Source organism: Microtus oregoni, unplaced genomic scaffold (genome assembly GCF_018167655.1).
Source record: "Microtus oregoni isolate MIOR12 unplaced genomic scaffold, Mior012 000029F_ref0000214, whole genome shotgun sequence".
Classification (NCBI taxonomy): domain Eukaryota; kingdom Metazoa; phylum Chordata; class Mammalia; order Rodentia; family Cricetidae; genus Microtus; species Microtus oregoni.
The window spans coordinates 1,517,913-1,590,001 of record NW_024543088.1 but is presented as its reverse complement, the minus strand read 5'-3'; positions in this window follow the sequence as shown (position 1 = coordinate 1,590,001).

Below are 72,089 nucleotides of genomic sequence, written 5' to 3'. Positions count from 1 at the left end.
CTAGGCAGGTGCTCTAACCATGAGCCATGCCCAATTATTTTATATATAGCCTTTCTTTTCCCTTTGTTTTAGACATTATCTTTCGATGTAGTAGAAGCTAGCCTCAAATTTGTCATCCTTCTGTCTCAGCCTTCTGAATGCTGAGATTACAGCTCCGTGTCTTCTGGCTGGCAGCCAGAGCTCATTCACCCCCACAGGTTCCCTACTAGGCAGATACCAAACCCACTTTTTGGCAAGGAAGTCAGAGCTTACATTGGAAGCCACCACACAGCAAAGTTTGCATAGCCATTTAGCACACAGTGTGTGTGTGTGTGTGTGTGTGTGTGTGTGTGAGAGAGAGAGAGAGAGAGAGAGAGAGAGAGAGAGAGAGAGTTAATCTAACTGAAGAACACATCTGTGCTCCAAGTTTAGCCATAACACACTTCTGGTGTAAGCAGTAGAGATGACAGAACACGCTGGCACATGCCTGTGACCCAGTACTAAGGAGGCTGACACAGAGCAAAAGCCCATCTCAAAAAGGAAAAGGAATAAAGGGACAGAAGGAAGGAAAAAGAAAAGGCAGAAAAATGAATGGCAAATGATGTTAATTTAAAACAGACTCCCAGAGCTCAGCACACTGGAGGGCTCAGTTATTGATAAAGTTCTCACACTGGCCCTGTTCCTTTTTGGAGTGATCTCTAAAATCACAGTGTCACCCAGCTAAAGGGACTTCAAGGGAGGCGACTTGTTGCAGAGGGAGGATGATCTGATGGACACTAATCTTATTTTATCAATTGATTGGCTGATTGATCCCTTTGTTTGTGTGGGGGAGTTAATTTTCTTTCTTTGTTTTCTTTTAAGATAGGCTAGTCTACGAATCACGGTGTGGTTCAGGATGACCTTGAATTCTCGGTTCTCCTGCCTTTACCTCCACGCGCTGGGTTTGCAGGTATGTGTCACCATGCTCGGTTTAATCTTATTTTAATACAGGTGCCTATAAAAACTACCTTGGATCTGGAAACCTGTTCAACCAGACTGCCCCAATTTCTTACACAATAGCTATCTTAATGAAATCTCAAGTTCATTTACTTCGAACGCCTCGTAAAAGTAAAGGGACCTGTGTTCCCAATGCTGATGTTGAGTGGGCTGGTGACATGGGGGTGACCCAGGGGTCAGTGGCCCTTCTACAGTGATGTTCTTGGAAGCAGACACACCTATTTGCCTTCTTCAAAGTAAAATACTCTGTGTGTACACGTGAGCTGGCATGCATGTGCGTGTGTGTGCGCGCGTGCGTGCATGCACGTGGGCGGTATGTATGCAGATGAGAGTCCGTGTGTGAAAACTGTTGGTATCCTTAGGAGTCTTTCCTCAGAAACCATCCAGTAATTTTGGGAATCTCTCACTGAAACATGGGAAACAGCGTTTAGGTTAAGTTGGCTCACCAGCGAGTCCCAGGCATCCTCCTGTCTCTGCTCCAGCGTAGGAAGCATAGGCATGTGCCAGCATGCTTGGCTTTTTACATAGGTGCTGGGAATCAAACTCAGATTGCCATGTTCACATGCAAAACATTTTATTTAGTGAGCCATCAACCCAATTCGAGCCGATAAATCTTTTCCACAGAAATGGACCACTTGGAAGTCCATGGGAACCCAGATCCCATTGCTGGCTTTCTGAAGCATTCTCTCCACAGAGGGCCTGTCTCTCTATTCACCTGCCACGCAGAGAGAAGCCATCATCTGTGGGTGACAAGATGGTGCCACCTTGATGGTGAGAGGAGAAAGGGTAGCAGTGAAGATCCCAGACTACCTGGGCTGAAGTCCCAGCTCTGTGACCTTGGCCAGTTTAAGAACTTCTCGGGGGAGGAGGGGGTGGGTGTCATAATTTCTTCTGCTGCTAAATAGGAACAAGCCACTCACTTCTGTGGCCTTTCGTTGCATGGATTATATGGATCAAATCACCTGTGCTGTGCAACATGATCCAAATCGTGCTCTGGGCAGAATTACACCTGGGGGATTTGGGGTAGCTGCCATATGAATAATAGCACCAATGCCAGTAAATGCTATTGTATTACAAAATGGAGAAATATTTGTGAATTCTCTAATCCAGGAAGCTCGCTACCGTTCCATTGTTATGGATGAATCTCCCCAGTGGAGACACTTTGAGATTTTCTTTTTTTTCTTTTTCTTTTCTTTTATTTGTATTTTGTTTTTGTTTTTGAGTTTTTGAGACAAGGTTTCTCTATATAACAGCCCTGGAACTCACTTTGTAGACCAGGCTGGCCTAGAACTCACAGAGATCCACCTGCCTCTGCCTCTCCAGAGCTGGGATTAAAGGCATGCACCACCACCACCGGGCACTTTGAGATTTTCAACAATACCTGACCTGTAAGGTCAGAGGCTGCCATAGGAAAGACACTGGCTGGGGATTAGGAGTGTGACAAGTTAAGAACCAGCAGAGGCTGCAAGCCTGGGTAGCCTTGTCTACCTCAGACAAGGCTGCACAGACCCTCCATACTCCTAGAGTTTACCCCATAAGCGATGAGCACCGCTGCTTGTCTCCACTGATTAACAAGGACCCAAACACTTATTACTCCCTCCGTAGAGGGAGCCAGGACAGAGTGGCTCCTTCGAGCTCTCCTCACAGAGGCAGGCTAGCCGCAGGCAGCCATACCTCCTGATGGTTCTCTCTTGGCACCTGCCCACTTGCCTTTCCTCACCAGCTCTCTCTAGCTTTGTTTATTTGTCCCATAAAAAAAAATACTTTTGCCTATAACCTTGAGGCACTTGGAGAGTTTGCCCATTCCTATCAAGCAGTTTCCTTAATGTTGCAGGAGTTGATGGTGTCAGAGCCTGGTCTGGGAAGTAGTAGCAGCACTAACAACCTAGCCTGGTCTAGTCACACACAGGCCAAATACATGTGCAAAACAAGGGTGGGAAGTGGTGGGGCATGTAGGTGGTGCTCGCCTTTTTCTTTTTGTTTTTATTTTTTATCTTTTTTGGGGGGCGGGGGAGGGTTTGAGACAGGGTTTCAACAGGTTTGGAGCCTGTCCTGGAACTAGCTCTTGTAGTCCAGGCTGGCCTCAAACTCATAGAGGTCCACCTGCCTCTGCCTCCTGAGTGCTGGGATTAAAGGTGTGTGCCACCACTGTCAGCTGAGCCCCAGTTGGACTCAAGAAAAGGGGTTTCTTAGAGGAAGTATGTCAAATGCGATCTCCTGGGAGATGAACAGTGACTGTGGTTCTGGACAGGGCATCTCCCCTCTCCCGGTGTGGGTTTCCCACAATTGGACTCAAGAAAAGGGGTTTCTTAGAGGAAGTATGTCAGATGCGATCTCCTGGGAGATGAACAGCGACTGTGGTTCTGGACAGGGCATCTCCCCTCTCCCGGTGTGGGTTTCCCACAATTGGACTCAAGAAAAGGGGTTTCTTAGAGGAAGTATGTCAAATGCGATCTCCTGGGAGATGAACAGCGACTGTGGTTCTGGACAGGGCATCTCCCCTCTCCCGGTGTGGGTTTCCCACCGCCCTGTCTCACTCTTCTGGTCCTGGGCACTCCTTTGAGTCTGGAGAGAAGGCACTGCAGTTTCCAGGCTTTTGTCTCTTTACAGTGAACTGTAGAGACATGGATTATTATGGGAGTGGAGCTTGTTTAATAAGACAGAGGTCCAGAGGAACTTGGGGACGTGGCAGCCCTTCTGTGTGGCCTGACTCCAGAGGGGTAGGAAAGAACCCAGGGGTCCTCCTGTCTCCATCTCCTCAGGGCTGGGATCGCAAGTGTGCACCATCACACCTAGCTTTCTTGCCGTGGGTTCTGGGGATCAACTCAGGTCCTCGTGCTTGCAAGGCAAGCACTGGGCTATCACTTCAGCTCCCAGTATGGAGAATCTGATTGGCTCCATGAGCCCAGCCTTTGCTCTTTAGTCGAATCCGAGGTCAATATGACAAGAAACATAGCTACTTTGACAACAATCCTGCAGTGGTCAACTTCTCTCCAAATGGGTTCCAGAAGCGTTATTTCCAGAATACTTCTTTGTTATAATTTGAATATAAATTTAAAATGCTCTCCACAGGCTTGTATGCTAAATGCTTGGTCCCTGATGGTAATATCATCTTGGAAGCTCTTAGAAACTTAATGCGATAGAGTCTGGGGAAGGAAGGAGGTTATCAAAGTGGGTCCTAGGAGTCAGTCTCTCTCTTTCCCTCCCTCCTCCTTTCTCCCCTCTCTCCACCTCTCTCTACCGTGCAGTACTACATACCCCAGCTACCATGATGTTCTGCCCAGGTCTATGAGGCCAAGTAGCTATGGGCTGAGCTATTTAAGCAGGTGTGCCCAAACGTCAGCCCACATCCCTTTGAGGAGGCTATGAATGCAGCTCATCTCAAAAGCAAAACGTTACTCAAAGCATCGTCATGTTAGGTTGGAGAGATGGCTCGGTGGGTAAGAGTAGTCACTGCACAAGCGTGGGAACCTGAGATTGAGACCCCAGCACCCTTGTAGGAAGCTGGATATGGCTACACCCACATCTGTAAACACAGCATTGTAGGGCGCAGAGACAGGAGGACTGATGTGCCTAGCCCCTTGCTTAGCTCTGGGTCCGACGAGAGACTGTCTCAGAGGAATATGGTGAGAATGAGAGAGAAGGGTACCCCTCTGCACACACATGAACAAGTACGTACGTCTGTATACACATCCATGCTCATATACCACACACAACACATATACACGCAAAAGCATATTTGAAAAAGTATATGGGAATCAATTGAGCAGCTCTTGCCTGTAGCCTTGTAGATAACAGCATTGTGCCATAGTGTCAAAGGTTTGGACAACCCTGGGAGCTGTGAACACAATAAATCTTTCTTCCTTTAAGTTGTCCCCACGTATTTCGGTCACAGTCACACAAAAGTAGCGTATTAGTTATTCAAGCAGGGATCAAGAAAGCCCTTCAATTTTGAATCTGATAAAACTGGGCTCTTTGGAAGTCAGTGTAAAAAAAGCTTCAGCCGCTTATTTGGTTTAGTCCTGGCTTTCTGAAGCATCACCTTTGCCTGTGGTGACATCGCACATGGAAGGTAATTGATTGTCTTTGTGTGGTTACAGGCCTGACTACAGGATGCTGAAGTTTCAACATGACCCTGAATAGGAGACAATTTTGCATCTATGCCATGCTCAACTGGACATTTTGTGTGTTTGTGTGTGTGTGTGTATGATTGTGTGTGTACATTTGTATATGTATGTATATCTATGCATATGTGTAGTAGGAGGCCACTTGTTCATTTCCCAGCCGCCCAGACTCCTGAAATAACCACACAGAAACTGTATTAATTAAATCACTGCTTGGCCTATTCGCTCTAACTTCTTATTGGCTAGCTTTTACATCTTAATTTAATCCATTTCCATTATTTTATATTTTACCATGAGACTCGTGACCTACTGACAAGGTTCCAGCTACCAGCTTGTGTCTTTCTCCTCTGGCAGCTCCATGGCTTCTCTCTGACTCTGCCTTCTTTTTTCCAGCATTCGGTTTAGTTTTCCCTGCCTAGCTCTGTTATGCCCTGCTCTGCTATATGCTCAAAGAAGTTTCTTTATTCATTAATCAATAAATGCAACACATATACAGAAGGACCTCCCATACCACACATGTGTATGCATATATGTGTATGTATATATAGGCATATGTATATGTATATGACCTTTGAGGCTTACTGTGAGGCCAGTCAGTGTAGCTGAATCCATGAGCTCCATGTTCAGTGAGGGATGCTACCTCAGAAATTAAGGTGGAGAGGAAGATACTCAGCATTGACCTCTGGCCTCCACTCCCACTGTATATGAATGCATGTCCACATTCGTGCTCACGCACGTGCATGTACACACGTGCACGTACATACATGCACGTATACACGTGCACACACACACACACACACACACCTGTACTTTTTGCCAGTGTTGCAGCATGAAAATCCCTTTTTTCTTTCACTAGTTTCAGCATTTGAGGTGTTTGCTCTGATGGCACCATGGTTTGTTGAATAATACAAGGGCAGCCGCCAAGGTAAAATAATGAGGAAAGGTCTGTGTGGCTGAGGTGGCCTCGCAAGGACCAAGTCAGGGATTCCCAATTAGGGGTTCACAAACAATGTGAAATGGCATGTTCTGGACAGACCTGCTGATAAGAATGTTCCAGCTAATTAAAATGTCACGGTTTCCTGATCGCCCGAAACTTATCATCGGGTTGGAAGGTAACACTTGTCTGCTGGTCAGTTCCTGCTGATAAGAAGTTCTGTTTGACAGTTACAGAGGCCTTTTGATAAATAAAATATGGGGAAACAGATGAATTATTACTTAATAAATGCAGTGTTGTTGGGTGACTTCCAGAGAGCAGAGGTAAACTGGCGGCTGTCGGACCAGCTGACGTGTGGAGAACTTCGACTCTGTCTACACAGGACCCGAGACTGTGTTTTATTAATTCGAGCCAGCACACAAATAAGATCTACTCCTGTACAAACAGCTGCTCTTCTCACATGCGTGTGTGTGTGTGTTTGTGTGTGTGTGCAAATGCAGACCGTAGCTCCCTGTCAAAACCGTCTAACTGGGACTGGAGTTCTCAGTGGATAAAGTACTTGATGCCCAAGCATGAAGGCCACATAGAAGCCAGTTGCAGTGCTGTGTCTGTAACCCCAGCACGGAGGAAGTAGAGAGCCCTTGAGAACACTGGAAAAGCAGTCGAGCTTAGTCCATGAGCTCTGGGTTCAACGAAAGACCCTGTATTAAAAAATAGACGACTGGAGAAGACACCCAAGCTTGACCTCTAACCTCTAAATACATGCACACATACCTGGTATGCAATACAAATAAGCACACAGTGTACACACACACACACACACACACACACACACACACACACACACATCTGGCCACCTGGGCTGCATGTCTCGTTATTGTTGTCTGCATTTAAGTTGTTGACAGTTGAAAGAACAGCTGGAGACCATCCTCTTCTGACCCTCTCACATGTCACAGTGCCAGAGGCCATGCATGAGCCACCTGCACTGTGTCCTCTTGTCTCTGTTAAAACTGGGAAGATTCTGGGCATGGTGATGTTTGCCTGTCATCCCAGCACTAAGAGACAGAAGCAAGAAGATCCAAAGTTCAAGGCCAGCCTGGGATGATATCCTGTGTGATAAAAGAAAGGGGGGAGGTGGGAAGGAAGACAGCTGGGAAAGAAGGAAGGGAGGAAAGGCTGGGGAGATGGTTTAATCAGTACAGGTTTTGTTATGCAACCATGAGGACTTGTTATAACGGGGTGTGGTTGCACCTGTCCATAACCCAGTTCTGGGGACAGGAGGACCCACGGAGCTTGTTGGCCAGTCTGGAAGGTTGGAGAGGAGACCCTTCTGTGTAAGGCAAAGAAAGAGAAGTCCAACCTCTGGCCTACACACATACACACACACACACACACACACACACACACACACACACACACTCAAGCACATTTACATGCACACATGCATGCACATGCACACATACACAATTCTCTCTCTCTCTCTCTCCCTCTCTCTCTCTCTCTCTCTCTCTCTCTCTCTCACACACACACACACACACACACACTCAAGCACATTTACATGCACACATGCATGCACATGCACACATACACAATTCTCTCTCTCTCTCTCTCCTCTCTCTCTCTCTCTCTCTCTCTCTCTCTCTCTCTCTCACACACACACACACACACACACACACACACACACACAAGCACCCCACTTAAAAAAAACTGGGAAGAGAGGTCAGGCAAGGGTCACCTAAGAATATTTTTCTCCTGGTCTGTTTTATTTTTTACTTTCCCCCGGTCCCTCTGATGGGTCAGTAAACTACCGCCTGGGCTCAGTCTGGACCAGCATTCATGTCTGTATATGAACTTTGGTTGCATTTTGTTTGTTTTGTTTGCAGTCCTGAGGATGGAGCCTAAGGCCTCGTTGGCTCACCCAAACTGGTAGGAGCTGGTTCCCGCACCGAGCTGCAGTGGGAATAGAGCAGACAGGTGTGGCACATCCATGAATAACACAGATACGGCTCCTGACTTCTGAGCGGCAGTTCTGTGGGGGCATATTGAGCTTTTCTGAAATTCAGCTCCCCCTGGTCAGGGAAGAGAATCCTAGGAGACAGAACCTGTGCCATGGCTTCTCTCAGCAACCCCCCACCCCACAGCCACACTCCAGCTTACAACAGGGTCAGCCGCAAGGACTAGATGTCCACAGGCCCGCTCCACAGTCAGTGAGCTCACTGGGGAAGGGAGGATGAGGATTGAGGAGGCTGAAATGGGGAGAGCCTGGGGGAGATTAGGCCATAGTCACTTTGACTTCGTTTTCCAACTTTTGTGCCCCCCAAAGGGAGGGCAAGATGGCAGAGCACATCAGCTCTTGAAGTGGGACCTCCCTGAGCTAGGGCACAGTTTATACTGACCTGGTCTGAGGAAGGGATCTGCTGCCTGTAATATAGACTCTCTGGGGTTTGCTGTGGGCAGGCAGAAGGACCCACACCTTTGCTTCCTGCTAATCCTCCAATAACCTGGAGGAAGCTGCAACGTTTGCCAGATTCTTACAAGAGAGGAAACTGAGGCTAATGAGGATCAAAGGACTTGTCCATGCCCTACTCTAGAACTGTTTCCTTGCCTGTAGAGGGACAGATGACACACAAGACCCTGACATCTCTGTGTGTATGCATGTATGTGTGCATATATACATATGTATGGGCACACATGCATGTATGTGCATATATATACGTGTGTGTGCATCTGTGTATATGAGTATATGTGTATGTATAGCTGTATATGTGACTATACACATGTGCTCACCTGTGTGTGAACATGCGGAGACTAGAGGTCAATACCGAGTACTTTCCTCAATCCCTCTCCATCTCATCTTTTTGAAGCAGTCTTTCACTGGACCTGGAGCTCACTAGTTAGGCTAGTCCGACTGGCCGCGGCACTCCCAGGATCCATCTGTCACACACACTCAGTGCTGGGGTTCCAGGTGAGCTCCGTCGTGCTCAGTTTTTCACACGGGGTGCTGGGGATCCAAGCTCAGCTCCTCTGCTTGCACAGCAAGCAAGCACCTTCCCCTCTAGATAACCTCCCTAGCCTAAACTCCGCATATTAAGTAGCATATTGAAAGCTCTAAAATTAGCCTCTGTCATGGGGGCTGCTGAGTCACAGCAGAGCCTGTCCCCATCAACTCTAGGGTCCCTTTCAACTCATCCTCTGTCTCCCGCGCCAGCATCCTTTTCCTCTGTGCCTGCTTTCCCAGATACGGGATGGTAGATACTGCCTGTTGCCCCACCCCACTGCCGTCCTCACTACATTCAATTATCCTGGTTTATTGAGCTTTTTAAAGATACTTTATTGCTCTCCCCTTGCCATGAACCTAATCTCCGTTTTCCTCTAGCTTCCTTCCAGGGTTATTGCTCCGTCAAGAAAAAGGTCAGCACAGATTCAAAAGGAAAGAGAAAGAGGCAACAGAGAGCTGACCCCATGTCAAGTTTGTTTTCGCCAATATTAAACTGATTGATGAATGTGGAGGCGCGAAGCCACTTTTATCCCACCCCTCCTCAAGCTGCATCTTGCTAGATGTCAGTCTTGGAAGTAGCAACCATCGTGACAAATAATAATCATAATTCTGTGAACATAACGTTTTGGATTTCCATGCATAGAAAGGTCTCAGCTCATTCTCACATCAGTTCTGTGATGGAAGTGGCTGTTGGGCCAACTGGAAGACAAGAGCTGGTGGGAAGTTCTGCTCTGGATAAGATGGAGTCGCCTCACTCCCTCTAGGTCCTCTCTCTCACACAACAGCAGTAACAAAAAACATGCTTGGGGCTGCCAAAAAGGATCAGACTGTAAAAGCTCACACCTTGCAAGCATGAGAAATTGAGTGTGGATCTCAAGAAGGCATGTAGACAGTCAGGAGCACAGATGCACGCCTGCAATCCCAGTGAAGGGCAGGAGAGGGGAGGGGAGGGGAGGGGAGGGGAGGGGAGGGGAGGGGAGAGGAGAGGAGGTGGGAAAGAAATATTCTCAGAGTGCCGCAAAGAAAGTAGAGGTAACCGTGTGGCAAGGCAGTTTCTTTTTGAGATGAGAGTGTTTCTTTGCCAAGACCCAATCAAGGCTGGCAAGCGCACAGGAGGTGGGAATTTTGCTGAGTTTTTATTCCAACACAGACGGTGACTATTGTATCTCATTGGTAGGAGCTGGATCTCGTAATCTGACATATTGGCTAGTTCACCACCAGCACAAAGGGAAGTGGTGAGACCGAGTCAAGTCTCAGGAATGTCAGGGGATGAGCAAACAGGCACGCATACAAGATTCTCCCAAGATAGGTCGTGGAATGTTGGTCTTTGGTAGGCTGAACACTGCTGATAAGAAAAATAATGTTTCTTACAAAGGAGACAGGTCCCTAGAAGCTAGTGGCCAGCATGGTGATGTTCTGGGCCAACAGGAGACACTGTCTCAAACAAAGGGCTGATGGTGCCTGAGGTTAGGCAACAAGGTAACACTGAGCTCTCTGTTCCACTTGGCCTGGGTCAGATACAATGAGATGGTGCAAGGCATAGCTTGGCTGTTGGATAGCTGTCAGCGGGGCAGAGATGGGAGCAGCCTGCTACCCACCAGTCTATCCTGAAGCCTCCGGAGTCACTGTAGCACTTCAGCAAGGACAGGGCCCAGCAGGAAGCAAAACTGACACATTATCCATGCCACTATCCAACTTGTATGCTAAGGATGGACATTGCCAAGGAGAAGGCCTGAAGTGAAATCCAAGTCTCATTATTCAGCATGCAAAATGTCTACGATGGGATACAAAGAAGAAAACAAAACAAACAAACGATCAGGCATAGGTTTGGAAATGGATCAGAGGTCGAAATGGCCATCATCTTAAACACAGTCATAGAGTGAGAAGATGAGCGCTCACTGAACAAGCCTGAGGACCTGAGTTTGATCCCCAGCACCTACATAAAAAGCAAGACGTGGTGGGTCACACTTGTAAGCCCAACATGGGGGAGGTCAAAACAGGCAGTTCTCTGATGCTCACGGTCCAGCCAGCCTAGCCTACTTGATGAGCTCCAACCCAGAAGACAAGGTCAAAAACAACCGAGTTAGACACCCAGACTCGACCTCTAGCCTTCACACACATGAACACACCCAGCATTAACCTCTGACCTTCACTCACAGGGACACACACACAGAGATCACATACACCAAACCCATTATCATAAATACGCTTCAACAAGCAACTACAAAAATCTCTTGAAAAATAAAAATTTTAATAGAATCTTAGTGAAAAATAATAATTGATAATAAAATTTGAAACCCACCAAAGGATCAAACGGAAACCAGAGAACTGAAAACCACAGTTACCAAGGAGGAGAAAGGTCTCACTCCATGAACCAGGTGGACATTACAGAGGACCAGCTCAGTGAATGCAGGCACAGCTGCAGAAGTCACTCTGGATAACCAAAAACAAACGGAAAAATTAGTCTTAGACCTGGGAGATAGCAAGAAAAGAACAAACACTCTGAGTCCCAAGAGGAGAAGAAGAGTGGGGCTGAACAGGCATTCAGAGAAATCACTGCAGAAAGTGGGCAAAGATCGCAAACCTGTAACTCCGAGAAGCTGAGGGAAATGAAATGTTACAACGTAACTTTTAACTAAAAGAAGTTTAAAGATCCACATAATAAACTTCTAAAAACCGACCCCTCCCCCAAATGCTATAGTAACCAGAAGGGAAGCAGGACCAATCAATTGTTTACTTGGGAACAGTAATTTGAATGGCAGCAGGATTTGGATGGGGGGGGGGGGGCATAAGGAAATGGCTTGACACTTTCCAGCAGTAAAAGGCCTCTCAACTGGGAAGGCTGTCTAGTGAGAATGTCTTCCGGAAGCAAAGGCTGTGACAGCTGAGGTGCCTGCCGTGAAACAGGAGAACCTGAGTTCAGATCTCCAGCACCCGGTAAAAAGTGGAATGTGGAAGTCTAAACATGTAACTCCTGCCCTTTGGAGGAGTGGGAGTGAAGACAGGAGATATCCAAGACTCACTGACTCCTGGCTCAGTGAGAGACCTTACCTCAAAAACTAAAGTGGAGAATAGGATTGAAGAAGAAGAAGAAGAAGAAGAAGAAGAAGAAGAAGAAGAAGAAGAAGAAGAAGAAGAAGAAGATACCCGACATCAACCTCTGGCTTCTACACCTGCACACATGCATGTGAACATGCCTGCATAGATATAGTGTGCGCACACACATGGGGAATAGCATCATTTAAGAAAAGGAAACACAAAGCCGGGCGGTGGTGGTGCATGCCTTTACTCCCAGCACTCGGGAGGCAGAGGCAGGTGAATCTCTGTGAGTTCGAGACCAGCCTGGTCTACAAGAGCTAGTTCCAGGACAGGCTCCAAAGCTACAGAGAAACCCTGTCTAGAAAATAAATAAATAAATAAATAAATAAATAAATAAATAAAAACAAGAAAAGGAAACAAGCAGATTTACTCGGCTAATGATCTTACAAAGACTGGACAGTGGAAAGCTGAAGCCTGGTAATGCTTCCACCACAGACTTCGGATCAAGGCAAGCCCCAGACCCAGCAGTTGGGCAGTGGGGAAACAGTTCATTTAGTGACCTGAAGAGCTTCAGAGCCGGAGGGTAAAGAAGCAGCAGTTTTGCAAACCAGGGTCATGCTTCCAGAAATGACTTGGCTTGTCCAAGCACCTGGGGAAGAAGAAGGTGGGCATCAGAGCCATTTTGAGGGAAGCAGAAATCGCCACAGGCCATCCTGGTATCAGAATGGAAGACTCAGAGCCCAGAGATAGGGGGAAACCTGTCCCACTGGTTCCTCATTGCAGCCTGACTCAGTTTGCTGAAAGAGAAACTGAACACCCCACATAGGAGGGCAAGATGAACCCTGCTGTAGGCTCTCCAGTTTCTCCAAACCGCATGCCTCCCTCTCAGCCATCAAAGCTGTGGTCCCTGACTCTGCCTTCCATTGCATCTCCACACCCCATCTGTATACCAGGTTCCTAAAGGCTTCTCAGGTCTTGATCAGGCCACCAGACAAAAGCAGACAGAGTCAACCAAGAATCTATACTCCCTCAGTCACAGCTCTGCAGCCCTTGTGGAGTATAACTATCCCCTCACTCTTTCCTCCGGGATGACCGAGGCAGGGGACTGATGCCAAGGCCCAGACTGTCCCTGTAGGGTTCTGCTGTTGCTGCTCAGGTGGTAGCTTGGTAAGCAGTGCCACTGGCTGAGCTGATGCCCATTTGTATGTCAGTTTAACCCTTTTCTACACCTCTCAATAATCTTTGACACAGGGCTTTCTTTGAGGAGGAGTCTTAGGCTCTGTTATACTGTCCTCGTTTTATTGGTTCTTTTTGTATGCATAGGTGTGCAACCAGCAAACAAATCCAGGAAAAATATTAATAAGCCACACCCCCAGTCCCTCACTAGGGGCTTCTAGGCAGGTGCTCTACCACTGAGCCACACCCCAGCCCCTCACTGGGGGATTCTAAGCAGGGACTCTGCTGCTAAGTCACACACCTAGCCTCTCACAGGGAGAATGCAAGGCAAACACTCAACTGCTGAGCTATATCTCCAGCCTTCTGATTTTATTTCAATGCTCAGTTTTAAGTTGTCTTTTGTAGCCTCTTCCTGCCCCATGAACCACATCCCCTTGACTCACCTGGTCCAGGCAGGTGAGAGGTACCGGAAAGCCCCGAATGGGACAGAGAACAAGAGGAAGGCCTCTGTGCTACTTACTGTTTCAAAGATGGTACTCCCTGGTGGCCTGGGGCCAGGTGACTGGCAAGGCTAAGAACCAGCCCTTGCCATGGGCAGCCTGCCCAGATGAAGAACAGGACTGTCAGAGACTCCGTGTGACGCACTATGCAGGCTTCCTGCCTCTGGGCCCTAGGCCTCAAGCAGCAGGTCATTGGGTTTTTTCTCCTCATGTCCTGGACACCTACAGCCTTTGACCTGGTCTCGAAGGCTCTGGGAGGAATGTGTGTCAGAATCACTCTGAACTGGCCTGACAGCAGGACTGACCAGACTACAGCTTGTGGGGTCTGTGAATGCTGCTGACTGCCCAGGGAAGATGTTATCAACCAGACAGACAGCGTCTGGCTACTTGGGAGGCTGTTTTCTGTGGAACTTCAGCAATTTTACCTGAGGAAAAACATACTGGGCCCATGAGAGAGGCCCCAGAGCACACATTTCTTTCCGTTTTTCTGTCCTCTGCTTCCCACATAACTCTCCTGGCAGGAATGAAGATCGTTTAAAGAGTCACGTGTCCCCTGCCCTTTGGCTGTCAGACTATCATAGACCCCAAGGAACTGGAATTTCCCCAGGAATCTCACTCTGGGTGAAGGAGAAGGCTGAAGTCCCAGGTGCTAACCAGAGTGGGAAATAAACTTGTCCCCCAGGAAGAGATTTCACCCAGTTCTGACCGACTCAGACTTGTCACCTTACAGGAGAGGCTGAATCCCTGACAATGACAGGTCAATGATTGACAGGACTATACCTTGACCGGAACTGCTTAGCTGCACATACTTCTTTAATTTAAAAAATTGTTGCATGTATATGTATATGGGTGCACATGTGTGTGCCTGTATGCATGCACATCAGGTCATGATTGATGTGTATGCATGCATATCCGGCCATGATTGGTGATGGGTGCCTTCCTTGATTGCTCTTTATATATTGAGGCAAGAACCTAGAGCTCATCGATCTGACTAATACTAGCTATCTGGCTTGCCTTGGGATAGCCTCCTTCTCCTAAATCCTGGGATTGCAGTTAGGTCACCATGCCTGCCCAGTGTTTATGTGGGTGATAAGTACATACACCGCAGCTTTGCAGGACAAGTACTTTACCCACCAACCCAGCCCTTTAGTGCACCACACCTTTCTCTTGCCCTCTATTTAAATCTAAACCTTATAAGAGAACACAATGATGACCACGGGAGGTCACGAGACCTTTGTTCCCAGGGTCGCTGCATTGAACAAATTTTCTTTTTCTCTTTATCACTCTGTTTTGTATATTTAATTGTCTTATTGAAGGAGCCTGGCTGAGCCTGGTTTGTCATCCCGACCGTGGCCCAAGTTCTGACCATGACAACTGTAGTGTCACCCATCCCTGGTGCTGGTCTAGCTCAGGGACCTGTCAAATTATCATTTTGAGGGCCTAACCCCAAGGACCACAGGAAGTGATTGTATATGGGGTTAAGTTATATAAAAAGGGAGGAAGGGAAGAGGGAGGAAGGGAGGGGGGTTGGGGAAGGAGGGGCTGACTTCTCTGAATGCCATTGCAGAGGAACCAGAAAGAATCTTCCAGAGTGTTGGCCCTTCCACTTCGGGGTGCTGACTAGCTCACTCTTGCCTTGTAGCCACTGCCCCTGCTCCATGCTTGTCCTGCTCCTTCAGAGCACATCTTGCCCTATTGAGATGTCCAGTAGTCTACTCCCAGGATCCTGCTCTGCTCTGTGCTTTCCAAACACAGCTCCCTCTCTTTTCCCTGCCCTTTCCCACATGTCCTGGGCAGTCTCCTGTAAACAGAGACTGCTCGTTCATTTCCCGGCCACCCAGACCCAAATAATCACACAGAAACTATATTAATTACAACACCGTTTGACCAATAGCTTAGGTGTATTCCTAGCTAGCTCTTACATCTTAAAATTACACATTTCCATTAATCTGTGTATCACCATAAGGCCATGGTAAGGTTCTGGCGTCCTTCTCCTTTGGCAGCTACATGGTGTCTCTTTGGCTCTGCCTACTCTCTCTATATATCTCTGTTTGGATTTCCCACCTGGCTATATTCTGCCCTGCCACAGGTCAAAGCAGTTTCTTTATTAACCAATGGTAATAAAAAATACTCACAGCATACAGAGGGGAATCCCACATCAGTCTCCTCTCCTTTGAGGTTTCTACTGTTGCTTCTGAGACAAATTCTATTGCCTCTATCCCTGCCACCCACCTTAACCAAAAGTCAATTTCCTGCTCCTCCCACTATTCCTCATCTCCCCAGGTGGTATATCCAGCACAAGACAGCCCCACAGTGGTCCCCTCCCTCCCGTCTTCTTGGCTGTCCTCTTGGTCTTTCAAATGTGCATCCCATCCTGACCCCAGACTCTTACCAGACTGGGACAAAAGACTCCGGCCATGATGTGTTCTTCCAGAATGGAGGCCATGTTGTCTGTGCCTCACCTGCTTTCTGGCAGATGAAGCTGAGCTTAAGTGGGGGGATCTTCGTCTTGCTCCTCCAGAGCCGTAGGGCCAGAGTGTCCTTACTTGTCATTTACAAGCAGCTACTGTGCCAGGAGGAGCTGAGTTGCTTCTTCAGCAAAAATAAGCAGGCCCAGCTAGGGAGACAGCTCTGTGGGCAAGATAAGGAAGGACCTGAGTTTGAATTTTCAGAACCCCGTGAAAGTGTGAAAGTGGGATCCTGTCCCTCAGATCTGTAATGCCAACTGTCCTACAGGCAGCAGGAGGGCAGCAGGGTTCCCAGAACCTGGCATCTGCAGCAGAGAACAAGAGATCCTGCTTCAGGCAAGGTAGAAGGTGAGAACTGACAATCAAACCATCTTCTGATCTCCACACATGTGCCACAACATACACATGTCTGAGTTCACCCATATGAACAGACACACAGATGTGTGTGTGTGTGTGTGCACGCATGCACACACACGAGCACGCACACGTGAATCAATAAAGAAAACAAGTTACTAACCTCTCAGGCTAACATTGATAACAACCGGACCAGTGTGTAAGTCTCTGGGTGATTTATGTGACTTTGGAAAAACTCACACCACACCAGTATTTGAGGCCAAGCAACACCCATTTGTGGGTTGGAAATCAATGTACTTCAGCAATATATGGGAGCAAAGTCGGTCTCTGGTTAGCTTTCCCGAGGGTGTTAAATAAAATTGCAATTTAGATGCAATCAATAGACATTTATTGAGTGTCTCTTCCATGCCTGTGAAATAGTGGGCTTTGTCGGGGATGTGGAGGGAGACTAATTGGGGGGGCCCACTGCAGGGGTGACTTTCCTCTACTCATGGTATCTAACTTAGCCTGGAAAATTAGCAAGAGAAACATCCCTGGTAATACCAAGAAAGTGAGGAAGGGAAAGGCAGTCCTTTGGGATCTGAGACCATAAGGCAGGTGCAAGCTGAGGGGCCCACGCCCTTTCCCTGTGAACACCCTGTGCATTCTTTTAGCAAGATTTTGCCCTTCCAACTAGGATGTTTTTTAAGTAAAAAAAACTTCTAGGCTTAGTGAGTAAAGTTTTGACTTCAAAATTGGCAGTAGCTTAGACTGAACTCCAGCACCCACATAAAATCTGGGGGGGGGGGGGTGTCTGTAACCCTAAGACTGGTGGGCAGGAAGAGGAAGGCTTCTAGAGCTCAGGGGCCAGCCACTCTTGCCCAGTCAGATAGTTCCAGGATCTTAGAGAGACCCCTACTCAAAAAAACAAGGTAGAGTGATTGAGGATAATACCTAAGTCAACCTCTGGCCTCCACACACTCCTGAACAAGCAAGCACACCCCCAGGTACATACATGTACACACCACATACACACACATAGACACACACACATACATAGACACACAGACACACATAGACACACACACAGAGACATAGACACACAAAGTTCCAGAAAAAATCCCCACTATATTTTCTTTCTTTCTTTCTTTCTTTCTTTCTTTCTTTCTTTCTCTAAACCTTTATTGATTCTTTGTGGATTTCATATAAACCATGCATCCAGATCCCACCTATCTCCCATCCCCTCTCTTCTACCCTCTACCCATGCAATCTCCCCGCTACAAAATCTAAAAGAAAACCCAAAAGCTAAACAGAAGGAAGAGGAGGAAGAAAAACTCACCATGGAAACTGTGGTGTAGTGTGGCCCATGAGTCACACAGCTTACCCTGCAGCCCATTCATCTTTGTTAGTTAGTGCACATTGCTATGAGGCATTGCTCTGGTTCTTTGTCACCAATAAATGGGCTCTCACTGGGGCTCCTCCTGGATATCCTGTTACTGTCCGATGTCATGGAGATCCTACAGCTTTGGATCTGTAGCTTCATCCCCTTCTCGTGTTCTACCGGTTCATAGGTGAGGTGGATATTGGGGTGGGCCAACTCATAGCCCTGGTTCTGGGCCTGGGTGGTAGCTGGACTGGTCAGTCCACCAGCTCTCTCTAATCATCACCTCAGCCAGCTCACCCAATGCAACCTGCAGCAAGGAGCAAGGCCAGGTCTCCTCTTCTCAGGTCCTCATGTCCAGGTCCCCCACACTCACACCACCGTGCAGGGCCCTCTCTCCCAAATGCTCTAGGGGGCTGATTAGGGGTGGGGGTCATCTCTCCTGTTCTCATTCCTTCAGGGTTTGTTCACCTGTGCCCTAGACAATGGTCAGCTTTAGTGTGTTGTCTGGGTGAGTCATAGGGCCCGCTCTCCTGTGTACTGCAGGTGGTGAGGGGCAAGACTAACTAGCTCTCTCTCCTGCCACATGTAGCAAGGGGCAGAGAGGGGAGAGAATCTTTCCCTCATCCATGCAACCACATGGCAGGCAAGAGGGGATGGGCAGGGTTTGGTCACAGGCCTTTGACCTGCTCACTGGCATCCTTAAAAACAGGGTCAGCTTTACTATGCTTCCCAAGTGAATTATATGCCCATGATGAGGGGATGGGACCACCTTTCCTGAGTGTAGGGCTCAGCTCTCCGCTGAGGAGCAGGGTCAGCTCTCCTGCTGTTGTAGCCAGTGAGGGGCAGGGCCAGCTATTCCAGAGCCAGTGAAGGGCAGGGATGGCTCAGCCCTCAGATTTCTGCACATGTGTTTCTGATGACCGCCTGTGCTAACACTGACCATGGACGTCATCACAGACACCAGGTGCAGCAGGACCATGAACCCAGACATCTGTCTCTAAGCCTTTGACTTTTCTTCTCCCCTCCTCATTGTGTTAATTACTTCACATGTTGCTGTGTCAAAATGTATAACAAAAATAACTTAAAAGGAGGGATTTATTTTGGCTCACAGTCTGAGAGTACACAGTCCATCATGGTGGGGAAGGTGAGGCAGCATTAGCATGAGGTAGCTGGTCACATGGCATTCACAGTCAGAAAGCAGAGAGGTGGTCATTGGTGCTCTACTCACTTTTTTCTTTTTATTCAGTTCAAGGCCCCAGTCGAAGGAAGGTGCTGTCCCCAGTTGTTAAGGTGCGTCGTCCCCCCTTAATAGCCTAATCTATATAATTCCTTATAGGCTCAGTGACTATTCTACTTGAGATAGTCCCTCACAGATATGCCCTAAAATGGGTCTCCTAGATGATTCTAGGCCCTCCAAGTTGATGATGTCAGCCATCACACCTCTGCACACACCCTTTTCTGGCCAGCAGCACCTCTATTCATATTTCCACCCATATAGGAAAAGAAATATCCATTCGTTTGCAATTCTGAGCCACCACCATTCCTATTGGAAAATAGAAACATGGATACCCAAGCCCTTAGAGGTCTGTGTTTTCAAATGTTACTCAAGTCTTTGCCCTGTGCTGGTTCCTCCCTCTTCAGGAACAAAGGAAAGACTGAAGAAGCTGGGGTGGCACTGTGAAACCACTAAAAGCAAACATACGGGAGAGGATATCTCCCAGGCTCCAGCGTACCACAGTCAAGGAAAGTATTGTCAAGACAAAGTCCTGCTGGCGACAGACACAGATCTCTCGTCACACATGTCCCAGCTCTCACCGGCTGATTTTGTCTGGTTCCCATTTGCTTTTCGCCTGTAAAGGAGAGGAGAGGTGAGCTGCCTGGCCTTGGGTCCGTTCATCTTCCTGGTCCCAGGCTGCAGCCTACTCACCAGCAATCAGTCCTTGCCCCCCTTTGCCTTTGAGTCCCTGCCTTGTTAACACCGGGTTCCACATTTTCTGGTGACACAGAGGTCATGTCTACAGAAATGGGGACTTAGATATCACGCTCAATATATATTGATCTCGGATTGTGGTTCATCCTCCTTTTTATAGTTCTCTCTCCCTCCTTCTCTCCCTCTACCCCTCACCCCTCTCTGTGTGTATGTGTATGTATTTATGTAGTTATTAAAACTGGGTGCCACAACCTGTGCCCCAAGTCAAGTGCAGCCACCTGTCCTCAGTAGGCCAACTTAATAGTGAAAAGTGGAGAATGAGGACTTATTTCCATTTTGGGAAAAGAGAAAAAGAGATCAGTGAATCTCCCAGATCAGTCTTTGGGGTCCTGAAATTTAAACAGATGTGCACATCTCTTAGACACCCTGGTGTGGTCCCTCCCACTGCTGACCCACCACTTTCTTATCTCCTGCTGTGAGAAAGGTGTAAGATCTGTTTCTGGAAGACAAGTTCCCCCTCCAGAGGGTGAATTTTCCTTCCTCCCCAGCATGAAATTCCTGATGAAGTAATACTCATTTTTAGGGTTCATTGTTTCAGAGCTCTGGTTATCAGATAAAGAGATAAAAGTGTCCTTTCAAAATACCTTCAGTTATACTGTGTGTAAATGCAGGTTTGTGCAACACGGGAGCACATGTGTGGCAGTTAGAGAACAACCTGGCCAGTTACACTGTGTGTAAATGCAGGTGTGTGCACCAAAAGACACATGTGTGGAGTCAGAGAACAACCTAGGCAGTTGCACTATGTGTAAATGCAGGTGTGTGCACAATAGGGTCACATGTGTGGAGTCAGAGGACAACTTTGTGTGTGGTCTTTGCCCTCCAACTTGTTTAAGGTGGAGGTCTCCCATCATTCATCTCTGTGTACCATGTCAGCTGCTCCAGGGTTCTGGAGGTTGTTCTGTCTCTACTTCCCATTTTGCCACAGGATTACAGTCATGTGCTACCACATCCAACTTCATGTGGGTTCTGGGGATTTGAACTCAGATCCTCACACTTGCTCAGCAAATGCTTTATCTACAGAGCCATCTCTACAGCCCTAGTGGTTCATTCTTAATTCAAGTGGAAGATGGAGGAGGAACGGAGAAGAGATGTTGAGATAAGTAAGGAGTCAGGGAATTGGAAGATGAGTAGATTCTCAGGGAGCAAGCTTCAAATGTCCAAATGCCAGCCTTTCACAGAGGAATCTTCAAACTGTTTAATTTAAAATGAAACACAAGGGGCTGGTGAGGCGGCTTAAGCCTTAAGGGGTGAAATGCCTGGTGTGCAAGCATGAGGATGTAAGTTCATATGTGCAGTGCATAAAACCAAGCGTGTTAGCAAGCACCTACAGCTCCGGTGCTGCTGGGGGCAGAGTGGGGGTAAGTTCATATGCGCAGCACATAAAAACAAGTGTGGTAGCAAGCATCTCTGGTGCTGCTGGGGGCGGGGTGGGGGCTTGAACAGTGGCAGAAAATCTTGGGGGCTCACTGGCCAGCACCCTATCCGAAACAGTGATAGATATGTATATGCGTATATGTGTATATGTATAATATCATACAAATCACACACATATCATTATAAGGAGATATATGAGAGAGACCCTCATAAGGTGGGGCACTGGAGAGATGGCTCAGTGTGCAAAGTGCTTGCTGCACAAACACGGAGGCCTGACTTAAATCCTCAGCACCCACATGAAAAAGTCAGGGTTGGCTTCATATACTTGAGAGAGAGCTCTGTGTTCTGGAGGACACAGGTTCTGTTCAAAGGTAAAGAGATGACAAATAATAGGCATGCACCCCTGCACACATACGTTCACATACTCCACACACACATAGAAAAAGAGAGGAAGAGAAGGGGGATAGAAAGAGAATCATAAGCCAGGCTCACATCAGCAATTCCAGGACATGGAGACAGTCAGACCAAGAGTTCAAGGCCATCCTCAACTACATAGTGAGTTTGATACCAGTCAAAAATTAGTACCTACTTTCCAGCTTTCGGACAGTTCTGGCAGATATCACCGGTCAATCAGCATCCTTTGCATTGGTGAGCAGAGTGAACCTCAGAGACCATCCCAACATGGCCCTTCAGAAAACCCCCCATCCAGGGGTCCAGAGTGTTGTGCACACAGGGAGGACAGTATCTGGCTGTGGCTTGCATTAGTTGTCTTAGAAGTTTTTCCATGCTTGTACCATAGCCACAAAGCTCTTGCATTTGACAGCTGTGTGCCTTTACATGGTGTGTCTACATCATGATTTATTTAACCAAGTGCTTCTTGGAAGCAATTTGGACTGTATCCAGCTTTTCTGCAATTACTGTTACTCTAGATTAATGTTTTCTTCTACTTACTCCTTTGTATAGATGTGCAGGTGTTTCTGCAAAATAGAGCAAACTGGCCTCAGCAGGCTCACACAACATGTGCTTTTGTGTTTTTGTAGACGCTGTCCAGTTACAACTCTGCATAGAAAACATGGCTCCAGCTGTGGCTGAGATCCCCACAGCCCAGCCTCACAAGCACAGCAAGATATCCACCTTTTTACTACCTTCGTAGTTCTATTAGTTGGCTTTCCGTTACTGTAACAAACACCGGAGAGATCAGCTTATAAAGAAACAAGGTTTGCTTGGTCTTAAGGCTTTCGAGGTTCCAGGCCATGATTGGTTAGCTCTGCTGCTTTCAGACCATGATAGAATGAAACTACTCACCGGGAAGTGGAAAAAGAGTGATTGGAGACCCGCAGTCCCCTATAAGTCCTTCTTCAACAACCTTAAGTCCTCCCTCTGGGCTCCTTCTCCCTGAGGCTCTGCTCTCCCAATCACCCCATGCTGTGGACCACAGCTACTGACCAGGAGCTTTTGAGAGAAACTCCAGATCTAAAGCAGTGCCAGTGTAAGGGCTGTGTCACTGTCACTGTGACTTCCGTGTCCTGGCCAGCTCCCTAGGCTGAGTGTATTTTAATCCCCATTAGCCAGTCATGGCTAACCTGTAAAAGTGCCTCTTCATATTAAATAGGACAATTTGAGAAGAATCAACAACAAAAGAAATGACTCCGCTTTCAACGATAAAGAATTTCTCTTGTGTGTGGATTTAGTGTATGTGTGAGGTGTAGGTTTGTGTGTATGAACAAATAATTCAGGGGAATGTTTGTGTGTATGTTTCTACATAAATGTGAAGGTCAGAGGTCATATCAGGTTCTGGGATTATTAATCCTTGCATCCTCTTAGGTGTGATTAATTTTCCCTTCAGAGTGAAGTTTTCCTTTCCAAGTTCTCTGTAGAGGAGGGATTGCCCTCTGTAGTTATTTGTGATTACCCACAGGAAGCCTAAACCAGAGTCTGTTAACTACCCTTTATAGGGGCATGAGGGCTTCATCAGGCCTCCCTCCTGGTCAAGGTTTGATAGACAGTCAGCAATTAGCATGAGCCATCCTGTGACCCCAATGATATCTAAACAGTTAACTGCTGAGAAAAACAGAGAGATGGTATTTTCCTCAGTGTTATAGCTGCCCGTACACATCTATGCTCTTGTAAGTAAACTGTGATTAAAATCATTGTTTGACCAAGTAAGACTTGAGTGGCATTGTTTGTTTGATCTGTCCCTGGTGCCCTACCTAGTGTGAATAGATGTTTATTTATCGACCTGGGGGAAGTTCATGTACTACAATCGCATAGGGAGACCCTACTTGAGGGAGCACCACTCCCTCATTCGATCTCAAGAACCATAGAGATTATTTCAGTTTGGAGCTCCAGTAGTTTCCAGGATGTTTAAGGATCAGGTCCTTAAACAGTGATGCTGATGCTCAGGGTGGTGGTCGGAGGCAGGAACATCTCTCAGAGTGCAGGGCACTTGGGAGACATAGGCGTGGTGAGTAGAGATGGTGACTTTGTATGGAACATAATGCTTAATATGGCAGAAAGAACAGCCCAGTGCATCCTGGAGGTCTGGATCCTCAAATGACAGGTGATGCTGAGTGAAGAGACTACCTTAAACTCTCACCGTCCTTCAGCAACTACAGCACAGCTGAGGTGACCAAGAGAAATACCATCAGACAGAGTCCTGCATGCACCCTCAGGCTCCTCCTCTCTGTGCCCCGAAGAGTCTGAATAAAAGGGCCTTCCCCTCTGGCAGTGTGGAGTAGAGTCGGGGAACTCCTGGTTCAGGCCTACCTATCACTCATCTAGGAGTGAGCAGGGAGATTGCAGGTTCAAGACCAGGCTAGGCTATTGGTCTAGTCCAAGGCTGTCCTAGATAGCTTAGTGAGACTCTGTCTCGGGAGTTGGCATGGTAAAAAGAGAGCTGGAGTGTAGCTTTGTGGTAGATCACCTGCCTAGAATCTCCCAGTGAGAGGCTGGAGTGTAGCTCAGTGGTAGAGCACCTGCCTAGAATCTCTCAGTGGTAGAGCACCTGCCAGAATCCCCCAGTGAGGGGCTGGGGTGTGGCTCAGTGGTAGAGCCCCTGCCAGAATCCCCCAGTGAGGGGCTGGGGTGTGGCTCAGTGGTAGAGCCCCTGCCTAGAATCCCCCAGTGAGGGGCTGGGGTGTGGCTCAGTGGTAGAGCGCCTGCCAACAATTCTGCAGTGAGGAACTCTGACCTCTACTCCAGCCATGTTGCCATCCCCTTACTGGGAGGCTCTAAGCACATACTCTTCTGCTGATTTACATTTTCAACCCACTTTTTACTTTTTATTTTGGGGCAGAGTCTCACCAAATTTCCTAGACTGACCTTCAACTCCCTTCATAGCCCAGGCAGGCTTTGAGCTTCAACCCTCCTGCCTCTTCTTCCCGAGTGCTAGGATGTCACTCAATATATCTTCTTTGTCTGTAAAATGTCATCCTTAAATTAAGACTCAGTGATCACCTTTTAGAGGCCACAGTGCCCCTCTTCCAGCATTGGGAGTATGTTTACTACTACTCAGCGTTAGCTTAGATCTTAGCCACTGTTTTCCGATTGCCCTTCCCAGAGCTGGGACTGCTTTGTAGAGTATTTGATGCTATAAAACGAAGCTAAGAGCAACATACCTGGGCATCCACAGAGCCTGCTGGGGAAAATGCAGAGTGCAGAGGTACTATTTATACAGCGAGGGGGTGTTTTGGCAAGAAGCTTACAACTGACGTTTAGAATTAATTTAGCGCCTTGTCTGCTCTGAGGACATATGCCATGTGTCTAGAATTCTGACACTGTCAATACCATCTGTGCCTGCTGGATGTGGCAGAGAAGGACCGAGAAGGCCCTGATACAAGGACAGGCAGTTCCGGGTGGCGGCAACAATCACACCTCCTTCCGCGTGTAAACGCCACCGATGTGTATAGGATCCCAGACCTCCAATCAGCAAGCAGATGGTGCATGTCTTGGTCTGTGAAAAAGTGCTAGGAACAGACAATAAATGGTGGGGTGCAACCTGGGCTCGGGCCGAATGTGACCTGCACTGTCTGTTATGCGGATTTGCTGGGAGCGGGAGTCCGGGCGTGGGAGTGGCATGTGTGAGCAGGTCACGTCCTCCAGGGCTGGCTGGGGATTAAAACAGCCATTAGTGAGGACAATGGGTCTAGACCGAGGAGTCAGAACCACCTGTGGAGAAGATAACCACTCTGGGTGACTTTTACCGCAGAAGCACTTAAGCTGTCGTTGGTCATAGGTGGTGACACGGAGCTTTGAAGTCCTTCTTAAATACAAACTCCAAGTCTGAAAGCTCAGAGACAAAACCTTAAATCAGGTCACAGCCATGGGCCATGCTTACTAACACTGTTCAGGAAAGGCAGCAAGATGTCACCAGCCTTTGGCAATTCATTGTTCCCGTAGTACAAACATACTAAAAAAAAAAAAAAAAAAAAAAAAAAAAAAAAAATCCCTGATGGGTTTTCTGTGATGTCAGACCCAGATTCACTGTGCATCTGCAAATCTCTCCTCCCACTCCGCATTCTTCTCCTTCTTCCTTTTCCCTCTCCTCCCGCTGCCCACTCTTTCTCTCCCTCCTCTTTCCTCTGTGTTTATGCAGGAAGGGAATGGGGAAATGGGGCTAGAACTTAGGGTGTACATAATAGTCAAGCACTTTACTTCTGAGCCAAACCCCAGTCCATCACTGGGGGATTCTAGGCAGGTGCCCTACCACTGAACCACAACCCCAGCCCCTCACTGAGGGATTCTAGGCAGGTGCTCTACCACTGAGCCACAACCCCAGCCCCTCACTGGGGGATTCTAGGCAGGGGCTCTACCACTGAGCCACACCCCAGCCCCTCATTGGGGGATTCTAGGCAGGTGCTCTACCTCTGAGCCCCACCCCAGTCCATCACTGGGGGATTCTAGGCAGGTGCTCTACCACTGAGTCACACCCCAGCCCCTCATTGGGGGATTCTAGGCAGGTGCTCTACCTCTGAGCCCCACCCCAGTCCCTCACTGGGGGATTCTGGCAGGTGTTCTACCACTGAGTCACACCCCAGCCCCTCACTGGGGGATTCTAGGCAGGGGCTCTACCACTGAGCGACACCCCAGCCCCTCACTGGGGGATTCTAGGCAGGGGCTCTACCACTGAGCGACACCCCAGCCCCTCACTGGGGGATTCTAGGCAGGGGCTCTACCACTGAGCCACACCCCAGCCCCTCACTGGGGGATTCTAGGCAGGTGCTCTACCTCTAAGCCCCACCCCAGTCCCTCACTGGGGGATTCTGGCAGGTGTTCTACCACTGAGTCACACCCCAGCCCCTCACTGGGGGATTCTAGGCAGGGGCTCTACCACTGAGCCACCCCCCAGCCCCTCACTGGGGGATTCTAGGCAGGGGCTCTACCACTGAGCCACACCCCAGCCCCTCACTGGGGGATTCTAGGCAGGGGCTCTACCACTGAGCCACACCCCAGCCCCTCACTGGGGGATTCTAGGCAGGGGCTCTACCACTGAGCCACACCCCAGCCCCTCACTGGGGGATTCTAGGCAGGTGCTCTACCTCTAAGCCCCACCCCAGTCCCTCACTGGGGGATTCTGGCAGGTGTTCTACCACTGAGTCACACCCCAGCCCCTCACTGGGGGATTCTAGGCAGGGGCTCTACCACTGAGCCACCCCCCAGCCCCTCACTGGGGGATTCTAGGCAGGGGCTCTACCACTGAGCCACACCCCAGCCCCTCACTGGGGGATTCTAGGCAGGGGCTCTACCACTGAGCCACACCCCAGCCCCTCACTGGGGGATTCTAGGCAGGAGCTCTACCACTGAGCCATGCACTCTAGCTCTCTTGTTACTTCTTATTTTCAAACAGAGTCTCATTAAGCTCCCGAGGACTGCCTTGAAATGCAATTCCTTTGCCTCAGCCCCCAGAGTAGCTGGATGATAGACCTGAGGGTTACTAGGAGAAGCATCCTAGAAATCTTTCTGAGCATTAATGGTAGATTTAGCTATGAGACGGGGGGCAGGGGCGGGCAGAGAACAAGAAGACATCTCTACCTCCCACCTGCCTATATGGAATGACTTTCCCCATGGAGTCACAGCAGGAGACCAGCCAAATAACCAGCTTATCAGTCATGAAGAAAAGTGCTACAGGGAAGGATGAGTGCTCCAAGTTGGATTTGCATGCTAATTTGTGTGTGTGTGTGTGTGTGTGTGTGTGTCTTTGTGTATGCCTTTGTGTGCATGTAGAAGTCATAGGGTAACTTTCAGCTGTCTCCTTCCCTGTTGAAGCCAGGAATTGAACTCAGGTTGTCAGCCTTGACAACAAGCACCTTTACCATCTGAGCCATCGTGCCAGTTCCTAGATTTGCTGAATTAATGTATAGCTGGGAAGGATCTATTGAGAGGTGACCTCTGAGATGGGCAAATCACAAGTTACAGGAAGTGCAGAGATCCAGGGTGGGTGTTCAGGGAATCAAGGAGGAGGTTTAAGAGAGCCAGTAAGGGGCTTTAGGGAGTCGGAAGGCAGAGACCTCCCAAGGGATCAAGGACATCAGCAACCTGGAGAGGAAGACGGGAAGAGACAAGGGTTCAGAGATGGCCCGTGAGGTCAGGTCCATGTGGAAACAGGGAACATGAACTCAGAGTGTGTGAGAATTTGGGGTTTGACTTGGTGTGCAATGAGGGACAGTCGAGGAGACCCAAGCAGAGCAGAGGGATCTGAGCCTCATTGAGAAGAACCTCCTAGTGCTCCACGAGGGGTACACTATGTCAGAACACAGGTTAAAACATTAAAACGGGCCAAGTGTAGTGACAAACATCTGTAATCCCAGAACTTGGGGTTACAGCTGAGGCAGGAGGATCAAGAACTCAAGGCAGCTTAGGCTATACACTGAGTCCTCATCAAAAAAACCATTTGAAGAAGAGGACAGGGATAGCATGTGTGAGGCCTTGGGTGCAGAAGTACTGTACAAACAAAAAGTCCAACTCTGAGCAGACATGGGGAGCATGCCTGCCACCCCAACGTTTAGGAGGCTGTGGAAGAAAGATCCAGAATTGGAGACATAATCAATTTTGAGGTCATCCTGGGGTACGAGAGAAGATGACAACAACGTAATAATAAAAAGGAAAAGAAGAAGAAATAAAGAAACAACTTGGTGATTTATTGTTATTATATATAATGGAAAATAAATATAGTGTGATATAATATAACATAATATAATAACATATAAACATAGCTTAGCAATAAAGAGCTTCCCGTAGTGTGCTAAAGGCCCCAGGTTTGAACCCGAGCAATAATAACAGTATTTTATAGTTCACCTCAGTGAGTTCTCTACTCTGATTCCCAGCTCCATTTACGGTTGTGTAGAGGAAGTGATGCTGGCGTGCAAGGATCTTGTTAGGAACCAAATCTTGGTAGCAGTGCCTTCTGCCAGCCAGGATGACCTGTTGTGTTTAAGCATCCTTGAAGCTGTGGTGAGGTTGTCCTGGATACATCAGAAGCTGAGGTACCAGAACTGAGGAAGGGTCAATACCATCAAGAGACTTGATGTCAGTATAACATCACTTGCATTGTTGTTTACACACACACACACACACACACACACACACACACACACACACACATTTTTATGGGGATATTGGGAAGAAATGTCATAGAAGAAGACCCAGAAAAGGTCATTTTATCCTTGAAATACACCATCTGTGTCAAAAAATATTTGGTCAAGTTTCTCTGACATCCACAGTGTAGACCCTACTGGCTTGCTCTCCACCTTTGATAGCCCACTCCAAAGAAGCACAACGACACAGTGAAAAATCTGACGGGAGGGGATAGTTTGCTCACTCTAACACCAAAAGCTCACTTCCCCCTGACAAACTATTTAAAGTACTTGCCTAATTTTCCCCATCCATCAGGGAAGACAGTCATGAACTCCCCATCTCAATGGCATTGAGATGGGATTGCGGAAACACGAGCATTACCAATGACTATGCTTAGTTTCTCCAAAAAGAGTTCTGGGGGTGAAGCCAACACTTCCCAGCCTGTGTCCATCACTCAAGCTAGGGAAAGGTGTGGCATGTGTGCTTGCAGCCAGCGGCAAGCATCTGCCCACTCAAAATAAACGCCTACTGCTTCATTGCTGGTGTCAGGGCACCCCATAGCACCCAACACGAGGCAATTTCCAGGAAGCCATGTGAAGCCTGTGTTGACCCCCTGAAAAGAGTATGCTGGCTTCTGTTCTCATCACAGAATGCTCCCCACCAAAAAAAAACAGCCTAAATGCCCCCACTCCCTGCAGCTAGCAATTTGCAAGAAATTGCTTTTCCCTTTTTCATTTAATAATCACCAAATCCATCCTCCAGTTGTACAAACTGAAAATCAGCTCATGAGCTGAGAATAACCTTGCCACCCATGGAACAAAAGAAAATGTTTAATTGGGCTTGCATGGAGTAAATTCTTAAATAGCACAAGTAGAGGGCATATATAGCAAGAGAAAGTTGCCACCCTCTCCTGACCTCTGACCTCCTCCTCAGATACCCAGAGATTGTTGACAATACTTGTGCATCCTCCTAAGAGTGATGTCTATACCTGCACTGCTGTTATACACATGATGCATATATGTGTGTGATATTAATATTAGATATCTCCCTCTGTCTCTCTCTGCCTTTTTTTATGGTAGGTATGACGATTAGTGTTCATACCAACTTGATACCATCTGGGATCACCAGAGCGAAGAAGGCTCACAATGAGGGATCGTCTAGATCAAGTTGGCCTGTGGGTATGTCTGTAAGGGGTTGCCTTAACTGATATGGGACACCCAGCCCACTGTGTGTGATGCCATTCCCTTGGTTTGGTTTCTAAACTGTATGAGTTTAGAGAGGAGTGGAGCACAAGCAAACATGCATGCAATTAATTCCTGTTCTGCTGCTCCTAATGTGAATGCAATGTGACTAGCAGCTTCAAGTTCCAGACTGATTTCCACCACCAATGATCTGTGAGCTGAGCAAGCCCTTTCGCCTCTACGACCTTTTTGTCTCCTTTATCACAGCAACAGAGATGAAATACAGACATGGGGTATTGTGGTTTGAAGGTGCTATGTCCCCCTAACCTCACGGGTTTGAACACTTGGTCCTCAGATAGTGGAACTGTTTGGGAAGGTTGTGGAGCTATTAGGGAATGGAACTTTACTAGAGAAAGGGGGTCACAGGGAAGTGGGGTCTCTCTGTTTCCTCACTACATATGCATTATGTCCAATTACCTCCTGCCACCATGATCTGTGTGGTGGTTTGGATGAGCAATGCCCCAACAGGTATGTGAACACCTGGTACCCGGTGGGTGGTGCTGTTTGGGAGTTTGTGGGCCCCTTAGGAGGTGGAATTAGGGCAATGGGGGTAACTTTGAGAATTTATAGCCTTTCTCCACTTTCAGTTCACTGTACTTCATGTTTGCAGTTGAATATGTGATCTTTTTGTGTTTCTTGTTTTTTGGTTTTGTTTTTCGAGACAGGGTTGCTCTGTAGCTGTGAAGCCTGTCATGGAACTAGCCTTTGTTGACTTCAAATTCACAGAGATCCACATGCCTCTGCCTCCTGAGTGCTGGGATTAAAGGCATGCTCCATGGCCACCTGGCTGAATATGTGAGCTTTCAAGCTTCCTGCTCAACCATCTGCTGCCTCCTCCCCAGCCACGATGGACTCTCTCTGGAATGATAAGCCAAAGTCAACTCTTCCTCCTACAAGCTGCCTTGGTCATGGCGCTTTAGCACAGGAACAGAAGAATAACTAACACAGCCTATATAGTTGCCTAGAACTGTGGGACACAGTCTGCCCTTCCTTTCATAAACTGCTTCCTCTCAGATATTTTTATTAGAGCAATGAGAAATTTAACTAGCACCGCTGCCTCTCACTGAACTGGTCTCCATTGAGTTAGTTAGCCTGGCCGGTCGGCAAGCACCAAGATAATCCAGTCACTACGTGCCCAGTGCTAGGTTTAGGGGTGACCACAGTCACTCCTGGCCTTTTACATGCATGCTGGGGTCTGAACTCAGTCCTTCAGGCTTGTATTGCAAACACTTTACCAACTGAGCCATCTCCCCCAGCCCTTGTCTTTGGTTTTGTTGAGACCGAGTCTCACTAGTAGCCCACGTTATAATAGCGGGGTACTTGTGGTGGCCATCAGTGGTTGGAATCACAGATGTTCGTTTCCTTGAAGCTTAGATTCCAAAGTCCTGCAAAGTCAAAAAATCTCAGAGAGTAAATATTATGCTTGAGAAGGACCTTTAGAAGCTTAAAGCCAACCATCGATTTTTTTCATGTCTTTGCTTTGGGGCCAGGACTTCCCAGGAGTGGTGGCACGTGGGGATTCGATGCCACCTCTTTCCCGCCCGTGTGTATGTGTTAGGATGTGGGAATGCTACCTCTGCATTTGCTCCAATCAGGAAAAGTTCATGGGCACCTGAGTTCTGCTTCATCCCAGCCGATCCTCAAGCAGGAACTTACACGACAGGTGTGCTCACACAGTGTGACTACAGAAACTCAGAAGAGGGAAAGCAGGCCAAATCAGCACACAGTCAGAACTCCACATCTAACCGCACAGGTCTGGCCTCCTCTCTCACGCCTGAGCATCATTCTTCTTCCTTGCCATTGGAGCTCACAAGAGAACAAATATGAAATTGTCAATCGCTCCGGGTGTCAGGTTCAGCCTATGGTGTCCCTTGCTGTGGTTTGCAAGCAAGATAAATGGCCCCTTCCTAGGTGACAGTGACCCCCGGGATCTTAGAGAATGGCCCTGATTCTCCCCACAGCCTCTCCAGTCCCTTTTGCATTGTCTGTCAGTGTGGACAAGAAGTCCTCCTGCAGGCCATTTGCCTCCTTGATGAAGCATGTGTGGGTCCTGAACCCTGATAGCCACTGAGCTGCTGGACCCTTCCCAGTTTCTATCCTCACGTCATCTAGACAGATGATGACTGTGTATTGGGCAAGTATTAACACAGGAAACACCAGCCCCTTCTTGGGGGAGGGGGTGCTGGCAGAGATGTAGAACACCCCTGGGTCCCATTGATGAAATGCGTAATGGACAGGATCGGAGGAAGGATGTGTGTTCTAGGAGTTTCCACATCTACTCCAACCTATTATCCCATCCCATCAGAAGCGCCTCAGTGCTTTGTCCCCATTTAAATGCTATTTAAAGACCAGCCTTGGTAAAGGAGAGGGTGGGGCAAGGTGGGGTGGGGAGGGCTGGGTAAAATGTCAGTTTAAGCGGAGCAAAGAAAACAGGTTGTTCCCAATTCCTAATTTATGGACTGCAGTCTCCCAGTCAGTTTCCCACCGGGAGCATCAGGAGGCTGAGAAGCAGCAGCTAAACAGATGGGAAGCTTAGCGAAAATCTTCCAGAGGACACCCCTGAAAGTTGAGTGTCAGCCTGTGAATACATGGCTCCCTCCCTGATTAGAAAATCCCTGAGCAAAATTTACAGCTGGGTGTTCACTGTTAATCCGAAACCCCCGACAGTATCAGGGCTCATAGGCAGCTTGTGATGGATGTTCTGAGGTGAAGAAATTCTCTTTGTTGGTCACAAGTCTCCAATTAGGATTTCAAAGGGGCAACCTGAGAAGGGTCCAGGAGTCAGAATGACAAGCAAAAGACCCTTTCCAGGACTCCCAGGGAGGACAGAAGAGAGGAGCATGGAGCACGATCCCAGCCTTCCCAGTCTGGCCTACGAGGAGAATACAAATGTATACTCAAGAGGGGTCTGGGGGTAAAAGTTCAGATGCAAGGTAAGAAGAGAGGAGACTTGGGGCTCCATGCCGGTGTAAGGTCCTGAGTTCAAGCCCCAAAACCAAAGTAAAAGGCTAAACGCAGTGACAAATGCTTGTAATCCCAGTGATGGCAAGATGACAGGCGAACAGGTGGATCCGTGGCGCTTGCTGGCCAGTGGCCTAGCCTGCTTGGTGAAGTTTAGGGCTCATGAAAGACCCAAGACAAAGCCAATAAGAAAGGCACCTAAGGAATGACACCCAAGGTTGTCCTCTGAAGGCAAACATGTGCACACATACACACATATATACACAAGCACCTATGTGCACACACAACCAAACACGCACACACACACATATGCACACACACATAAGCACATGCACATGATTGCACATGCGCAAGCACACATGTGCATGCATAAAAGCACACACACATGTGCACATATATACAGGCAAACATGCATAGACAGATGCACATGTGCACGCATGTATACACACATAAGCACATGTACATGCTTGCACACACAGAAAGACACATGTGCATATATGCACATAAGCACACAGGCACATGTGTGCAGGCATGCAAGCACACACACAGACATAGATAAACGAAACAAGAGACATTCTTTCATAGTAGATAGTGCAGCCTTATTTTTTGGTCACTGTCAGGGCTTGGGGAGATGACTTAATGGATAGGGTTGCTTACTCTGTAAGCATGAGGACCAGCGTTTAATCCCCAGTTCCCACATCAAAAGCCAGACACGGTTGTGAGTGCCAATAACTCCATCACTGAAAGACGGATGCAGGCAGATCTGGACAGCTCATCGACTGGCCAGCCTAGCTGAAATGGTGGCGTCCGGTTCAGTGAAAAACTCTGAATTGCACTATGAAGAGCAGAAATAAACCTGAGATCCTGCTCAAGCATTTACTTGCATGTGTGTGTTCATGTGTGGACAGTAGTTTTATGTGTGTCTAAATGTGTGTACATGTGTGTACAGGCCAGAGGCCCCTATCTGTTCTCCTTCCTCAGAGTACTACCTACCGTGATTGTTGAGACAGTGGCTTAGAACTTACCAAGTAAGCTACAGGCTGGCCGGTGAGGCCCAGGTCTCCTCCAGTCTCTGCCTTCCACCATGTGCGGCTTTTTTAACATGGGTGCTGGGGGACTGATCTCATGTCCCCACATATGTAACACGAGCTGTGTGGAGTGAGAGGTTTCCTCAGGCCACTTTCCTCTTCTAAGCTATTTCTCAGGTATTTCTGTCACAATGATGAAAACATGACACACAATTTCATCTTCTTCAGTGTTTTAAGAGTAACAAAACCCAACACTGAAAGAACTTGTCATAAGTATGGTTTAATGGATTATTTTTGACAGTGTGCCTGTGTAGTGATGGGGCACTGTGAGGGATGCATTGTGGGAATACACTAGGATTCTGCACATGTGGGCTGTGCCCAGCAATGCTCCTGGACAGAGAGTAAGTTTCATTGTGACCTCTTGGGTCTGGATCTGAAAGTTCAAGGTCAAAGGGTCACGAAGCTCCTCTTGCCAAGTCATAAATTCATTATAGAGAAAACACAAACACAGACACTATAGTCTTGGGGAAAGCGGCCATCGGGTGCAGATGTATTTTGAGTCTTCGAGCCCGGTGAGTTGTATAAATAAAGGGAGCTTTACAGCATCCTTTTAAGAGTTGCAGAGTTGGTAAAGCACTTGCCTTGTAAGCATGAGGAGCCAAATTTGATCCTCAGAACTCATATTAAAAAAGAAAAGGGCTGGGCATGGTAGCACAGGCTTATACTCCCAGTGCTGCAGAAGAAGACACTGGAAGATCTCGGAGGGCTCACTGACCAATCAGATTAGCCTAATCAGTGAGTTCTAGGCAACTGAGAGGCTCTGTCTCAAAACCTCCAAGGTTATCCACTTCTGAGAAATGACAGCTGAGGTTGTCCTTGGCCTCCACACACGTGCACACAGGTCCATGGATGTTCATGTTTCCACATGCACAGGCACACACAAGCATAGACACAAAACCTCTTAAAATATCTAGGGCCAAGGACATATCTCAGTTGGCAGGATGTTCATCTAGTATGCACAAAAACCTGGATTCCGTCCCTAATAGTGCATAACCCAGAGTGTGGTGGCACATGCTGTAACCCCAGCCCTTGGGAGGTGGAAGCAGGAGCATCAGAAGTTCAAGGTTATTCTTAGTTACATAGTGAGTTCAAGACTACCCTGGCCTGCACAAGACCCCACTCGAACACTGGGAAACATTTATATTTGGAACTACATTGATTTCTCTCCACCTGATCCCCACAGTGTTGTTTTGTTTTGCTTTGCTTTGCTTTGCTTTGCTTTGTTTAAATTAGAGACCTTTTCAGAGACTAGCAGTACACTATCAGATTTGTTCAAGCCTTCTGCTCACATCTAAAGGGATGTAAAAGTTTTTCCTCCTTATATCCCATTCCTTAGCCATTTAAATTTACAGGATGCTAAAACACGGTATGACACAGAGACCTCCAAAAGGAATAGTCCAATGTCCCCTCTTTCAACAGTATCTCACAACAAAGGCGGCACACAGAAAGCATCGGGATCATCAAACAGCTGGTCACTTGGGGAGGCAGGACTAGTCACAACAAGAAAGCCATAGAGCTCTGCTCTGGAAGAATTTGTATTCCAGTGGTGACCTCATAAGGTGGAAAGGTAATGCCAAGCGTGGGGGCACACACTTGTCACCCAGCACTCAACTGAAACAGGAGGACCGTGAGTTCAAGGTCAGCCCAGTTCCTATATTTACACTCACGTGTCTCTATCAGTTTGTCAGGAAAGAGTGCCCCGCTGTGGATCTCCCAGCTCCCCTGAGTCCATGCTCTTGTGGCTTGAATGTGATCCTTGCCCTCCACCTCAGGTTCATGTGTTTGAACACTTGGTCTCCAGATGGTGGAGCTGTCTGAGGAGGATGCAGACTCTTTGGGCTGGAGGGCATGGCAGGCTTGGGAAAAAAAAAAGGTTAAAGTCCTTAAAATCAAAAAGAAAGAAAGAGAGTAATTGGGTGTGGTGGTACACATCTTTAATCCCAACACTTTGGAGACAGAGGTAGACTGACCTCTGTGAGTTCAAGGTGTGGTAGCTAGCATACACCTTTAATTTCAATGCCTGGGAGGTAGAGACAGACAGATCTCTGTGAGTACAAGGTGTGGTAGCACACACCTTTAATCCAAGAACTGGGGAGGCAGAGGCAGGTGGATCTCTGTGAGATCAAGGATAGCCTGGTTTACAGAGGGAGTTCCAGGACAAAGATACACAGAGAACCTGTATCAAAAAGCCAAAAGTTAAAAGTAAAAATAAAAGAAATAGAGGTTAAAATAAAGCCATGTAAAGATGAAAAATACACAGAGAATCTTGGTACTGTATGTTATTATGCTCTCTTTGAATTGTTTGAATGCTGAGAAAGGAGCAACAGCTGCTAAAAGATATTTGCTTATAAATGATGCAGAATTAATCCAAGATAGGTATTTTGAAAATTGAAGTCAAAAGGTATGTTACTTTGGAGAAGAGATTTTACTTTTGTTTCCACAGGATATGAGAGGCTGTGGATTCACTCTGAGTTAAGAAAAATCAAGTTTGATCAAGGAAGACCATCTGAGAAATCTTCAGTAGGAACAGATGGCCCGGATGTCTGAGTTCTACGTCCAGAACAGATTCAAGACTGTTACCTGAGATGACCAAGACTCACAGGATATTCCAGTCAGGACTTGATCATAATTCTAAATTTTCTTTAGGTCCCCATAAGATTATCAGAGCCCCCAACCAGCAGGAAGTAACCTGGAAAACTATGCCCATATTCCCAAAAAAATTGGACTATGGATATTTTCCTTTGTTTTTGTTTTTGTTTTTTTTTTTTAATTCCGACTCTCTTTTCAGGACGTTTTAAGTTGTGTTAAGTAGACAAAGCGAGCTATCACATTCATCTAGTTTTTTCCAAACTGCTACTGTTCACAGCGCCTGAGCTTTGGAGTCATTTGTTGAGCAGTGATTCATTAAGCAGCAGGTACCTGCTACGCTTCTTCCCATCAATGTTCAGTGTTTCTGCTCCACGTACTTGGCTCGCTCGCACCTCTCAGCACACCCACTTTGGTAGCTTCTCTGCATGCCGTCCCAGTATTGGCTTCCTAAGCCCCTTCAGCACTGCCATTGATTTCCCAGTCCATCAATTTCCCTTATATTGACATTTCCTTCTCCCTTGAGCCTTTCTCAAGCTTGTAGCACCTCTCATGTCTGGCTCTGGCCATCCAGGCCTCGCCCCATCGCACCCCTACATTTGGCTTTCCTCTCTCTCTCTTTCTCCTCTCCCCGCCTCTCCTCTCCTTGTAGCGTGAACTGGCGCTTGCTCCTCCGACTGTGTCCCAGCTCTCTCTGGCAGGAAGGAATTCAGCATCACTCTGAGAAAACATTATTCACACATGAGACACTGTCACCGTTGACGGGGTAGGTGGGTCCCACAGCGGGACTCGGTGACCTCCAATGCCAAGACCTCCTGGCAGAGGAAGCCAGGCTTGTGTACGACAGACTCAACCTTGTCTGGCAGCAGGCATTCTCTGCCAACGGCGGAGTCTGTGGACTGCGACTGCTATTTGACAGCATTTGTTAACATATTAATGACAAGAAAAGGCTTCTTGGCATAAATATCTCGTCCTTCAGTCTTCCACTCTGAAACAAAGGACTGGGTCCATGAGGGAAGGTAAAAAACAGGCCCAGGAGAGCCAGTTCCTCCTGGAGAGGACCACTAATTTCAACATTACTTTCAACTTGGGCTTTGAAGGGTGGTTGTTTCCTGTGTCTCAAGCCCCAGGTCACATGTCTGATTGCAAAGGGCAGTAACCTGCAGAGCTAATGGAAGGGGCACCTCTGTCAGGACACACCAGGAAAGATGGCAGCGTGCTAAGCGCAAGAAATTGAAGGTGGGCTGGAAAAAGGAAGCTGCTTAGAATGCTCGAGAAGGGGCTAAAGATGTAGTTCATTTGGTAGAGTGTTTAACTCATATGCATGAAGCCCTGGGTTTAATAACCAGCACTGCAAAAACCATGCGAGGTGTCTCACACCTGTTATGTTCTATGTCATTCCACATAGAACATGGAATCAGACATTCTCCTTGGCCACACAGGGAGTTCAGTGCCTATCTGGGCTATGTGAGACCCTGTTGCAAATTTCTACGTCAGACAAGAAGGCTGCCAGGAATCCACATTAGGAATACAACATACCATGTCTGGTGCAGCAGGACCCGCCTCCAAAGAAAGACCCAGTTCTGAAAGGAGGATGTCCCACAGATACGGCTACTTCGAGATGCTCTTAGGTGCTTTGGAGGGACACAACTGTCCCAGCAGGACCCGACAAGGAAGGAGGTATGAAAACTCATACCCTTGTTGTTTATCTTTCTGGACTGGACTCTGTCTAGAGGTTCTTGACCCAAACAGGCAGCCAAACACAGGGTAGTTCATTCAGGTCAGCTTCTTGGGCTATGAAAAGTGCATCTGGGTATTAACACCCAAGCAGCTGTCCGGGGCTGAGCATCGCATTCTTCTGGATGCCTTTGCGCCATCTCCACCTCAACAGCACTCAGTACCCTTTATCCCTGATGTATCAAGTAAAGGAACTGGGGAGATGCTCAGTCAATAGAGCACTTGCCTTGCAAGCATAGGAACCTGAGTTTAATCCCTACAACCCACATAAAAAGGCCTAGCATGGTGGCCTGTGCTGGTCATCCTAGTGCTGGGGAGGTAGAGACAGGAGGATCCCTGATGTACACTGACCGTCCAGCCAACTTGGTAAGCTCCAGAGCAATGAGAGACCCTGTTTCAAAGGAGGTGAACAGCCCCTGATGAATGACACCCAAGGTTGTTCTCTGACCTCCTCAGGAGCACACACACACACACCATCATTGTGTTGTATGTCATAGACACTCTCAACTGGTCAACATGCCTTGGATAAGAGACCATAGACTGCTCAAATGTTGTATACATATCCCACCCCTCCTTACTAACCTCAAGGCTCTTTGCAGAGGAGGGAGCGGAAAGATCGTCAGAACTAGAGGCGGCAGATACCATCAAGAGGACAGTGTTTTCTGAGCACAACAGGACCGTGGCACTAATGAACTCACAGTAATTGCAACAGCAATGCCTAGGAATAGTGCGAGCTCAAGCCAGACAAAATTCCAGCATGTCAGGGAAGTAGGCACTGAACCCCACCTCTAGCCGAGGAGCTATTGGCATTTGATAGCTGCTGAGAGAGAAAGAATCGGTTTTCTTTAATTGTGTGACCCCTCGTAGACTAACCCACAGGCCAAGGTGCCCTACACAAACTAGACTCAATAGGGTGGGGAATAAAACTTGAAACTGGATGAGCAGGGATGTAATGGTGGACAGGGTGGAGCTGGGAGGAGTTGGAGGAGGGCTGAACATGATCAAAGTGCATCATATGAGATTCTCTAAAAATTAGTAAGAATATTTTTAAGTAGTGTCAAATAAGTCCTGTATCTATGCTTGCATTAAAAGAAAAAAGGAAAAATCGAATTGAACTATCTTAAATCTTGCAACCAAATTCCAGGGTAGAAGAAGATGCTTATGAGCCTCCAGGTTGCTTGGACAACCACCCCTGGCGCATGCATCTCTCCACAGTGTCGTAGGATGGCATGGGTTTGTTTGGTCACTCAGTGTCTTTGTGTGGATTTCTGTGGGATGGACACTGAAGACACATGTGAATGCCGGGTCTTCCTTGGGTGGTTACTCCGGGAAGCTTGGGTAGAGGGTGGGACACTGAGGCCAGAGAGGGAACTCAGTAAAGACAACAGTTAGCAACTGTGGGACAGTTACAACAGCAACAACTGTGGAAACTGTGCCTCAACCGTTCAGCACAATAAGCCTCCAAGCTGAGCTGTTTCAGATTGGTTGGTGCTGAGTGCAATGTTTATAGTTATGCTTATATTGTATTTTGGAACATGTATTTATATTAAATATAGTATCTGAATATATCAAATAAGCATGTGTCTATATATGCCAGACATTGGCTGAGAGCTACTGAACGCATAGGCTCATTACTTCTCAGATGTTTGGGAGCTGGTGAGAGGGCTCAGTGGGTAACAGCCGCTTGCTGCTAAAGTCTGGTTGAGCTGAGTTCAGTGCCCAGAACCTATGTGAGGGATGGAGCATACTGACTTCTGCCAGTTGTCCTCTGATGTCCACATGCTGTGGCATGCACACATACATGCACATGTGCATGCACACACACAAATATACATGTGCTTATACGTCTATACAAACCTTGAACATTGCACTTCAGATGCTTTTGGCTCCAGAGGCCAGCACATCCTTAGGCAGTGCTCAGCATTGTCTCTCTCGTTAAGGACTTGTTTAATCAGGTGCAGTAAGACACGGGTACAGATACAAATGACAAGAAGAAAAAGAAGTCCAGGCATGGCAGCACGCACCTGTCACCTTAGCCCCCAGGAAACAGAATTGAGAGGAGCAAAAGGCTAGGCTGGACCACATGGAGACCCCCGTCTGTTGTAGAACTCCATCCTCCAATGGTAACAGCCATTACCATCTCCACGTAGCATCCGTGACACTCAACATCAGGGTTCTTGACAGTTCTTCATAGAAGGAGGTCATGGGACGGGTCATTAGATCCTTGTCTGAGAGTCCGGCCCTCTCCCAGGTGTGTGCAGTACTTCCCATAGCTGTGCTGTGATCTCTGATCTGATAGAATGTACCAAGTGTAGAGGATCAACTGAAGGGTGGCAGACTCGTCTGTGCAGCTGTGGGTAAGTCATTTTCACCTATGCAGGGAGTGAGACTTTCCAGTGATGTAGCTGTTTGTTTACTTCTATGAATAAACCCCACCCACACTCTGTAACCCCCACCCATGCTCTGTAAATAACCTTCATCCATGCTCTGTAAGTAACCCCATCAATGCTCTGTAACCCCCCACCCAGTGACTCAAGTTGGACTCTGACAGACTTGTTGGTGCCCTATCTGGGGGGAAGTAGATGTTTTATTATGATGCCTTCCAGAAAAATATCGTATTTTTTTATTTGTGTGCATTTGAACATATGTGTGTGCATGTGTCTGCATGTGTATGCATGTGCACTGAGGAGTTGACCAATACCCCTCACTGGGGATTCTAGGCAGGTGCTCTACCATTGACCTGTATTTCCCTGGGCAAAGGCAGGGGAATAACAGTATATACTGGGTCTGTATCCTCACCACCTGTGGGACATAGTCAGAGGCTTTGGCTAGGGCAGGTACAGTGGGCATCTCCAAACAAGCAGCAGCATGTATTCCAGGAAGACCAGGAATGTATTCCTCGTTGAGGCTGGTTGTTGCCAGGCACGGGCACCAGGGACTCCCCTCTTGTAGCCAATTCTCCAAGCAGCTGGGCACACACTGTCTTTCCCAGTGCCAGGGTTGGCCTGGAAGATACTACCCACTGGCTTTTCAGGACATGCTGTCTTCTGCCAAATTTAAGCCACGTGTTCTGCTCTCTCTGAGGCCATCTGGGGAACTTGTGGGCCTCTGGGTAGGGGTAAATAGAAAGGGGTGTGTAAAGGACCCCAATGGTGGAGAGTGGGGTGAGCAGCACAGGGTAGGGGCTTGGGAACAAGCAGAGCCATCCATATGGGGGTGCTCTCATATCAGCAGCAGCTTCCTCCTCACCCCTCCTCCTCCCCACCACCCTGCCTCTTCTTCCCCCTCCCATCCTACTCCTCTTCCTCCCCTCATCCCCTTGTCCCCTTCTTCCTTCTCCCTCCTTCCTTTTTTCCTCCTTTCCTCCTCTGTTGTCTCTTCCTCCTCCTCCACCTCCTACTCTTTTTCCTCCTCCTCCCCTGTCCCTTCTCTCTTTCTTCTTCTCCCTCCTTTATCTTTTTATTTACAGTGCTGATGGAAGCCAGAGCCTTGCATGTGGCAGGCAAGCACTCTACCACAGAACTATGCTGATACCCCAGCTGGCTGCCCTATCGGCTTCTACACACCCCCTCTCTCTCACTACACACGTACACACATAATCCACTTTGAAAGATGAGTTCCTATAGAGGTTTCCAACACAAAAATTCTTCAAACAAGACAATTAATTTTTTTCCTCCAAATCCCATCTTCCCAAAGCCACAAGTTTTCTTTTGCTAAACTCTGACCATGGATGTAGCTGGAAATACTCAACCACAGTAAACATGAGAAAGCGCCTCTCAGAAGGGAAAGCACGAAACATCTGGGGGGAGGCGTGGGAAAGGGGTCTGTTTCTAGAATGTCAAATAATGTGGAATTATTGCAGAGCTTTGTTTATTTACTTATTTAGCTTCCATATGTGCGTGGCGGTATGCTCATGTATGAATGGTCACACATGTATATGGACATGTATAGGAAGCCAGAGGTTCAAGTCAGGTGTCTTCCTCCATTGCTCTACACTCTATTTGTCAGGCAGGGTCTCTCACAGAATCGGAAGCTTGCTAATTCTGAGAGTCTAATTAACTACCTTGCCCCAGTGATCCTTTATCTCCATCCCGTAAGCATTGAGATTACAGGTGGGCCACAGTGACCAGCTGGCTCTTGTGGGGGTTCTGGGGTTCTGAACTCCAGTTCCCACACTTGCAGAGCAAGCTCTTTCCCAGTGAGCCATCTCCCCAGCCTGATTAGCAGGCTGATTGGTTGGTTGGTTGGTTGGTTTATTGATTGACAGAGTCTGGGTTTGATTTTCTTATTTTTTTTTTCAGTAATGAGAACTGAACCCACTGCTTTTTCCAGGCTGATCTTGAACATGCTATGTAGCCCAGGCTAGCCTGAACTTCCCACTCCTCCTTCCCCAGGCTGCTGAGTGCCAAGATCACCGATCTATACCACACAGTGCCTCAGGAGCATCTCTGAAAGAACCCTTTATCACTGCCTCATCCCTGGATGGATCCCTTCCTGGGACCCTTCTCCCATAACTTCTGAAAATGAGACCCAACCCGGCTCCTAAGTTCTCATTCCCTGTGTAACCAGCTAGATCTCTGCATCGAGAGAGCTGGCAAAGAAGATTTTTGGCTCAGCCTCCCCCAGCCTCCAGCGCAGCATTGCGCAGAAATGCGTAAAGCCCAGGACAGTTGCAAATGCCTCTCTTCATTATGATTTTTTTCCTAGAGCTTGCTAATTAAATCATTAAAATTTTATCTTCACTTAACCACGGATAAAGAGCATTTGAAACATTTAATTAGTATGCGGCAAGAGAACCAGGGAGAAGCTAGGATTCCTTGCAAGTTGGACCTGTTTGGAAAGGGAAGTGGATGAGGTGGGGGAGGGAGAGAAGCGGGGGGGGGGGGGGATAGTTTCTTTACAAAGGGATCTATAACTGCTTTTGTTGTTGTTTTTTTTTTAACAAGAGCTGGGAATCAGATCCGAAGGGGTGTGTGTGTGTGTGTGTGTGCGCACGCGCGCGCGTGCGTGAGTATATGAGAGAGACAGGTGTTTTTGTGTGAGAGAGATAGACAGAATGACAGGGAGACAGAGAGAGGGAGAGGGAGGGAGGGAACGCAGAGAGCAAAGATCAGAGTGCATTGGAGTTTCAGTGCTCTTGGCTCAGCTTTTAAATAGCATTTCCAATTCTGCATAAAATTACATGTACCTCTCTGCATTCTCTGGCTCTCTCCCAGCCATGACCGGCAAAATAAAATATCATAGAATAAAGCTGAAGTGGTACAATGTCAAGGCTGGGGTAGTGGTCAGCAGGTCAGGGGAAGAACCCTGACAGCCCTCTTGCCTGCCCCCATGCTTAAAATCTGCCTAAGCCTTTCTTTCTCTCTCTCTCTCTCTCTCTCTCTCTCTCTCTCTCTCTCTCACACACACACACACACACACACACACACACACACACACAAAAACGGTTTGCAAACTTAGCTAGTTTAAACTCACAGTCTTTCTGTCTCAGCCTCTCTGCAGCCCAGGCTAGCCTCAAACTGACAAATCTACGTTAATCTCCCATTGCTAAGATTACAGGTATGAGATGCCACACCCAGCTCTTGCTAAACATTTTCAATAACATTTCACACAAGCTCATGACGACCTCGCAGTTAGCCATTAGTGTTTCTCTGTCGAGGAGCGGTCTTTGACAATATTAGTCTTCCAAGGCTGCAGTTATACAGTGCAGCAGACAGAGGGTCCATAGACATTTGTTTCCTTGAAGTTCCAGAGGCCAGGACTGAGATCCAGCAGCATCCTCCCACGGGCCCGTGCTGGCTTCTAGTTCCCAGCAGCCTCTGGCGTCCTGGTTTGTGTCTGAATCATTCCCGTGTCCCTCATATACACTGTCTTCTCCGCTTCTGTCTCTGTGTCCGCCTCCATACAAATGCAGTCATACTGGCCATCCTCCTGACCCTACCTCAAGTTAACTGCCTCTGCCAAGCCCCATTTCTTCCAATACAACTGAATCCCCAGGTACTGGAGGGCCGCCTCCAATACAGCTCCTCAGGGGACATCAGTCACCTAGAACAACAGCCCTGCGAGATTCGGAAGGTTGTCTGAGGTCACACAGCTGGTGTTATGAGTCATACTTCTTGTTGCTACACTCGAGGAGGCCAGCCATCGAGAGAGAAGAGGCTGGGAAAGGGTAGAGGCTGGGGTGGCTCTCCGGAGCCAGGCACCCAGCTTTGCCCCTTAGCATTTGGTTCAGCATCTGGCAGCCTTGGTACAGAGGCACTGGCTTCTGATGGCCATTGTGTGTGTGCTTGGTAGAAATATAGAAGTCAGATAGCCCAGGGGATTCGGGCCTGGGAAGGGGAGGTGGTAACTTGAGATGTCAAGTGGAGAGATGAGAAGCTCAAAGCTAGGATGGGCCACATACAGAGAGTTCCAGGCCAGCCTTGGAAATTCAGAGGGACCCTGCTTCAAACTGTAAAAGGAGGGAGAGGGAAGATGGCTCAGAAGTTAAGGGAACTTGCAGCTCTTTCAGAGGACCCAAGTTTAGTTCCCAGTTTCCACATCGGGTGACTCCAGGGAACTAATGACATTTTCTTCTGGTCTCCATGAGCACCTGCATACATGCAGCAGACACACACACATACATACATAAATAAATAAATAAATAAATAAATAAATAAATAAATAAATGTACTCTTTATTGATGTAAAAAGAGGCTGGGAGAAGAGCTCAGTGGTTGAGCACCCACCTAGAATCCCCCAGTGAAGGGCTGGGGTGTGGCTCAGTGGTAGAGCCCCTGCCTAGAATCCCCCAGTGAAGGGCTGGGGTGTGGCTCATTGGTAGAGTACCTGCCTAGAATCCCCCCAGTGAGGGGCTGTGGTGTGGCTCAGTGATACAGCACCTGCCTAGAATCCCCCAATATGGAGGTGGCATGTGTCTCAACAGTCAAATGCCCACCCACGATTTGCAAAGGCCCGTGGGTTCCACCCTCAGTACTGAAAAGTTAAAGAACAAATGAGTTTGCAGCCCCATGGTGAGAGTCGGACACCCTTGGGCACTCTGGAACGTTCACCAACTTTTCTGCAGGAAGAGATTAGACAAGGGAAGGATTCCCCCATTAAACACAGTAATTATTCAAATCCTTTGAGGCAACCTGCAGGAACGAGTATGTAAAACATTAAAGGAAAACTTCTGGTAGGAACCACTATTATGCTGTCAAGTTGTGGCAAACACGTGGATGTCAGCACTCAGAGCACCATGATAGGAGACTGTACAGAGAGCAGTGGTGACAGCTATTAACCCCATCTGTTTGTTAGGAGATAATGAGTGCGTGCAGTTCTTTGATTTCCGCTAACTGCTTTGGGAGCTTAACTCTTTCCTGGGAATCACCAGGGCTGGCTGGAAGGTGCCATCTGATGACACACCTCCCCACAAGCTCCCCTGCATGAACCGAGTAGGAGTTTGGATGCTTTGAGACTCTAATAGTAACAGGGTTTGAATGAGTGGCTTACTGGGTGTTTTCAGGAGCGTGAGCTGAAAAGGGAAGGAGGTGTCCGGCTGCTGCAAGTAGCAGGGAGCAAGCCCCACCCCTCCATCACCACCACAAGTGTGTCATGTGGTCCTATTTGATGGAGGGGATGTGGGAAAGAGCTTTTCCACCCACTCAAGGCCAATGAAAGCTCGAGGAGTCACAGAGGTGATTGTGCCCAAGTATCCTGAGCTCCACATCTTTGCACAAACCATGCAGGGGGTGCATGCTGGCAACCCCAGCACTTCAGAGGTGGTGGCAGAAGGATCAGAAATTCAAAAGTCATCCCTGGCTACCTATTGATCTTAATGCCAGCCTAAGCTACAGGAGACCCTGTATGAAAACAGGGGACTGGTGAGATGGCTCAGTATGCAAAGGCATTGGCTACTAAGCTTGACAACCATTCCTTCAGATATCTTTGTGTGGCCGTGTGTGTATATTTATGTGTTTACTATGGCGTGTATTTGTCTGTGTGTGTATATGTGCATGAGCATATGTGAATGTGTGTGAATGTGCGCATGGAGGCTAGAGATCAGCCTGAGAGTCTCCCTCAATCACTGTCCACCTTACTTTTTGAGACAGGATGCCACACTCACCCAGGAACTCTCTGATTTATCTAGGCTGGATGGCCAGTGAGTATTGGGATTCTCCTTTCTCTGCCTCCCCAGTGCCGGAGTTACAGGCATACACACAGAGCCTGTCTTATGTGAGTACCTGGGATCCGAACTCATGTCCTCAGGCTTGCAAACTGAGCACTTTACCAATGGAACCATCTAGGCTGCCCTCTGGTCAGGTATCCATTAATGAGCTCTGATAGACCAACTTCCAGATCTCCTTGTAAAGAAAGAATCCAGGGATAAAAGTAAACTCGGGGGAGACACCAAATCATTATCTTGGGGAGTCTTCCTTATCAACCCATCTTGTAGATGCATACACTCAGGGCTGTCTTAACCCCCCACAGCATCTCAATCACTGTGCTATACTGCCCCCTAGCATTAGGTGGTGGCAATGGCCTTCCAAAGATAGATTTCTATGTGAGAAATCAAGCAGAAACTTTGGAAACAATAGAAAGAAGAGCCCTGAACTCCAACATAATTCTCATATAGCTTTAAAAAAAAAATTCTAACTCACAGTCAATATTCTGTTTTGTGTTTCCTCTATCCATGCCAGGGAAACCTTGGAGACTTTAAAAGCAAATATTGGGCATTCCATCACTTGATCTGAAAGCGTCTTTCCAAAACTAAGCACAATCCACCATTAAAATTAAAACTAGTCAGAGTTCCTGACTGTCATCAAAGATAGTTGTCCTATGTGACACTGGGGATGAAGCCCAGGTTCTTGACATGCTAGATCCCTCACTAAGGGATTCTGGGCAGAGGCTCTACCACTGAACCACACTCCAGCCCCTCACTGGGGGATTCTAGGCAGGGGCTCTACCACTGAGCTACACCCCAGTTCCTCACTGGGGGATTCTAGACAAGTGCTCTACCACTGAGCCACACCCCAGCCCCACACTGGGGGATTCTAGGCAGGTGCTCTAAAATTGAGCTACACCCAACCCTTCACCGGGGTATTTTAGGTAGGTGCTCTACAGCTGAGATGCATCTCCAACTTTCTCCATCTTTAAGGATGCTGAGTTGTTTTGCATGAACCAACTCTGCCAACATTAGAATCACCAGTTTCAGTAGGTTCCGCTTACCAAACTTCAGGCTGTGAGACAGACCCTTTTATTCCTACCTGGTCATCCAACATGTTCAGATGTTGATGCAGGATGCACAGGCAAGTCACAGAGAGAAAGGTTCTAGAACTCAGCCAGCTGAGAAATGGCTGGGACCTCTCCCAGTTTAAGACTTAGATCTCTGACTCAGTTTCCTGTGGTGGAAACATCTCTGATTTGGTGATGATTGATTCAGATGCTGTTTCAAAGCCTTAAAATGCACACACATAACACCCATGCACACAATCATATGTGCGCACATAACCACTGTCCAACAGGAAAAATAATTTCTAGGCACTTGACCTACCTGTGTCATTCATTGTCAGCCAGTCTGTCCAGATTGATGGACTAGATTCTACAATGGGCTGAAATAGAAATCAGAGAAACATACCCTTCACAAGAGCCACAAATAGCATAGAATATCTCGGAGTAACTCTAACCAAACAAGTGGAAGACTCGTATGACAAGAACTTTAAATCTTTGAAGAAAGAAAGTGAAGAAGACACCAGAGAGAGGAAAGATCTCCCATGCTCTCATATAGGTAGAATTAACAATGTAAAAATGGCAGTCTTACCAAAAGAAACCTACAGATTCAATGCAATGCCCATCAAAATGCCAGCAAAATTCTTCACAGACCTTGAAAGAACAATATTCAACTTCATATGGAAAATAAAAAAATAGAATAGCTCAAACAATCCTGTACAATAAGAGAACTTCTGGAGGCATCACAATCCCTGACTTCAAACTCTACTACAGAGCTACCGTACCGAAAACAGCCTGGTATTGGCATAGAAACCGGCAGAAGAAACATGGAACCAAATCAAAGACCCAGACCCAAATATTAATCCATACACCTATGAACACCTGATTTTTGACAAAGAAGCAAAAAGTATCAAATGGGAAAGAAGCATATTTAACAAATGGTGCTGGCATAACTGGCTATCAACATGTAGAAGAATGAAAATAAATCCATATCTATTACTATGCACAAAACTCAAGTCCAAATGGATCAAAAACTTCAACATAAAGCTAGCACACTAAACCTCATAGAAGAGAAAGTGGGAAGTACAATTGAATGCATTGGCACAGGGAACCACTTCCTAAATATAACCTCAGTAGCACAGACACTGAGAGAAACAATTAATAAATGGGACCTCCTGAAACTGAAAAGCTTCTGTAAAGCAAAGGACACGGTCAACAAGACAAAACGACAGCCTACAGAATGGGAAAAGATCTTCACTAACCCCACATCAGACAGAGGTCTAATCTCCAAAATATACAAAGAACTCAAGAAATTGGTCATCAAAAGAACAAATAACACAATTAAAAAACTGGAGTACAGACCTAAACAGAGAACTCTCAAAAGAGGACTCTAAAATGGCTAAAAGACACTTAAGGAAATGCTCAACATCCTTAGTCATCAGTGAAATGCGAATCAAAACAACTCTGAGATTTCATCTTACACTTGTAAGAACGGCCAAGATCAAAAACACTGATGACAATTTATGCTGGTGAGGTTGTGGGGTAAAGGGAACACTTCTGCATTGCTGGTGGGAATGCAAGCTGGTACAGCCACTTCAGATTTCAGTATGACACTTTCTCAGAAAATTAGGAAACAACCTTCCTCAAGACCCAGCAATACCACTTTTGGATATATATCCAAAAAATGTTCAATCGTACCACAAGCACATGTACTCAACTATGTTCAGCAGCTTTGTCATATCCAGAACCTGGAAACAACCTAAATGCCCCTCGACCGAAGAATGGATAAGGAAAATGTGGTACATTTACACAATGGAGTACTACACAGCAGAGAAAAATAATGACATCTTAAATTTGCAGGCAAATGGATAGATCTAGAAAACATCATATTGAGTGAGGTAACCCAGGCCCAGAAAGACAATTATCATATGTACTCACTTATAAGTGGTTTTCAAACATAAAGCAAAGAAAACCAGCCTACAAATCACAATCTCAGAGAACCTAGACAACAATGAGGACCCTAAGAGAGACATACATAGATCTAATCTACATGGAGTGTAGAAAAAGACAAGATCTCCTGAGTAAATTGGGAGCATGGAGACCATGGGAGAGGGTTAAAAGGGAGCGAAGAGGCAGGGAGGGGAGTAAGGAAAAAAATGTCAATAAAATCAATTAAAAAAAAGACCAATTAGAAAAAGAAATTTTTGAATTCGTATGTATCTGTGTGTGAGGTGTGTTCATGCACACAAGTGTGCGTGTACCTATGTATTCACTCGTCACTGTGTATACAAGTAGGTCGCAGGTTGAAGTCATGTGTCTTTATTGCTCTCCATATTGTTTTTGGAGAAGGGTCTCCCACTGAGCATGGCACCTGCCTGCCACTACAAGCTAAGCTGGCCGGCGGGAAGCCCCAGGAATGCTTCTGTCTCTACCTCCCCCAGAGCTGAGATCATAGACGTATGCCTCTATGCCTGGCTTTTATATGTAGATCCCGGGGATCCAAACTCAGACCCTTATCCTTGTTACAATAAGCGCTTCCTCACCGAGCCGTTCCCTCAGCCCCATGGATGGTACAGTTTCTGTGTAGCTGATTATTGTAGCTGTTTTCATTTTGTTCCAATCGCAGATGTGGCTGAGTTGAAACGCCTTGCGGGGGCAAGCGCATGTCTAGGTTAGGAAGAGTTCATACCATTTCGAGGGAATATAGCAACCCACCATATCCTGTTTATTTGTTCAACCTCTGTTCAGGACTAGCTATTAGAGGGGAATTATTAATCTCAGAAAGAAAGAAAGAAGAAAAGGGAGAGAAATAGAAAGCAAAAAAAAAACACAATCACTTCTGTATGGCTGTTTTTCAGGTTTCTGACAGTCTCGATAAAAAGAAATAATAATAATAATAATAATAAAAAGAATTCTTATTTCTTTTTCATAGGGAAAAGTTCGTTTTTGTACTGCCTCTGGGGGATGGTGTTATTGATTTATTTAAAATGGTTATACCAGATTGCGACATTAAGATAGACACATGCATTAGCATGAGTGACGGCAAGGGAGAAGGGCACGTAGTTGGTTTCGGAGCAGAAAGTTGAGATGGCTGTGCCTCGTGTTCCCCTAATGACAGGCACCTGCGGATGAATGACTCTCTGCTGAGACTTGGCATTTCAGTTCATTTCTGTCATAATTGGCATGGTGACACGTGCCAATGCGTCCTGCTTGAGAGGGAAATGCAGATGGACGCACAAGAGCGGTGGGGACTTCCCATTTTCTTTCTAAAACTCGAGCAGAGAAATCTAGAATGATTTCTAGATGGCAAGTTGGACCTTACACCCGACAGAGCAGTGGCTTTCTCAAGCCAAGGACAGGGCCCACCTGGAAGTCAGTGTGACTTCTTAAAAAGACTGTGACATCAGAAAGTCCTCCTTGCAACCCCAGCGGTTAGAAGGTGAAGCTAGAAGGATCAGGACTTCAAGTCCAGCCGTGGCTACATAATAAGTTCAGTCAGGGTGGATTCCACGACACTTGTCTCAAAACTCATTCAAGCAAGGAAGACAGAGTGGGGGTGGGGCTGTGGAGACGGCTCAATAGGTAGAATACTTGCTATACCAACATGAGGACCTGCGTTTCTATTCCCCAGCTTCATGTCAGAACCAGAAGTGATGGTGTGTGCTTTAATTATAGCACTGGGGACATGGAGACAGGTGGATACCCAGGCTCCCTGCACAGCTACTCCAGCCTACATGCTGAGTTGACTCTGTCTCGGAAAATAAGGTAGAAGGCACCTAAGGAATGACACCTGAGCTTGATCTCTGTGTTCCACATTCCCCCACATAAGTGCACACACACTCACATGTACACACACACACACACACACACACACACACACACACACAAGACAAAAGAGATGGGATAAAAGAGGTTTCATGGACTAAAGTCATATTTTTTGGGTTCTATTCATGTCCTACCACTTTGGTGCTGCGTGACCTTAGGCAGATTGGTTAGACCTTCTGAATATTGAGATGGGGATGAACAATTGCTCCCATTCCATTGAAACATAGAGCATGCCCCGTCCCTGTGCTTGGTCCATGCAGCTCCACGTTATTGACCACCATCAGATTATTAGATGCTACTGATCCTAATCCCACCCTGGCAATCACCCTCCCCCATTTCAGTCCCTGTCTTGGTTTTTATGTGTGTGTCTGGGAGGGGTCCACAAGCAAAGGCATACGCCATCTTTGGAAGCCAAACGCCAACCGCAGGTGTCATTCCTCAGAACACCATCCACATGTCTTCTCAGGCATTCTCCCACTGGCCTACCAGCTCCAGGGACTCTCCTGTCTCTTCTTCCCCGGTGCTGGGGCTTTTAAGTGAGCATAGCTACCATGCCTGGGGATAACATGCCCTCTGGGATAGATATCTGGTCCTCTGGAAGAGGAGCAAGTGCTCTTGACTGCTGAGCCATCTCCCCACCCCAATCTTAGTTCCTGGTGATTGTTGTAGCCTAATTTAATTCTCATTGCTGCTGGTTCCTGATTTCATCCTCCAGTCCGTAATATCTTTCTCATTTCTCTCACCTTAATATGAACCTTTTCTTCCCAAGATTACTATATGTAACACACACACACACACAATCCTAAATCAATGGTTCTCAACCTCTGGGTCATGACCCCCACAAGGGTTATATATCATATATTCACATTATGATTCATAACAAAAGCAAATTTAAGTTATGAAGTAGCAGTGAAATAATTGTATGGTTGGGGGTCACCACAACATGAGGAACTGTATCAAAGGGTTGCAGCATTAGGAAGGTTGAGAATCATACATTCACCTTACACATTCACCCCGTATTTGGCACTCAATATGTTGTAATAACAATGACTTCTAAACTTCTTACTGTTTGAGACAGATTCTTGCTATGTATCCCATACTCCTTGAACTCAATGTCTTTCTGCCTCTACCTCCCAGGTATTGGAATTAGAGGTCTGCTCACTGCTCTACTAGATACAGAAGTCTTTGATGTGTGCTGTCTCGTTAAATGGTCATGAGTCTTGCTATAGTTTCCCATTTCGTGGATGGGAAAAATAGTGAGGATGGGTGGGAGCAGACCAAAAGGTAAGTGGGCAGTTCACAGAGGAGAAAATCAAATCAAAATCGCCCTGCCAGCAGAGGGACTGGGGAGAGCTCAGTCACGCTAAGCAGCCATGGAAGTGGATTGTGGGCTACCATCTTTCATTGTTAGATTAGCAAATGATTGTAAGTGCTAATAGCTTCTGATGCCGGCCAGACTGTAGGAAGCCACGTTCTCCATCACCTAGTTCTGGAGTGTGAATGGATGTGACCTTTAACCAAATTAGCCTTTAAAATAGCCACTGAAATTTTAAATGTGCATCCTCTGAACACAACGAAGGATGCCCAGCAGGCTTGTGGGAGGGAGAGAGATGTTTATTGGGTCCCATTGCTACCATTTGTGGGATTAGGAGAAAGGGATTCTTACAGCCCCTCAACAAGCAATGTGTCTGAAAAAATAGAAAAACTTCAAGGATGTTTTAGAGTTGTTTGTAATGGGGGTAGGGGATAGAGAGAAACAAAACTTTTCTCAGGAGACTAAGCTGCCAGATTCATTCTGACCCAATTATTGATACATTTTGATTCATCCATGCCATGAAATACTATGTAGCCATTTAAAGGAATGGAGTAACTTTCTGCAGCTCAGAGATAAACCAATCTGAACCATGCCTGTGAAACATCTAGCAAAGCAAGGTTTTAGAGTCTGGGAAACTATTTCCCATCTTTGTTGTGGTAGTAGAGTTCTATAGATTCAACTGCCGGCCAAGTGCACTCTAGGCAGGTGCTCTACCACTGACCCCAGCCCCTCACTGGGGGATTCTAGACAGGTGCTCTACCACTGAGCCACACCCAGCCCCTCACTGGGGGATTCTAGGCAGGGGCTGTATCACTGGGCCACACCCCAGCCCCTCACTGGGGGATTCTAGGCAGGAGCTCTACCACTGAGCCACACCCCCAAAGCCCCCACTCTAAGTTTCTTAGCAGATATCCTAACACTGAGCTACATCTCCAGGCCTCAATATTTCAAGACAGAATATTCCTCTGAAGTCGAGGCTGGCCTAGAAATTATGATCCTCCTGCCTCTGCCTCCTGAATCTTCATTGCACCTTTTAAACTGGAAGATACAATCCTGTTTTCTAAGCTCATTCAAAATCCCCAACAATTTCCTAAAATTACTAAAACTGTCTCAACATCCATCTCCCTACCCATGAAGTATTTCTCTTTTGCATAACAGAGCGTTTAAAACACCAATAACCTAATTATTTAACACTTAATGAACCCACTAGAGGATGTGTGTATACACACTCCATGTAATGTCTTCCTCCTCTACAGCAATTAGCATACCCTGTAATAAAAGCAAATGGGAAACGGTATGCTAAAGACAGAGAAGGAGTGGGGAAAGACGGTTGCAGCGAGGAAAAGCGAACAAGGGATGTTTCAATAACGACAGTCTGAGCTGAAGCTGCCTGTTATTGAGGAGGAGGTGGGCAATGGTGAGAAGTGGGTATTCCCCCAATGGCCCTCCCTCAGGATCTTGCTGCCTCAGCTGGGGGTGGTACAATGGGTAAGAAGCCTTCGCCTGTGGGCCTCTTCTCCTGTAAAGACAACATCGCCCCCGTGCAGGGTGACTGAGAAATGTCCCCTAGAGGCGCATGAGCTTGGGCACTTGGTCCTAGTTGGCAGTGCTGTTTGGGGAGGTTTTTGGAGCTTTTAGGAGGTGCATGCAGCCTTGCTGGAGGAACTGGACTTTGGGAGCTCATCGTCTCTCTCTCAGCTTTCTGTGTGACAGAATGCAGTGTGTGACAGACTGCAGTGTGTGACAGAATGTAGTGTGTGACAGAATGCAGTGTGTGACAGAATGTAGTGTGTGACAGAATGCAGTGTGTGACAGAATGCAGTGTGTGACAGAATGCAGTGTGTGACAGAATGCAGTCTGACAGAATGCAGTGTGTGACAGAATGCAGTGTCTGACAGAATGCAGTGTCTGATAGAATGCAGTATCTGATAGAATGCAGTATCTGACAGAATGCAGTGTCTGACAGAATGCAGTCTCTCAACTCCCTGCTCTGGCCACCTACTACTGTACCTCTCCAGTCACTACAGATTCCCCCTCTGGAACCGTGAGCCCAAATAAACCTTTTCTTCCTTAATAGGTCATGCTGTGTTTTTATAGTAACTATAAATATAATTAGAAACTAACTAATATACTCAGAGTCCACACCCCTTCCCAGACAGCTGTCACCCAGCAACCATTTGATGGAGATGAATCCTTGGCTTCCTGATCAAAGTCATAGTATAAACCTCCAAACAGATCCTGTTGTATCTCCGCCAATGGTAACCTGCAAATTCTTAAAGCCTTGCTTCTTACAAACCTAGAACATGTATGTGTATGTACATGTGTATATGTGTGTATCTGTATATTTGTGTGTATGTATATTTCTGTGGTGTGTATTTGTGTGATTATGTATGTTTGTGTGTTTGTATGTATGTATGTATATCTGTGTGTGCTTATATGTGTGTATGTATATATATATTTTTGTGTGTATGTGGATATCCGTGTGTGTGTGTGTGCATGTATTTGCGTGTGTGTGTGTGTGTGTGTGTGTGTGTGTGTGTGTGTGTGTGCTGGGATGGGCTTTTTGGTGATGCAGCAGCCTCTGATTCCTCCATGATCTTGTATATAGTCCCAGAAAACTCACTGGTCCACCATACTGGACCTTGTTGAACAGTTTCTAGGGTCTGTGGTCAGGCTTTCTCTAGAATGAATAGACATTTGCTTGTGTCTCCCAGAAGAGGTCACACAGCACCTCCACCTCAGGACCAACTCCAGACAAAACAGGGGCAGTTTCAGGATTCCAGAGCATACTGGAATCATTCAAACAAGCCAGCCCCAAGAGCTGCAGATGTGGTTCATGTGTGTATCCTGATGACTCTCAGTTTGATTTCCAGCACTGAGAAAAAAAATCCAAACCAAACAAAAATGCAAACAGCCAATGCTAAAGCTGTCTTCCCAGCCTTACCCATCCATTTCTTGAAGCCACACTGAAGGCCCTCCTGACCAGCGTGAGTGCTTCCCAGCATGCCCTGCAGCGTTCCCTGCCTCCCCATCCTGGGGATTTGTGAGTATAATCTTCCTCTGGGGCAATCATTTCTGTGAAAGCATGTCTCACCATCTGCGACAAAAACAAATTCTAAGTGCAATGAAAACAGCAGGCCTGCCAGGTGGAGCGCTGGCCCAGGGGACACAAGGAGATGTGTGTTGTCCTCTCTGGGGTCCACACCACAGTGGCCAAAAGGGAGGAAGTGCGATGCCGTGACCTGTGTCTAAAGGCTTCACCGGGAGACCTAGAGATACTCAGCCCATGGGCTGCATGGGACAGAGAGGGCTGGAAGGGCTCCTCAGGAGAGGGAGGCTCATGGGCAGCCTGGAAGACAAGCTTGCATTTGTGGGTGCTCGCAAGAGAGAAAGCGCATGCAGGAGGGGCTGAGGTTGGAAGCTACTGGTCTTGGAAGGATGAGGGGTTGGAAGAAATAAGATTTCGATGGTGATGGAGATCCTGGTGAGGCAGGCAAGCTTAGAGGCTGCTTAGCAGCCTGGAACCCCACTTGGCTTCAACTACACAAACAGCCTTTTCCTAAAGATGTGTTTGCAGTCTGGGAACCCCACCTTCATCAAGTCCCACGCATATCCCTCTCTTTATAGGAGTCTATACTCACTCCAAATCCCAGTTCCTTAGAAAGTCCCCCTCTGTGACTAAACACATCCTGAAGTGTATTTTGGAAACTGGAGCAGTGAGTGGGCCAGCACCATTTGGACTGGGTTTAGATCCATATACAGCAAGGCAACCTATCCTATGGGTGAACTTTTAGGGAAAACTCCCTAATTTGTCATCTTATTCATAACTGGTTGTACTGATTAAAATCAGTTGCATTATGGGAAAGGTTATGCACAGTAAACAAAGTCCTATATGAACCTCAGCATGTCAATCAAAGCAGAAAACCACGCTCACTCCACACATAGCAATCGAGTCCTCAGGAACCCAGGGAGCCACCAGGTGCCCTTGAACTGCAAGCTTGCCCGGAGTTCTCCGCTCCCTTACAGCGCTGTCTATCCTGTGCCTCCCTTCGACTCCGAACGCAGTCCCTCTCTGCTTCGCCCCGTGTGCACACTTCTTCAGATGCCAAGTTCCTGGAAACACCCCGTTAGACAGATGGCCGGTAACACCAGAAAAAAACTGCAGGGAACTTCTGCCTCTGTTAGACAACCCCGAATGAGGGGGGCTAGGCTGAGATGGGGCTGGACTCAGATGGATGCCCATAGGGGTGAGGAGTCTGTGCATTGCTCAGGATTACGATTTGACTGTGAAACGCCCGCCATAGGTCCACGTGTTTGATGCCGCTTATTGAGGGGTTTAGCAACCCGTTAGAAGGAGGGGCCTAGCTGGGAGGCGTGGGTGCATGCACGGTTTTGATTGGGTTATATGTCGGCCCCCATTTCTGCCCAAGCGCTTTGGTTCCTGGTCTGAAGGGATGGTATAGAAGCAGGGCTTGTGGCTCCTGTAACCTGCTCTCTCTGTGGCTCCTGTGGCCCCAGACACAGCCAGTCCCAGCTGCCACACCTCCTCCGCCATGATGGACTATATCCTCTTTAACTCGAACCCAAATAAACCCTTCCTCCCCGACCTGCTTCTGTCAGGTCTTTTGTCAAAGCGAGGAGAAACGTAACTAACACTAACTCAGCTCCGTGAGCAGATGGAGGGAGCAGCTGCTGCAGGCAGAGACTTCGCAGCGGACACAGTCTGGAGTCGTTAGGGATGTGGCATCGGATCGGTGACTGAAATATGTGTGCTTTGGCTAACAGTGGGCAAAACAAGGCCAGCCTGGGAGTCCCTCGACTCTGAGGGGGGAAACTGGGGGATGCCGGGTCATATAGCCAGAGCAGGGGCAAGGGCAGCTCTGAACTATCCGGAGCAAAGTGCTCCTTGAACAGAGACCTGGTAGGGGAAGAGTGGGGCGGGGGTCATGTTGGAAGTCACGTATTCTTCCCAGCGTGGACTGTAAACCTTGATTCCCATCCTCCAGGGACGCACTTCCTCAAGGCTCACAAAGCATCTCTATCATCTAGGGACCCAGTGTTCCAACAAACGAGTCTACAGGGAACAGGCCACACGGTGACCATCACACAGAGCTTGCTTCCTTCTCTCCCTCATCATTTTTCTCCTCCTCTTCTGCCCTTCCATCCTCTCTATGTTATGTTTTGAGCATTAGCCTACGCAGACCTCAGGAAACCGTGACAGTGATTCTCTTGTGATATCCAGCTTTACCTCTCTTATTCTTTAGCCCAGGCTGGCCTTGACCTCACTACGTAGCTGAAGATGACCTTGAGTCTCTGATCTTCCCGCCTCCACTTCCCAAGTGCTGGGATTACAGACACTTCGCCATGCTCAGTCTTACCTAGACTCCTGCTTTGTGCACATCAAGCAAGCATTCTACCAACTGAGCTAAATCACCAGCCCCCTTAAAATGTAGAGACTCGGCTATTCTCCTGTCTCAGTCTCCCAAATGCTGAAGTGATATATGTGTACCACCGTACCTGGTCTCCACCTATCCAGTGTGGTACCAGAAACCAAACTCAAGTCCTCTGCAAGAGCAGTATACACTCTTAACGGCCAAACCATCTCTCCAGCCATGCCTTATTTTTGACACACAACTTCTCACTGAACTTGGACCTTGCCTGTTGGATAGAATGGTTGGCCTATCAACCCCAGGGATCCGCCCATCTCTGCATCTCCAGCAGAAAGGTTACAGGTGCATGTTATCAAGTGCAGCTTTTTATATGGATGCTGGGGATCGAACTCAGGTCTTCATCCTTGCTCAGCAAACACTTTACCATTGCCTCCCACACCCTGTCTTATTTTGATGCCTAGAAGCGGTGAGCCTTCTACCATTGACCTTGGAGGTGTTAAATATCCCCTCCTGAAGCAGAGATCACCTCTCATACTCTCTCCCAACTGTGCCTCATGTCTCTGCTCTCTTTTGGTGGGTAAGAGTCATGACCCCTGCCCTCAAGTGGATTTTCCTAGCCCCATTCTTCTTCCCCAGTTCACACCGATTTCCTCCCTAAGTGATTACAGCGCAGAATGGGATCCTTCCTATGAGAATTACCCTTGGAATAAATTGCAGCCATATTTTTCCCTTCTCATTTTTCTCCCCCAACGGTGCACGCTTCATCATCTTAAAGATCCCTTTGTTTGACAGTTAAGTGCATTAGCGTAGACCGGAGTGATATTTCTTCTCTATTGTAATAATTATTTCCTCTTATAATTTCTGAGTTGTATCCTAGCTTTGAGCATTGCTCCCCTAGCCCTCGAACATAAAGGTTTCTACTGTCCTTGGCTAGCATGTCAAACACACAAAAAAAGAAAGACATCAGCGAAATTGAACAGACATCTATAGAACTCGTATAAGAATAAAGCAGAGAGGGAAAATGGGCCCTGTAAGAGAAACACTGGCAAATTCAGTTATCAGTAGCTCCAAACAAATCCAGGGCCACCATCAAGGTTTAGTGCAGCTCCTATCATCTCTAATAATAAAATAATTCTCTGTGGAAGGAGCCCAATTAGGAAGCTCAAATGTTTGTTCATCAAAGAATCCGAGAGGTCACCCAGAAGGTTTCTGGGCACAGCTCAACATCACCACTGAAGTTCTGTAGTTCCCAGTGTAGAAAGGAAATGAAGACACATAAGAGACGAGCTTGGGCTGGGGGGGGGGGGGTTCCAGTAGGTAAGGTGCCTGATGCACAAACACGAAGGGCGGAGTTCAAGACCCATAACCCCTGTTAAACACTGAGTGTGGTAGGGCATGCCGGTTACCCTAGCACGCATTGGGGAGGTGGAGACAGGAGGATACCCCGAAGCTCACTAGCCAGACAGCACAGGAGAAATGGTGAGCTCCAGGCTCAGTGAAGCACCTTGCTTCAGAAAAGAAGGAGCGGGAGAAATGGGTCAGCATTAAGAGGACATGCTGCTCTTGCATGGACCCGGGTTTGGTACCCAGCACCCGTATCAGGTGGCTCAGAAATGCCTATAACTCTAGTTCCAGGGAAATCTAATCCCTTCTCCGTGCCTTTGTGGGTACCTACACTATCATATGTAAGTTCCCCCTATGCACACATATACTTAAAAATAAAATAAATCTTTAAAATTATTTTTAAAAATTAAGGTGGAAAGTGATTCGGTGTACACACACACATACATGCACAAACACACACACTAATACATGCTTGCAAGCATACACATACACATACGAATGCACCCATGCAAACACACACACACACAGGTATGCATGCATGCATAGAGGCAAACAAGCAAATGTACATTCACACATTCATTCACACATGCACACACACACACACACACACACACACACACATACACACACGCCTGGGTCCAAAGCTTCAGTTTCCCTCACCCTAAGCCATCAATGTGACTCTGGGGTCATGAGACTCTTACTAAACATACCATTTTGTAGGGTGAACTAGGAAGTTATTGACATCAAAGTGGACAAGGGACAGTGAAGTCAGAGCTACTCAGTGTAATTCCCATAGCAACCACCCGGGTATCACCTGGTTTGTTATAAAGGTGTGTGTACTTAATCTACCCTAGACCTGCGGCCTCAGAACCCACATAGGCTAAAATTGTTGAAATATGAGCGGCAGGCTGTGTCCCACCACCCGACTAGCTTTACCCGAAATAATTACACGGAAACTGTATTCTTTTAAACACGGCTTGGCCCATTACATCTAGCCTTTTCTCGGCTAACTCTCACACCTGGACTAGCCCATTTCTAATATCCGTGTAGCTCACGAGCTGGCTTACCAGGAATGATCTTAACCTGCGTCTGTCTGGAGTGGGAGAATCATGGCGACTCACTGACTCAGCTTCTTTCTCCCAGCATTCTGTTCTGTTTACTCCTCCCACCTATGTTTTAACCTATGAGGGCCAAGCAGTTTCTTTATTGCTTAACCAATGAAATCAACAGATTGATATATGACACTCCTACATCATAAATGCACCAGTGGCCATAGTACTGATTTGAGACATTGCTTCCAGAAGACAGCTTCGCGAAGATGAAGCCTCGGCAGCTGGAATGCCAAGCAGTGATCATGGCCTAGTCTTAGCAAATCACGTCTGCAGAGATCCTATTTCCAAACAAAGCCACACCCTAAGGTCACAGATGGATATTACTTTGGGGGAACACTTCCGCCCAGCATGGAGGGGATGAACTACTAGGAACTCAGACATACATCAGGAGGTCTGCATTTTGGCTTTTGCCTGAGTCTGTCTGTATGTCTGTAAAATATTACTTTTTAATATTTGCTTTTATTTTTAACTTGTGTGTACAGGGTGAGGTGAGTATGTGTGAGCACAGCTGCCCACAGAAGCCTAAAGAGGGTGCTGGATCCTCTAGAGCTGGAGCTAGAGGCTGTCGTGAGCCACCCCACATGGGTGCGTATGTTCCTAATTGTGGAAACTTCTCTCCAGTTCCTAAAACTTCTTACTGAAACATAGTTTCTGAGCTGGGGAAGGTGGCTCAGTCATCAAAGTGTGTTGAAATAGGAGCAGCGGGGCTGCATCCCCGGCACCCGGCTGCCCGCACAGCTAGCTTTACCTGAAATAATTACACGGAATCTGTATTCTTTTAAACATTGCTTGGCCCATTATATCTGGCCTTTTCTTGGCTAACTCTCGCACCTGGACTAGCCCATTTCTTATAATCTGTGTAGCCCATGAGCTGGCTTACCAGGAATGATCTTAACCTGCGTCTGCCTGGAGTGGGAGAATCATGGCGACTCCTTGACTCAGCTTCTTTCTCCCTGCATTCTGTTCTGCTTACTCCTCCCACCTATGTTTTAACCTATGAGGGCCAAGCAGTTTCTTTATTGCTTAACCAATGAAATCAACAGATTGATATATGACACTCCCACATCATTTCCCCTTTTTCTGTTTAAACAAAAAAGAAAGGCTTTAACTTTAACATAGTAAAATTACATATAGCAAAACAGTTATTAAGCAAGAATCACAGTTACATTATTTATATCTATTTTATCTTCTATCATAACAATGGAAAACTATAACTACCTATCCATTCTTCAACTTCATCAAAGACTCCAGAAGGATATAATACTACCTAAGTAAACAAGAAATAAGAAAACTCTAGAAATGACAGAAACATCTCTCTGCCTGGACAGTCACCCAAAGTTCTTTTGTACCGTTGGGGCATCCATCTTCAGCCTTCAGGCCCATAGCATCCAGCAGACATTTTCATCAAGCAGGAAATTCCAAAGACAGTTCAGTCACTATCTGCTGTATCCTGCAGAATGTCTCGCAGACTCTTTCATGAATCAGGAACCCCGAAAGATCATCTCACCTTTAGGCAAGTTCAACAGTCCTCTCTCTGTGTCCATTTTATGCAACAGTCCAGGCAAGAGGAGTTTCTTGCCCAAATGGCTATCAAACTCCATAAGGATCCTCTTCGATGCCCATCTTCCTCTCGAAGTAGATTGGTACCACCAGGAGCAGACATGTCTCATTGCCATGAAAAGTCCTAAGTTATTAAAATATTTTAAATGCCATATTCTGCAGCTTTTGAGAGATATGAAGAATGCCTATCTGAAATATATCTCTATATATCTAGAAAATCTAAGTAACATGACTACAAACTTGACTATTATTTATGATTATCCATCAACAACCTATATTTCCTAATTATACATTACATTTTAAAAATGAACTACACAATCACAACACCTTATTCAAGATCAGAAATACATATACATATAACAAAATTGACCTTAAAATCCATACCAATGCAAATTATTCATACCTATATCATTTCCCCCTTTAAATGTAAAAGAACATTTATAAACAATATTTTGGGAACATGGGCGCAGTTTTTTCTCTTCAAACTGCTTCCTGCTGAATGGGGGCATCATTAATTAGGTCTTTCATGGTATAACCTGTGTGCTAGTTTCATCTCAGTTGGCAGTTGAGCGAAGCAATTTTCTGAAGATGTTCACAGCAACTTTTCGGGAGGTCGCTGTCTATCATACCAAATTGGGATAGAAGAAATCCACAGGGTCTGGTCCTCTGTGAAAACAAAAGAAGACCCTCTCCAAAGCATTGTATCCTTAGACCCAAATTTTAAAATCATAATACCCTTATATCCATTCTGGTTTAGCTTGGCAGCTTATATAATGAAATGTCTGTCTGTACTTAGCTCCTTTACAGTCAAAAATTTTAAAGAAAACACAATGTACATAATCCAGACTGTCTGTGAATTTTCCGTTTTTGTGTGGCTTATTTTTACTTTATTTCTCTTAATCTTTAACTATCTGTACTCTGTCTCTTTAAAGACTTTACCTTTTTTTTTAACCATTAATTTTATTCTGTAGTAATAGGAGCAGCGGGGCTGCGTCCCCAGCACCCTGGCCGCCTACATGGCTAGCTTAGCTTATGCCCGAAATAATTACATGGAAACTGTATTCTTTTAAACACTGTTTGGCCCATTTCTATCTAGCCTTTTCTTGGCTAACTCTCGCACCTGGACTAGCCCATTTCTTATAATCTGTGTAACCCATGAGCTGGCTTACCAGGAATGATCTTAACCTGCGTCTGCCTGGAGTGGGAGAATCATGGCGACTCCTTGACTCAGCTTCTTTCTCCCTGCATTCTGTTCTGCTTACTCCTCCCACCTATGTTTTAACCTATGAGGGCCAAGCAGTTTCTTTATTGCTTAACCAATGAAATCAACAGATTGATATATGACACTCCCACATCAAAAGTGCTTTCTTCGCAAGTGTGAGAAGCTGAGTTTAGATTCCCCAGAGCACACATAAGGAAGAAGGAGGTGGGGGGAGGGGGAAAGGGACAGGGACGGTGGTCCACGCTTTGAATCCCGAGCTGCAGGAGAGGAAGCAGACAGGGAGATCTCTGGAAACTGGACAGCCAGCTAGCCTGACCTATGCAGTGAAGCATGGAACATGTATGTTGCATACATGTGAGGCCAGACATGAGCCTTGGCGTCTTCCTCCGTTGCTTTTCCACCTTGTTTTTTGAGACAGGATCTCTGACTGGCCCCAGGCTCAGCAATTGAGCTAGACTAGCTAGCCCCGGAACCCCAGGAGCCTCCTTTCTCTACCTGCCTAGTACTAGGATTACAAGTCTGCACAAGCACACCTGGTTTTCACACAGGTTCTGGGGATGTGTGAATTCAGGTTATCACACTTGTACAGAAAGCACAGAACCTGCCCCCTCCAACACACACACACACCCAGGCCATGAGATCTGTTTTGGTATCTGCTCTAAGGTGGTAGGCAAGATGTGGGGTCCAGAGGCTAGATGTGGGGACAGTGGAGGAGGGAAGGAGCTGATGATTCTGTCTTTGAGCACCAGATTCAGGAGCATGGGTGTGAGTTTTGGTAGAATACTGGCAAGTCACCTAGTGCCATCTGAGAGGAGGGCACCTCAACTGAGAAAATGCCTCTATAGGACCCCACTGTATGCAAACAAGACTGAGGGCATCTTCTTAATTAGTAATTGATGGAGGAGGGACCAGCTCATTGTGGGTGGTGCCATCCCTGGGCCGATGGCCCTGGGTTCTATAAGAAAGCAGGCTGAGTCAGCCAGGAGAAGCAAATCAGTAAGTAGCTCCTGTCCATGGTCTCTGCATCAGCTCCTGCCTCCAGGTTCCTGCCCTGCTTGAGTTCCTGTCCTAACTTCTTTGTGAGGGACTATGGTGTGGATGCAGAAGCCAAACAAACCCTCTCCTCCCCAGCCTGAATTGGTCATGGCATTTCATCACAGCAATGATAACCCTAAGACAGGTGCTGTCTGGAAGTCAGCTCCCAGACTCCTCAGGTGGGCGCTTTGCCTGTGCTTCCCCCTCCTTGCCCCCAACACAGAGCCTGTGCACTGGGTCTCCCTGGCAGGAATCTGGGGATGACTTGGTATTTAAAATAAAATGATTCTCAGCCATGCTGTCTCAGGAATACTAACTAGGATGTAACCTATGAAGGTTCCCCAGCTTCTAAATCTGGCAATGAGAGAACAGGAGCGGGGAGGCAGGGAGGAAAAGAAGGAGCTATTTTTAATTCCTGGTCACGAAAAAAAAATTTTAAATCCACACTAATATTATCAGTTCAGCTTGTTCGAACAATGAATTCTGTTTCCGTAATTGTCCTGTCCACAGTTAATGCTGGGAAAAGGACCATAGAGAGGCAGTGGTTTCTAGTCAAAATCCGCTTCATTTCCCAACGGGGGAGTGGAGGTGGGGTTTCTTTCAGAGTCCCAGGAGAACCCCCGAAGGAAGGAGATGGTGACCCCTCCCAGGGTTGAGCCATACTACTCGTAATTAATATTTAACACTGCTTTTAAAAACTAAGTGGCAGGTCCCTTCATCAGCACAAACATTATTTAAGGTCAGGAGCTGAAGAAAGGCGTGTATTGATTGAATCGCATTTTACCCCTCGCCCCATTCACACGCCTCTGTGCTATGGTGATCGATAAGGTCCACAGTGTCCAGATATTTTTAAGGTCTCTTGGGCACGGCTGTTAAGCCAAGCCTACTCTTGTCCCATGCGTGGGCTGCCCTGCTGGGGGAAAGCGTGTTGGCCAGAAAGACGCTTGTCTACCGAGAGCAATTTTGTCTCCTTTAGCTGTCAAAACTGCCTTGAGACAGTACACTGCCTTCTGAAGAAGAGAACCCCATGGATGCAGGATGCAGTTGCTCACTGGCTTTTATACATTAGGAATGCTTAAAAACACAGAAAAGTACAGAGAAAAACAGAACACATTCCAGACACTAGAAACCGACTACACCAGATTTTCACTCTGAGGTTGTTTTTTTGTTTTGTTTGTTGTGTTGTGTTTAATATAAAATAGATAAGGTTAGCACAGGCCTGTAATCCCACCACTTAAGAGCCTGAGGCAAGAGGAGTAAAAGTTCAAGGTTAGAGGTTGAACATTCAGCTCAGAGAGCCCAGTGCTGGTGTCGTAGATCTGAGGCTGTGGATTTGAGCCCTAGGAACAGAAAGAAAAAAAAAAGAAAGCCTGGGCTAGCTTGGGCTACAGAGTGAGTTACAGGCCAGCCTGGGCTACAATGAATTGAAAGGCAGCATCTGCTACATAGTGAGTTCTAGGTCAACTTGGAATACAGAGTGAGACCCTGTCTCAAACTCATCTGGCAACAAAACTAAACTCTACAGAGCAGCCCCATCTGCAGGGAGGGTCATTCCCGCCATGTGGTCTCTTGATGGGGGATGTGCCCCTGTCACCCTTGAACAGCCTAGAATAATATGGTTGAACTGCGTGGGTTCCTAGAATTTGTTCCACCCCTCCACCTCTTGATGTTATATTTTGGTGATTAACCATATTGGTGTTTGCTGTTCTTGTTTATATGATCCAGCTGTTCAGACTTCTCCAGCTGTGTGCCTCTTTCCCCTGGTGATGGACATTTGTATTCTTGTCTACAGAGAAAGTTAGAGGCTACCCTGGGCTCTGTCTCAGAAAAAGAAAACAGATGGGGTGGGGAGAAAGGTACAAAGAGAGGGGTGAAGGGAAAGAAGAAAGAAAAGGAGAGAGAGAGAGGAAAGGAAGACAGACAGGATTTGGGGTTGTGTGCTAGAGAGTCCACTGTGGAAATTCGCACGGAGGGTCTTCAAAAACAGAAACTGCAACTATTACAGCCCAGCTGTGCCACCCCTGGGCACCTACTGAAGCTGACACACCACAGAAATGCCTGAACACCCATGTTTTGTTTTCTGGAGTTTTGGGACAGAATCTCACTCTTAGCCCAGGCCATGCTGGAACTCACCATGTTGTCCAGGAAGCCTCAAACTCACGATAGTCATTCTGCCCTCGGCTCCCCAATGCTAGGGTCGTAGACATGAGCCACTGTGGCCAGCAGTCATGTTTAGTACCACACTGTTCACAACAGCCAAGATTTAGGATCAGCTTACACGACTGTCAGCAGATACATGGGTAAAGAAAATGTGGCATCCAAACACAATGGGAGTTTATTCAGCTGCAAAGGAAAACAGAACCAGGTCTTTTGCAGGAAAATTGATAGAACTGTAGCTCATCTTGTTAGATGATAAGTCAGGCTCCAAATGATAAATATCTTGTCCTCTGTGTGCACACACGGGCATGGAAGGAGAAGGGCCTATAAGGAAGGAGGAAGGAAAGCATCATAGGGGAAGGGGAGACAGGAGAAGGTACTGCGGGATGAATTAGAGCGAAGTACAGTGACTTGTACACCTGGAAATAGCATAATGGACCAGCCTTGTTTGACAGGTCTGTCATCCTAGCTATTTTAGAGGTTAAAAAGGGAGTGTATCAAATTCCAGGCTCCCTGAACTACAGAAGGAGCTCAAGGACAGCCTGGGAAAATAAGTGATGCTTCATCTCAAAATAAAAAGTTAAGAAAGCACGGAGGATGGAGCTCAGTGGTAGAGCCCCTGCCTAGAATCCCCCAGTGAGGGGCTGGGGTGTGACTCAGTGGTAGAGTCACTGCCTAGAATCCCCAGTGAGGGGCTGGGGTGTGACTCAGTGGTAGAGTCACTGCCTAGAATCCCCCAGTGAGGGGCTGGGGTGTGGCTCAGTGGTAGAGCCCCTGCCTAGAATCCCCCAGTGAGAGGCTGGGGTGTGACTCAGTGGTAGAGTCACTGCCTAGAATCCCCCAGTGAGGGGCTGGGTGTGGTTCAGTGGTAGAGCCCCTGCCTAGAATCCCCCAGTGAGGAGGGGCTGGGGTGTGGTTCAGTGGTAGAGCACCTGCCTAGAATCCCCCAGTGAGGGGTATGGGTCAGAAAAAGGATAATTGCTTAGCATGGCTGAGACCCTGGATTCAATCCCTAATCCTGAAGAAAAAGAAGAAAAGAAAAAAAAAAACAAGTGTAATGCCATGTAAAAGGCCTAGGAGCATCCAGACATGTGGTAATGGCCCAATAAATATTCCTAACAGGAAATTCTAGTAAACAGAGCTTACCCGTGGTTCGGGCAAAATTTCTTCAGGAACCTTGACCATGAGCTGCACCACAGCACAGAGTTCGCAGCATAATGCCGTCATGTCTGAAGTCTTCCAGGCACAGAGAGCTTCATTCTCCTGAACGTAGACTTTAGCAGTGTGGTGAAGGCAGAAATGAGCTATGATGTGGGCCCTAGAGGGCCCAGCTCCATCCAGCCTGCCTGGCTCTGCCCCCGAGGAACGTCGGGCCTCCATCCAGCCTGCCTGGCTCTGCACCCGAGGAACGCCCAGCTCCATCCAGCCTGCCTGGCTCTGCACCCGAGGAACGCCCAGCTCCATCCAGCCTGCCTGGCTCTGCCCCCGAGGAACGTCTGGCCTCCCAAGGCTGTGAAAACCCCAGGCAGAAAGGAAAAAGGAGGCTTCTGACAGGACTGGGGCAAGCCACCTGCAGACGCTGCCCCCACGCATGAGTCCAGGAAGAAAGTAGATTGGACTGCCTCTGTGGGAGAAATAGCAGCAGGAGGTGACATCAGTTCTCCCCTCTTCTGAGACTTCCCCTGCCAGCATTCCGAATGATAAGGAATCATTCATTTCTGACACGGTTTCGTTTTCAAAGTGTTTCTATAAGAAGCATCCAGTCGTCTTATTTCAAACATAGTCCAAATGGCAGGGGGTGGGGGCAACTATCACACTATGTTTATTATTAATTAAAGAGGACTTTCAAGATCAACTTGATAGACACGACCAGAGGGGAAGCAGGCATCTCTCAAATATTTTGCACCCTGCCCACCAGACCTTTAAGGGAGGGGCTTCGAGGCGAGTTTCCCTGCATAGTAAATTCAGATACCTGTCCATGCTGTCTGCTTTCTGAGGCACTAGTGAGACACTCCATGAGTGTGGATGTTGGGACATTTATGATTTCATGTGCCCTGGATTGACATTTGTGTGTAAGGACAAATGACTAGGGTCTTGTTGGTCATTTGAACAGGTGTAAAGATTACTTAACACTGTCTTTAGATTCTGTCTTTAGCTATCTGTCTATAGATTCTCTGTAAAATGAGAAATAAAATCCATGGAGATGATCCAGGTGCAGTAAAGAAATAAATGATCAACATATAAAGAAGTGGGCCCTGTGTCCTGGTTGGCTGGGAGCAGACTTTTCCTTTTATGATCTTGTTACCATTGCAAATTTATGAATTCTAAAAAATTTAGAAACGATGTGAAATATTTAAATGCATTTTAAAGACTGTGCATAGATGATGGAACTCTAACCCCAGAGCATCCAAAGTGGTTTCACAAGCTGGAGGTTGGCTCTGGAAGGCCTTGGCCTATCCTGGTCTGAGCCATATCTATATGATGCGGGGATGTGGGTGGGTGCCAGCGCACAGCAATTCAAGCATACAGTGCCTTCCAAAGGAATGGGGAAGCAGGAAAAGAGAAATGCCTCAATTGTGGTTGGTTTTGTTTGAGGCAGGATCTAACCATGTAGTCCTGGCAACCTGGAACTTCTGATCCTTTGTCTCTGCCTCTCTAGTACTGAGGTTATGGACTTGATATCCAGGATCTTACCATCATGCCCTCACTGAAGGATTCGAGACGGGTGCTCTACCACTGAGTCACACCCCAGCCCCTCACTGGGGGATTCTAGGCAGGTGCTCTACCACTGAGTCACACCCCAGCCCCTCACTGGGGGATTCTAGGCAGGCTCTCTTCCAACTTAGCTGCATGCCAGGCATCTGTAGAAAACATTGAGACAGAAATAAAAACCACTAACAGTCAATTTTGTTCTTTATTATTACCATGTGCCAACCAATCCGCCCAATGCCAGCAGTGCTGTCTGTCTCTCCCCCGAATCTTTTCATGGTTCTAAGTTCTGCACAGTGTAGCAGTTACAGCTGAGTGTAACTATACCGCCTCCGATTAGCACATGGCGCGATCTGTTCTCTCAGTAAACAATGCGTTGGTGATGGAGGATAATTGGGAGAAGTCCCAGGTACACAGTTGGAGCTCCATACATGGGGGCTCAGCTGTGAATTGTTCCTGTGAAACATGCTTGCCAAGATTCTGGGCTGCTGGGCTCGCTTCTGTATAGGGTACAGGTCTTCAGCTGTCATGCGTAACACATTTCTGTGCTTAAACAGTAGATTCAACATACGCAATCACACAATGACTCCAAAGACAAAGAAAGAGAAGTTGAATGATTTTAATTCTGCCTTCCTTTACCACCAACCAGCGGTTTCATTTGTTTAACACGTACAACATCAGAACAGGACCAGAGAAATGGCTCAGGAAGTAAAAACACCTGCTGCCATCCCTGATTACCTGAGCAGGATCCTTGGGACACATGAAGTGGAGAAAATCAAGTCACACAGGTTGTCCTCTGGTCTCCTATACACATGCACACAGACACACGCACGCACACATACATATACACATACACACACACACATGCACATACACACGTGCACGTACACACACATACATACACACACATACACACACACACCATAAACTTTTAAAAATATTTTTTAAATAAGAAAAAAGAACCAAGGAGAATATTTTTGTGTGATATGTGCCAATTTCAGTGTGCACAAGCGATACCCCCACTGAATTCAAGTAACATGTATTAAATGAAGAAAATAATTTTGTCTTACATAACTATTTCTATAAAAATGAACAGACTAAAAATTAACATACTGCACACAGGTGTCTGTGTACTTAGCAAATGCCAGCCCAACACACTGGCGTGCTCTACACTGCTTGGTACCTGAGGTCTCAAGTTCAAGTCTATAATTTTCTGCCCAGGTCGGGTCCTTAAGACTATATAGACCTCTGTCCACACTTAATCTCAGAATAACCTATGTAACTACATGTTACAGTCACTATGAGAATTGTGTCGGACACCCTTGTCTTGTCTGTTGGGTTATGATTGGACAGTGATGTGCTTGTATGTCAACTTGACAAGGGGTCAATTGTACTAATTGGCTTTTGTCTATTTGCCACAAACCTAGACATGTCTGGGAAGAGAGAATGTTAACTGAGAAAATGCCGCCAAAACGTCTGCCCTATAGGCAAATCTGCAGCACGTTTTCTTAACTAACAATTGCTGTGGGAGAGCCTAGTTCACTGGAGGCAGAGCCATGCCTGGGCAGGTAGTCGTGGGTGATATAAAAGCAAGCTGAGCAATCCACAGGGAGAAAGCCAGTGAGTGCCACCCCGCCGTTGTCTCTGCTTCAATTCGTAGAAGTACAGGTGAGCCACCAAACCTACCCAGGATTTATGTGGGGTCTAGGGATCTGAACTCCAGTCCTTGCGTTTGTGGATTAAACACTTTGACCACTGAAGCACCTCCTGAGCCTCACACCTCACACAAAGTCTCCCATTGAACCCGGGGCTCATTGATTCTGCCAGTCTGACTAATCAATCAGTTTCAGAGACACCCGTCTCTCTACCCTCCTGTGGTGCTAGAACTACAGACACCACCTTGCCTAGCTCTACATATGTTCTGGAGATCTGAACGCGGATCCTCATTTTTACATGGCAGGTACTTTACCCACGAATCCATACCCCTAGACCCCAAGAAGACTTCTCATCTCCTTCCTAAGCTCAATTCTTGTCCACTCTGTTTAATTCAGTAGTTTTGATTTTTTTTTTAAGTCTTTTGCTAAGACACATGGAGTTGTGTTAGGTCTCTGTCACTTGCATCCAGAAAGTTCTGACAAATACATAAGCTGCTTTGACAAGACTTGCTACTTCCTACAACAAGAAGCTCACTCTTCCTTCCTCTGATGATGAAGCACCGTTAATTTGTATGCAAATGAGACAGTGGCCTCTCCCTTATCAGCTGGACTTGATTTCGTTTTACAAAACAGAAACATGCATTCCACTTTATACAAATGTACAATCCAGGGCTGCAGCCTGAAGCAAATCTCTCTCTTTTTTTCTCTTCCAATTGCTAAGCAAGACCTCGCTTGCTATGTAAAGGCTTTTGTAACCTTTGACACGGTTGCTTCAGATCTTTCCTCCCAGAGTGAAACTTTAGGCAGAAAGGGCTGGGTCAGGAGCACTCATCCGAAAGTAAATCGCCCACAGCCCACGCGATCAAAATGCAGAGTGTGTCTGTCTCTGCCTGCTGGCATTCTAGAATGAGCAATTGAGAGGAGATGAGTGTGTATCCATGCCAGGTCTTGTTCAGCACATCAGTACTGGGAGGGAATGACCCAGTCACAGAAGATCCTGTCACAGAAGAACCCAGGCTGTGAAAGCCGAGACAAGATGGGAGAGAAAGAAGGATCTTGTTGAGATGTGTTGAGCCACA